The sequence below is a fragment of the Lissotriton vulgaris genome, chromosome 2_1 (assembly GCF_964263255.1).
Source record: "Lissotriton vulgaris chromosome 2_1, aLisVul1.2, whole genome shotgun sequence".
Classification (NCBI taxonomy): Eukaryota; Metazoa; Chordata; class Amphibia; order Caudata; family Salamandridae; genus Lissotriton; species Lissotriton vulgaris.
Window position 1 is genome coordinate 1,262,547,920 of NC_141687.1, and position 72,089 is coordinate 1,262,620,008.

Here is a 72,089-nt window from a genome sequence, read left to right on the forward strand (position 1 = left end):
GCCAGCCAGCGCAGTGCTCCAGCTGTACGGAGCCGGGCTACCAAAGCCAACCGCCACCGCTGAGCAGCAAAGACAGCAGCTGCCCCCCACAGGAGTTGGAAGGCACGCCAGCACCGCTTATGCCTCAGAATGTCCTACCTGGAGCAGGAGGTCCTAACGTATAAGACCTTGGTGGAGGGCCTCCGCTCCGACCATGCCACCCTCCGCAAGGAGTATGATGCCCTGGCCGCAAAAGTGAACAGCAGCCTGCCGTAGTATCCCTTGCCCCTTTTTTAGAAACTTTTGGGGGGTGGGAATTGGGAGTTGGGTTGTTTTTGGGACTTTTGAAGGACAATCGTTGGGGTTAGGGAGGGTCTTGCGGGAGATTATTTTGTTAGGGCTACAAAAATATACTTTTTGAAACTTTATCTGAGCATACCTATTTTTTACTGCTTTTTGAGTCTGGTCGGTGGGGGTTTAACAGAAAGTTTGTGATCCTGAAACTTAAGTCTGTGTCATTTTCTTCCTTTAAGTGTAAATGGCTAAATGTTTTCAACACTAAGTGCCTCTCACAGAATAAGTGAATTCAAGCATCCTAGGACTTTAGTAGTACTACCGTCAATCTCTCTTCTCTCCTAATACTCCATTATACTACCTCCCACCAAACACTTATCTTACCTGTAATTTGTGTTTGAAAGTAGGGCTAGGCCCAGGGCTGGCTCCACGGGAAATCACGATTAAGGTTGGCAATCCTGGGCAGATGAAATGTCCTCCTCATTGCGGTGGTACTAGTGGTGTGACACAGTGGCAGTTGCATGCCTATGGAAAAAAAGAAAATGAAACCTGGTTTGTCCTTACTGTAGCATTACAACGGTACGATAGAGAATATAGCAGGTGACAGTACACTAGAACAGTGCCACAATGTAGCCTTACAAATGGTAAAGTATTGAAAGTATAACTAGTACTTGCGTTGAATTTCTTTGACATTGGCTACTACTACAAGAAATAGTACTGAAGCTGAGTAAGTCTAGAATATATCCTCGGATTCCTTCACCAGCCTGTTGCTATGACCTTATCCTCCCCAGCAAGTGTGTGGAATTATTGATGTCATTTAGTCACACATCAATCAAAACCACACAGCCCGGGGGAAGAGGGTTAGGGTTTGGAAAATGGATGGGAATGGGGGTTTCTTTTTGGGTAGGTTTTGTTGAGAGAAGAAAAAAAAAGCACAGCATGGACAAACAATATTTGAAGATAAAGAAATCTTTGGGCACAAAGCTAACCATAAATATTTTAAGTGACATAAAGGAAGGGCATGCACTACTGCATGCATTGTTACTGAAAAGTAAGTAGTACTTTCGACAACCGTGAATGACAGAATGCGACAGTACAGGGCTGCTGCATTTTCACTTGCCTATCTCTGCACTCAGAGAAACACTTCTTACATTAAATTAGGTTTAAAAAATAGCCGAAGTAAAACCTATAGAATGGCTGTAGGGATCAATTTAGAAGCAGAGAGAGATCCAAGAATTGCAGTCACACTCATAGAAGAAAACAATGGATACTGTATCTGTATGTTGTTGTAGTTGTCCTGTTGAATTTGGTAAGTAAGTTGCATGCAGCAAACAATTCCTCTTATTAGCGGCACTCCTCCATTCCAGCTGATGCTTCGTCCATCAATGTTGGTGACCAGAAGACACCCTGTCCACTGCCTGCCTGGCGGATGCTGAATTGCGGCTGGCTAATGTGAAGCCTGACTCCATCCTTTTTCCACATTGCACAGACTGAAACCCGGCCTGTAATTATTGAACGAAAAACAGGAAGTGATATTAGAATACCACTGATCGATAAATATAAGGTATGTACGCTGCGTAGTGCAAAAAGTCACACTTTGAGTTTCCTAATAGACAGTACAATATTTTTGAAAGTGCGTACTCTGTCTGAGTCTCCTTTTGAAGGATAAATAAGTATGGGCAAATTAATTTAGCGGATCGTTCCCCTCAAGCTAGGTGTACTGTAAACTGTGTTTTAGAACAAAATTAGACCTTCCCAGCAGTGCTCCCACCCAGACCCTTACTAAAGCCAGTCGCAAAAATGTAGAAGACCTCCAATCAGATCTCAAAAAATGAGGCCTAGCAGAAAACTGGTGACAAAACGTACTTTGAAAGTAAAATTAGGCCCAAATACCCCCTTACCCACCATGGATTGTATTCAAACGACTTGCAAGCAAGCAAAAGTATCCATAGCCAGCATCGCTCCAAGACTCGAAAACCCCCCCACCCAAACACATGCAATAGCAATACTGCTAACCTTAACGAGCCCTAAGTTAAGAATAGTGGCAAAGGCTTTCTTTAACTTTGCCAAATCCCCCCTTTCCCACCATGGATTTTCTTCAAATGACTTGCAACCAAAATTACACATTCCCACGAGTGCTCTAAGACCCCAGAACTCAGTTGCAAAACTCTAGAACACCCCGAAACACATGCAATCCTGCTGCTAGGGCTAACCCTAACGAACCCTAAGTTACAAAAAAAGCCAAAAGGCTTTTCCTTATGGATTTTGTCCAAACCACTTCTATCTGGTCTGAGACCTTCCCAGCAATGCCCCAAGACCTGCCAACCCACCTGCAAAAAAGCACAACACCCCCAAACTGCCAAAAAGGAAAATCTCATACTTACAATATTTCTCGGACTTCGGTCCAAACGCGCTGTGCAGCTAGGTCATAACTCCCGTTTTCCACCACGGATTTCCTGAAAAGCAAATGCAATCAAGATTATACTGTCCCAGCAGTGCTACCAGACCCCAAAACTCACCCACAAACACCCGGAACCCCCCCCAAAGAGCACCTCAAAGGCAAGCAAGTCAGCAAAAATGCAAAAAAAATTTGCCTCCGATTTGGTCCAAACCACTTGTATCCGGTATTAGAGCTTCCCAGCAATGGCCCCAGAGCCGTCAACCCAGGCAAAAACTAGTAGAAGACCCCCAAACAGCCAAAAATCAAAAGTACAAAAATGGGGACTCAGTCATTTTCTTGGCAATTTCCAAAATCACTCCGCGCGCGCTCTGCAGCTGGGCCCTAACTCCCCTCTGCCACCATGGATTTGCTTCAAACCTCTTGCAATCTAAAGTATCCATAGCCAGCAGTGCTCCCAGACCCCGAAACCCACCCACAAACACCAGGAAGCCCCCCAAACAGGCCCCCGAAAACACTACATTGAGCAAAATGTCAGAAATAGCAACAAAAAAAAATTTGCATTGATTTTGTCCAAACCACTTCTATCCGGTATTAGACCTTCCCAGGAATGCCCCAAGACCTGCCAATCCACCCGCAAAAAAGCACAACACCCCCAAACAGCCAAAAAGGAAAATCTCATACTTACAATGTTTCTCGGCCTTCGGTCCAAACGCGCTGTGCAGCTAGGTCATAACTCCCGTTTTCCACCACAGATTTCCTGAAAAGCAAATGCAATCAAGATTAGACTGTCCCAGCAGTGCTCCCAGACCCCAAAAATCACCCACAAACACCCAGAACCCCCCCAAAGAGCACCTCAAAGGCAAGCAAGTCAGCAAAAATGCAAAAAAAAATTTGCCTCCGATTTGGTCCAAACCACTTGTATCCGGTATTAGAGCTTCCCAGCAATGGCCCCAGAGCCGTCAACCCAGGTGAAAACTACTAGAAGTCCCCCAAACAGCCAAAAAGCAAAAGTACAAAAATGGGAACTTAGTCATTTTCTTGGCAATTTCCTAAATCACTCCGCGCGCGCTCTGCAGCTAGGCCCTAACTCCCCTCTGCCACCATGGATTTGCTTCAAACCTCTTGCAATATAAAGTATCCATAGCCAGCAGTGCTCCCAGACCCCGAAAACCACCCACAAACACCAGGAAGCCCCCCAAACAGGCCCCCGAAAACGCTACATTGAGCAAAATGTCAGAAATAGCACAAATAAATTCTGCATGGATTTTGTCCAAACCACTTCTATCCGGAATTAGACCTTCCCAGGAATGCCCCAAGAACCACCAACCCACCTGCAAAAAAGCACAACCCCCCCAAACAGCCAAAAAGGAAAATCTCATACTTACAATATTTCTCGGCCTTCGGTCCAAACGGGCTGTGCAGCTAGGTCATAACTCCCGTTTTCCACCACGGATTTCCTGAAAAGCAAATGCAATCAAGATTAGACTGTCCCAGCAGTGCTTCCAGACCCCAAAACTCACCCACAAACACCATGATCCCCCCCAAAGAGCACCTCAAAGGCAAGCAAGTCAGCAAAAACGCAAAACAAAATTTGCCTCCGATTTGGTCCAAACCACTTGTATCCAGTATTAGAGCTTCCCAGCAATGGCCCCAGAGCCGTCAACCCAGGCGAAAACTAGTAGAAGACCCCCAAACAGCCAAAAAGCAAAAGTACAAAAATGGGGACTGTCATTTTCTTGGCAATTTCCAAAATCACTCCGCGCGCGCTCTGCAGCTAGGCCCTAACTCCCCTCTGCCACCATGGATTTGCTTCAAACCTCTTGCAATATAAAGTATCCATAGCCAGCAGTGCTCCCAGACCCCGAAAGCCACCCACAAACACCAGGAAGCCCCCCAAACAGGCCCCCGAAAACGCTACATTGAGCAAAATGTAAGAAATAGCAAAAAAAATTCTGCATGGATTTTGTCCAAACTATTTCTATCTGGTATTAGACCTTCCCAGGAATGCCCCAAGACCCGCCAACCCACTCGCAAAAAAGCACAACACCCCCAAACAGCCTAAAAAGGAAAATCTCATACTTACAATATTTCTCGGCCTTCGGTCCAAACGCGCTGTGAAGCTAGGTCATAACTCCCGTTTCCCACCACGGATTTCCTGAAAAGCAAATGCAATCAAGATTAGACTGTCCCAGCAGTGCTCCCAGACCCCAAAACTCACCCACAATCACCCGGAACCCCCCCCCAAAGAGCACCTCAAAGGCAAGCAAGTTAGCAAAAACGCTAAAACATTTCCGCCTCCGATTTGGTCCAAACCACTTTTATCCGGTATTAGAGCTTCCCAGCAATGGCCCCAGAGCCGTCAACTCACCCGCAAAGAAGTAGAACACCCCCACAAGTGCTGAGTCGTTCTACATTGGGCATAATCCAGCCCTCTTCTTTGAGGGAAATAGGAGTCTGGAGGAGGAGGATAGAGGAGCATGTTCTTGTGAACTTGTGAACCTGAGGAATGCAGACTGCGGCACCTTCAAATCAATAAGCAAACAAGTAAAGACAGTTCTGCTGATGGGCTTGTTTTTGTGATTAGGTGATTAAAGTTTGAATTAAATTAACTGTGCAAAACAAAGAAAGACAGACACACAGGAATAAAAGTGAATAAGGACAAAAAAGAAAGTTATTGATTCATTGTCTCATTTTCAGGGCTCGGTGTCAGGGAATAAGAATAAGAGTTCGTCATCATACTCTGCGATTTCAGGCAGAGTGAGTTCAGTGTCACCTAACAGAGAACAAATTCTCTCATCTACGTTGCTGTCCTCCTCGTCTCCATGCGGTGTGCTTTCTCGTACTTTGTAATCTGGTGGTATGAGGTGCTGATTCATCTTGATCATTGTTAACCTCTCCACATTTTTGGGCGAGAGGCGGCTCCGTTTGGAAGTTACAATGCCACCAGCAGCACTGAAAACACGTTCAGAAGACACTCTTGCGAGTGGGCAAGACAAGTAGTTTATAGCCAGGTTGGAGAGCTGTGGCCACAATTCTTTTTTCCCGTGCCAATACGCCAATGGGTCAGCATTAAAATAGACCTCTGTTGAGTCATTCAGATAGTCCTGCACCATTGACTCAAGGTCCTCCAAGGTTCCTCCACTTTGCTCACTTTTTGCTGTGACCTTTTGAGCACCAAACCCAAGCCGAGTTAGCCAATCCTCTTCTGCATCCAATGTTACTGTTGTGTCTGGTGCAGATTATCCGGTTGCAGGTGTCTTTAACGGCTGAGAGGTCACTTGTGCCACAGCCACAGGTGCAGAAGTGGATTCTTTTGACTGGGGATGGCCTGCTGATGATGATGTGCTGCCTTTTCCTTCAATTTGCTGCTGTTCTCTTTCAAACCTCTTGGCTGACAAGGCTAGCCAACGTTTGTACTTTGTAACATCTTCATCAGCAAAAGGAAAGAATGCTCGACCTGCCAGCGCCTTTTTGAAGCGTGGATCCAGAATAGTAGCACAAATGTAATGCTGTTCTGAGTGGATCATTTTAAGACGTTCGTCACCACATAGGCTCTCTCATAATTTCTCCGCCAAAACAAAAGGGTCTTGGTTTTTTTTATCTTTTTGAAACATAGAAGACACTGCCTTCAGTTGGTGCTCCAGCATGCGCAACAATGGTATAGCTTTTCCCAAATTACAGTCCTCCTTGCTGACTGCACGCGTGAAGACCTCAAAAGGACGAAGCATGTCTGTCAGGCTTTTAACTAGGTTCCATTGCGCCGCATCTAGCCTCAGGTCCTTCTGAGCTGTACCCAGTGTTAAGAAATAGTGATCGAGTACCGTATACTGCTCATACAGACGCTCAAGCATGTAGAAGGTTGAGTTCCAACGTGTTGCCACCTCCTGGATGAGTGCTTTCACTGGCATTCGACGTTCATGTAGCAGGCTCCTCAGATGCTTCTGGGCCTTAAAAGAATGGCTGAAATGGTTGCACATTCTTTGGCAGGTGGCCACTAACTCGCACGCTGGACTGTCTTCATCACTCAAGAATTTTTTAACAACCAGGTTTATACAGTGCTCCAAACACGGCACTCTGAAATATTGACCCAGCTCCATGGCCTTAACTACATTGGCGCCATTATCCGTGGAAACATAACCAATATGGTGTTTTTTTGGGGACAGCCAGTGAAAGACCTTTGTGTTAAACTCATTCAAAATGTTTTCTGCTGTATGACGTTTCTCCAAGCCAAACATGGCTAGTGTTGTATGTTTCCGAGCAGCTTTAAAACCTTGGTCCGGGTCAACACCTGCGTTTAGCTTTGCTTCAACCCCTGAAAAAGAGACCCAGTGTGCAGTGATGCACATGTAATCAGCGCCTGCGCCACTGGTCCACATGTCTGTTGTCAGATGTATAGTGTGAACAGCACTCTTCTGCAAAGCTGCCCCAATCACCTCCAGCACATCTTCATGTAGTGCTGGAACCGCAACTCTGGCAAAATAGAACCAGCTAAGAACCTTCTATTTAGGGCAGAGCGCTGCCACTAATTCTAGAAAACCAATCCCTTCTACAAAAGGAAAAGGGAGAAGGTCCAGAGCTAGCATTTTCGCCAGCTTAGTTTTATACAGACGCATCAGTGGGTGGTTGCGTTCATATGGCGCTTCCGTAAACAACATGGTTCTAATGTTGCCCTGGACCAAGCACTTACTGGATGATGATGACTTCTTCGACCCAGTTACGCTCGCTGATGAACTTTTTCGCATTGGTGTCTCACTCTCTCCCACACTCTTAGTGTGGCTCACATGGGGTGTGCTGCTGACAGGGGTACTGGGTGTAAGTGAAGTGTTTGACACATCTTCTTCCTCCTCGTCATCATCAGATGAAACATCAACGTTTTCTTGACTTGCACTTCGGGCTTCCTTGATCTCCTTTAGGTGCGCAAACCATTGGACAGCGTGATGTCTCTCAAGATGACCTCTCTGGCCTCCGGTACCATAGTTGGTACCAAACTTACCACGACTAACTGCATGCTTACAAATGCTACAAATGGCTAAGTTTTCCTTTTTTGGGCAAACACTAAAGAAGTCCCAAACTGCAGACTTGAAATGTCTTTGGGGGCCGGAGGAGGCGGCGATACTGGTGGTGGTCCTTCTGCTAATGCCAGATGAAGTGGAGGATGTGGATTGCCGAACTTTAGTACGTTTTGCACTTTCACCACCACTAATTGAGGTTGAGGTGGATGGAGGTCCCTTCTGGCGAGGAAGAAATTTGGAAGCTGTACGTGTTGGTGTACTAGTTAACTCCAATGATTGTGGTGTTTCCATTGCCTCCTCGTTGACGACAACATCATCATCACTCTCAGCAGCTTCTCGGGCTAGGGTCAAAATGTCTGTTTGCGGCATGCCCGCTGGGGCTGCAGTGACCTTTATGATGACTGGGTCGTCGTGGTGAGAGTCTTCATCAGCAGCAGTATGCGCCACTTCTTGTTGAGCCTCATCACACTCCATAACTATGAGACTTTGGACGCGCTTCCTTTTACGCTTAACTACCTTTGTCAGATCATGGTGTGCCTCACTCTCAGACGGCAGTGGTGCTGGTTCCCAATTTTTATCCGTATCATCAGAAGGAGGTGTGCTTGAAGAAGATGTAGACACCACCCTTGATCTCTTCCTTGCTAGGGGTGTGGAAGATAATGAATGATCATCAGGAGGAGTGGCTTCCTCAAATGATACCTCGCCTTGATTGTCGATTTCCTGATGTGCCCCTACTTCGGGAGGAACAACTACTGTGGGCACTTGTAACCCTCCATGCACCTCTGCTTGCGCATGTCCTTGCGCTGCCTCTCCTTCCACTTGTACTTGGGCTTGTACTTGCACATGTGGTTGTTGTTGCAGCTGTGGTTGTTCAACACTCGTCAGATGAGTTACAACAACCTGTGTTGATTGAGGGACATTGCTGCTACTTTCTTGCGATGAGCCACCATCACTTGTCGATGGTGATTGAACAAATAGACTAAGTGCCTCTGCAGCACTCAAGGGCTTGGACTTAAGTTGGCGTGGTAGTGGTGGTGGCACTGAGCCCAATGGAGCGGGGGTGCTGCTCCCAGTTTGGACCCCGCAGATCCCGCTGCTGCTGCAGGCATACTTTTTTTTTACTCCCAAAAAATGTGGTGGGCTGCACACCAGTCTCCTTGGTAACTTGCTTCTTCTGCTCCTTACTGGCAACTTTCTTGCTAGAGGAGCTACGGGGAACTTTTTTGGGGGGCATCTTCTTCAGAGGTTAGAACAGTAGGCTGCAGTTGCACGGGTTGCAGAGTTGTCTGTGGCCAGAAGTCACGTTGCGTGACGTTATGCTGCACACACACACCGCTGCAGGACTTCTTCCTGGCACTGGTGGTTCTCTTGAGTCTTGTGCACCTAAAAGCAATGGAAGACAGAGGAACATCAGTTCAGTTATACACCCCAAAAAATCGAAAAAGACAGAAAAATCAGCACAATCCCATGCCATCCATGATGTTTAAATTCAAGACACCCCACAGAAAGACTAGGCCCATGCACCACTCACTACCCCTGGTGAAAAGGCCACAACAACAGCCCAAAAAAACAAAAATCACAGAAAAATCAGCACAATCCCAAGCCCTCCATGATGTTTAAATTCAAGACACCCCACAGAAAGACTAGGCTCATGCACCACTCATTACCCCTGGTGAAAAGGCCACAACAACAGCCCAAAAAAACGAAAATCACAGAAAAATCAGCACAATCTCAAGCCCTCCATGATGTTTAAATTCAAGACACCCCACAGAAAGACTAGGCCCATGCACCACTCACTACCCCTGCTGAAAAGGCCACAACAACAGCCCAAAATAACGAAAATCACAGAAAAATCAGCACAATCTCAAGCCATCCAGGCCCTCCATGATGTTTAAATTCAAGACACCCCACAGAAAGACTAGGCCCATGCACCACTCACTACCCCTGGTGAAAAAGCCACTACAACAGCCCAAAAAAACAAAATCACAGAAAAATCTGCACAATCCCAAGCCATCCAGGCCCTCCATGATGTTTAAATTCAAGACACCCCACAGAAAGACTAGGCCCATGCACCACTCACTACCCCTGGGCATAAAGGTTGAAAGCCAGGCAAAATGGTTGCAGACCTAAGAACACTGCCTGCATTCAAGCCATCCAGGCCCTCCATGATGTTTTTTTTTAAAGAGACCCCACAGAAAGACTCAGTCCACCCACCACTGAGTACCCCTGGGCAAAAGGCCCCAACAACAGCCCAAAAATTTAAAATTCCAAAATTGAAGTTGCAGCAACTGTAATGCCCCAAACAAACTTACTTGTGAAATTTCTAATCCAAAAGTGATCCAAAGAAAGTCAAAAGGGCCTCAAATCCAAATATCCAGCAGCATCCACAAAAAGTAATCCTTCTAGGTGAAGAATCCGAATGAAAGTGACCAGCACATGAAGAAAGCACTGGGAGGAGCCTGCTGGACAGGAACAGGAAGTTGGAGACTGTGGGGCACTTCCTTCCTCCAACCACCCCTCCAAAAATGGACTCCTTGCAAAAAAAAGTGCAGGCAAATGTCAAACTGAGGAGTTATTCTGATAAAAATCATCATTTCCAGAAGGTTTATGCTGCTTGCTGGTGGATTTCTTGTGCAGAATTGCAAATTTTGTAATTTCGCGAGTGCGAGATTGTTGCTGCCCGCCGCATCTACGTGTTTGCAATTGCGAACTCCCGCGATACGTGATCACCGCGTACTCGCGTTGACAAACTCTCGCTGTGCAAGGTGGCAAGCCGCAATGACGTAATCGCGGTCGCCAAACTCCCGCGGGATCCCGCAGCAAGATCCAAAATGGCGCAGCACTCGCAAAATATTGGGAAAAACAACTCAGCAAACGCTGAATGACGGTAAGTGAACGCCGCACGCCGCAAAATTGTATCACCAAGAAAAAAAAATCCGCTGCGTGCGAATTTGCGGATTTTGCGGGAAATTCGAGAATCTCGGGATTGCGAATTTGCCGAAAATCCGCAAAATCCGCGAGCGGAACGGATTTTCCGCCCATGCTTAGTGACTTCTCCCTTTTTCTCAATAATAGGGTACGGTCCAGTCTGTTTGTCCTGGAGTGCTGCTGGGGCCACTGGCTCCAACACCCACACCTTCTACCCTGGCTGGAACTCAACCAGAACAGCCTTTTGGTCATGCCAAGCTTTCTGTAATTCTTGACTGGCCTCCAGTTTTTGGATGCTCTTTCCATATACTCAGCCATCCTGAAGCGGAGGCCAAGTACATAGTCCACAACATCTAGCTTAGGCTTTTTGAAAGGTAACTCCCATCCTTCCTTCACCAAACATAGTGGACCCCTCACAGGGTGGCCAAACAAAAGTTCAAAAGGGCTGTAGCCAACCCCCTTCTGTGGGCCCTCTCTGTAAGCAAAGAGCAAGCAGGGTAAAAGGGTGTCCCATTTCTGCCTAAGCTTCTCTGGTAATCCTTTTATCATTCCCTTGAGGGTCTTGTTGAATCTCTCCACAAGCCCATTGCACTGTGGGTGATAGGGTGTGGTAAACTTGTAGTTTACTCCACACTCCTTCCACATTGCCTTTAAGTATCCAGACATGAAGTGGGTGCCTCTGTCTGAAAGAACCTCCTTTGGAAAGCCCACTCTTGAGAAAACTGCAATGAGGGCTTTTGCCATAACAGGTGCTGTTGTGGTAATCAGGGGAATTTCCTCTGGGTACCTGGTGGCATGATCCACTACCACCAGTATAAATCTGTGGCCAGATGCTGTTTGAGGATCCATGGGACCCACAATGTCTATTCCAACTCTTTCAAAGGGTACCCCCACCACAGGTAGTGGTATCAGGGGAATTTTTGTTGTGCCACCTGACTTACCACTGGCTTGGCAAGTGACACAGGAGCGACAAAACTCCTTAACATTTTCTGACATATGAGGCCAGTGAAAGTGAGAGTCAAGCCTGTCCCAAGTCTTGTTCTGGCCTAAGTGTCCTGCAAGGGGAATATCATGGGCCAAGGTAAGAAGGAAGCCCCTAAACTTCAAAGGTATAACCAATCTCCTGGTGGCACCAGGCTTGGGGTCTCTAGCCTCTGAGTAAAGGAGTCCATCATCCCAATATACTTTATGGGCACCTTGAGCATTCCCCTGCAGCCTCAGCAGCAGCTTGCTGTCCGAGGGGTTCAAGTGAAGGGCAATCTAATTGGGCCTGCTCCAGGTCTGCCCTTGAGGGTCCCCCTGTCCCCAGAAACTCAACCTGATCAGGCTCAAGTTCCTCAGAGACAGTCTCCTCTTGGACTGCAGAATCAGCTTCCTGTGAAGTCTGATCCTCAACCTGGGGCAAGTGGGAAGGCACAGCCTTAACCCTCTTGCTCTTTCTCTTCGGTTGTGGTTGGTCTATTGTTCCAAGATCCACCACTGGTTCAGGAAGGCACTTCTTAGCCTGAGTCCTTGTCACTGCAAGGACATGTGCTGAAATCCCTAGCATTTCTGCATGAGTCCTGTACTCCACTTCTGACCAAACTGAGCTTTCAAGACCATTGCCTAACAGACAGTCTACTTGGAGGTCTGCACTTACAACAACTTTCTTTAGGCCACTTACCCCTCCCAAGGAGAAGTTCACAACAGCCACACTATGTGTAGTAGTGGAGTTGCTTGCATTGGTCACTAGGTATTTCTCACCTAGTACAATCTGTCCAGGGTCCACAAAGTCAGATGTCACCATAGTGACACTGGCACAAGTGTCCCTGTAGGCCTGAGCCAGTTTCTCATTTATCAAAGGTGTCTGCCTATACTTGCCTAGGTTACTGGGGCTCACAGTAGTGGACAAAGCTAAGTCCACATCATAAAGCAGAACAGCCTGAGTAGGGACTCTGACTAGGCCAGATTCCATCTCAGTACCCAGGGTTAACCCTACAATCCCCTAGGTCGTGCACTACCACTGCTGACTGTACTAGGGGGTGCAGTTGCTTTAGGAGCTGCAGTGGTAGGAACTGGATTTTTCTTGGTGCACTCACTGCCCCAGTGTGAAACTGATTTGCAGGTATTATTTACACCAAGGTTTCTTTGGGCCATCATTCTTCTTCTTTTTGTTACCATTTTGGGGACCACCCTCCTTATTAGAATTTTGGGGGCCTGAAGAAGACTTCTGGTCTTTTTCTTTATCTTTCTTTTCCGCACCCTTCTGGTCTGTTTTCTTCTGGTCACCACCATGGTTCTGGGGTTTCTGCTTAATCCTTGTTCTAACCCACTTGTCCGCTTTCTTTCCCAATTCTTGGGGAGAGGTCAGATCAGAGTCAATAAGGTATTGATGCAACAGCTGGTTCTGACAGTTATTAAGGATCTGCTCTCTCATTATAAGATTGTACAATCCTGTATAGTCTGAGACTTTACTTCCCTGCAGCCAACCCTCCAGAGCCTTAGTGGCACAATCAACAAAATCAGTCCAGTCCTGAGTCTGTGCTTTTTGGGTGTCTCTGAACAACAACCTGTATTGCTCAGTGGTTAGGCCAAACCCTTCAATAAGAGCCCTCTTCAGGACAGAGTAGTTTTTGGCATCCTCAGGTCTAACTGTGAGGAGCCTATCCCTCCCTTTCTCAGAAAAGGAGTACCATAAAATTGCAGTCCACTGATCCTGAGGAACCTGCTGTACCATGCAAGCTCTCCCAAGAGCAGTCATCCATTTGTGGATGTCATCCCCTTCCTTGAAAGGGGGCACCATTTTTGTCAGGTTTCTATTGTCATAGCTCCTGTCTTTCTCTCTATTAATATTGCTGCCACCAGTGGAATCTAATCCACACATATTTTGTTCTCTTGCTAAAGCAAGTTTAGCTTGAGCCAAGGCTATCTCTTCCCTCTCTATCTGAAATTGGACAGCCCTCATCCTGGCCCTATGCTCTTTCCTCTGGGGGGAAGTCATTCCCCTTTGAGATTCCCTTGAGGCACTAGAAATGTGAGTCCCCTGATGGAGATCTCACCCTTCTGTTGCCTGGGGGAAGTATTTTATAGGATCTGGGGAGGTGCTGGCCCTCTCCCATCCCATGTAGGTCCAAGTTGGTCTGGTTAAGCTGGCCAACTGGTACCTGGTTATCCCTCTGATCCTGTGGGGCCTCCTCTTCTTCTGAGTCCTCCTCCTCCTCTTCTTCCTCTTCTAAGTCCACCACTTGGGTGTCCTTCTCAGGGGGGTTCACTCCATCTCCTGCATCTAAGGGAACTGCACACGCCTTATCTAAGTAATCCTTTGTCAGGATGGCTATAAGGGAAGGAATGGTGGGGTTGTGACCCCTTTTTAGACCTCTTGCAATGCATAAGGCACCCAAGTCTTTATGGCTAAGTTTGTCATAGCTGGAAGTTGCCTTGGTGAGGTCAACCTTCACAGGCACAGAGCTGGAAGCTCCACCTGCGTCAGACATGACTGCTAGTGAGGTGCAAGTGGTGCACTTACCTACACTAAGTGTTTTCCTACTGTACCTTGCTAGTGAGTTGTAGTCAGGGTGTGCTAATCCCTTTAATCTACAACTACTAAATTCAGTAGAACTTAAATATGCTAAGCTTTTGATTTATATGTACCTAGGGTACTTTATGTGATCTTTCAATTTGATGAAAAGATTGCAATGGTAAAACAACAGCAAGCTCAAATCCGCACCGCTGCACACCAATGTGAGAAGTTGGCCTGATATATGATGTTTCCAATTCTGGAACCACCTTGTATCAGTCCAAACAATCCCTTATGGTGTCTGGTTGTAAGTCAACCTTATAGACAAGCTATCTTAATGGTAGCATAGACTAAGCAGCCTTAAAGGCTAAACTCATGAGGTCGTGTTAAGCGAGCTGTTTTACCAATCACAATCCTGTAATATCAAATGAAAGGACACCACACAAGTATATATTATAAAAATATATGGGTTTATTTCTAAAATAATCCCCAGTACTCTTTATGAGAAAAGGGGCACACGCGTTAAATCAAAAGCACAGTATAACATATGAAAGTTGCACAATTATGGATGAGGGCGGGTGGCCACTCAAACCATATATTAAGAAAGTGGTATAAGAGATACCAATCGAACACTGGTTAGGCCTAGGGCCTAGGGAATCACTGGGAGCAGTCGGGATAAGCAATGCTGAAGTCGGGAAAAGCCCGCGGGATTCGGGTGCAGCGCTTAAAGCACACGCATGCACCAATGCAAAGTCAATGGTGCGTAAAAGTTACACAAATAGAGTTTAAGGATACTTTCACTGAACCTAGAAGGACAGAACTATAGACTAAGCATGGGCGTAAAATCCGTTCCGCTCGCGGATTTTGCAGATTTTCGGTAAATTTGCAATCCGCGAGATTTGCGAATTTCCCGCAAAATCCGCAAAGTCGCACGCAGCGGATTTTTTTTTCTTGGTGATACAATTTTGCGGCGCGCGGCGTTTACTTACCGTCATTCATCGTTTGCCGAGTTATTTTTCTTGATATGTTGCGAGTGCTGCGCCATTTTGGATCTTGCTGCGGGATCCTGCCGGAATTTGGCAAGCGCGATTACGTAATCGCGGCTTGCCAACTTGTACAGCGAGAGTTTGTCAACGCGAGTACGCCGTGATCACGTATCGCGGTACTTCGCAATTGCGAGCTTGGAGATGCGGCGAGCAGCAACAATCTCGCACTCGCGAAAATACAAAATTTGCAATTCTGCACAAGCAAGCCACCAGCAAGCAGCATAAACCTTCTGGAAATGATGATTTTTAACTGAATAACTCCTCAGGTTGACATTTGCCTGCACTTTTTATGCAAGGAGTCCATTTTGGGGAGGGGGGTGGGAGGAAGGAAGTGCCCCACAGTCTTCAACTTCCTGTTCCTGTCCAGCAGGCTCCTCCCAGTGCTTTGCCATCTCCTGGTCACTTTTCATTTGGATCTGGAGCTGGAAGGATTACTTTTTGTGGATGCTGCTGGATATTTGGATTTGAGGCCTTTTTGACTTTCTTTGGATCACTTTTGGATTAGAAATTTCACAAGTAAGTTTGTTTGGGGCATTACAGTTGCTGCAACTACAATTTTGGAATTTTCTATTTTTGGGCTGTTTTGGGGCCTTTTGCCCAGGGGTACTCAGTGGTGGGTGCACTGAGTCTTTCTGTGGGGTGTTTTGAATTTAAACATCATGGAGGGGCTGGATGGCTTGGGATTGTGCTGATTTTTCTGTGATTTTCGTTTTTTGGCCTGTTGTGGCCTTTTCACCAGGGGTAGTGAGTCGTGCATGGGCCTAGTCTTTCTGTGGGTTGTCTTGAATTTAAACATCATGGAGGGGCTGGATGGCTTGGGATTGTGCTGATTTTTCTGGGATTTTCGTTTTTTGGCCTGTTGTGGACAGGCCATGTGGTTGGGGGCCATTTTGAGTGCTGCTACAGGCCCTGGTCATGTGCTGGGAGGGAGGGGGCCATTTTGAATGCAGGCAGTGTTCTCAGGCCTGCACCCATTTTGCCTAGCTTTCATCCATTATGCCCAGGGGTAGTGAGTGGTGCATGGGCCTAGTCTTTCTGTGGGTTGTCCTGAATTTAAACATCATGGAGGGGCTGGATGGCTTGGGATTGTGCTGATTTTTCTTTGATTTTCGTTTTTTTCTGGCCTGTTGTGGCCTTTTCACCAGGGGGTAGTGAGTGGTGCATGTGCCTAGTCTTTCTGTGGGTTGTCTTGAATTTAAACATCATGGAGGGGCTGGATGGCTTGGGATTGTGCTGATTTTTCTGTGATTTTCGTTTTTTTGGCCTGTTGTGGCCTTTTCACCGGGGGGTAGTGAGTGGTGCATGTGCCTAGTCTTTCTGTGGGTTATCTTGAATTTAAACATCATGGAGGGGCTGGATGGCTTGGGATTGTGCTGATTTTTCTGTGATTTTCGTTTTTTGGCCTGTTGTGGACAGGCCATGTGGTTGGGGGCCATTTTGAGTGCTGCTACAGGCCCTGGCCATTTGCTGGGAGGGAGGGGGTCATTTTGAATGCAGGCAGTGTTCTCAGGCCTGCACCCATTTTGCCTAGCTTTCTTCCATTATGCCCAGGGGTAGTGAGTGGTGCATGGGCCTAGTCTTTCTGTGGGTTGTCTTCTTGAATTTAAACATCATGGAGGGGCTGGATGGCTTAGGATTGTGCTGATTTTTCTGTGATTTTCGTTTTTTTGGCCTGTTGTGGACAGACCATGTGGTTGGGGGCCATTTCGAGTGCTGCTACAGTTCCTGGCCTGGTCATGTGCTGTGAGGGAGGGGGCCATTTTGAATGCAGGCAGTGTTCTCAGGCCTGCACCCATTTTGCCTAGCTTTCATCCATTATGCCCAGGGGTAGTGAGTGGTGCATGTGCCTAGTTTTTCTGTGGGTTGTCTTGAATTTAAACATAATGGAGGGGCTGGATGGCTTGGGATTGTGCTGATTTTTCTGTGATTTTCGTTTTTTTGGCCTGTTGTGGACAGGCCATGTGGTTGAGGGCCATTTTGAGTGCTGCTACAGGCCCTGGCCATGTGCTGTGAGGGAGGGGGCCATTTTGAATGCAGGCAGTGTTCTCGGGCCTGAACCCATTTTGCCTAGCTTTCATCCATTATGCCTAGGGGTAGTGAGTGGTGCATGGGCCTAGTCTTTCTGTGGGTTGTCTTGTTGAATTTAAACATCATGGAGGGGCTGGATGGCTTGGGATTGTGCTGATTTTTCTGTGATTTTCGTTTTTTTGGCCTGTTGTGGACAGACCATGTTGTTGGGGGCCATTTTGAGTGCTGCTACAGGCCCTGGCCATGTGCTGTGAGGGAGGGGGCCATTTTGAATGCAAGCAGTGTTCTCAGGCCTGCACCCATTTTGCCTAGCTTTCATCCATTATGCCCAGGGGTAGTGAGTGGTGCATGCGCCTAGTCTTTCTGTGGGTTGTCTTGAATTTAAACATCATGGAGGGGCTGGATGGCTTGGGATTGTGCTGATTTTTCTGTGATTTTCGTTTTTTTTGGCCTGTTGTTGTGGCCTTTTCACCAGGGGTAGTGACTAGTGAGTGTTGCATGGGCCTAGTCTTTCTGTGGGGTGTCTTGAATTTAAGCATCATGGAGGGCATGGGATTGTGCTGATTTTTCTGTTTTTTTTCGATTTTTTGGGGGTGTATAACTAAACTGATGTTCCTCTGTCTTCCATCGCTTTTAGGTGCAAAAGACTCAAGAGAACCACCAGTGCCAGGAAGAAGTCCTGCAGCGGTGTGTGTGTGCAGCATAACGTCACGCGACGTCACGTCTGGCCTCAGACAACTCTGCAACTCGAGCAACTGCGGCCTGCTGTTCTGACCTGCTCTGAAGAAGATGGCCCCAAAAAAGTTCTCAGTAGCTCCTCTAGCAAGAAAGTTGCTAGTAAGGAGCAGAAGAAGCAAGTTACCAAGGAGGCTGGTGTGCCGTCCGCCGCGTTTTTTGGGAGTAAAAAAAAAAGGTACGCCTGCAGCAGCAGTGGGATCTGCTGGGGACCAAGCTGGGAGCAGCAGCCCCGCTCCATTGGGCTCAGTGCCTCCACCACCACGCCAACTTAAGTCAAACCCCTTGAGTGCTTCAGAGGCAGTCAGTGTACTTCTTCAATCACCATCGACCAGTGATGTTGGCTCATCGCAAGAAAGTAGCAGCAATGTCCCTGAATCAACACAGGTTGTTGTAACTCATCTGACAAATGTTGAAAAACCAGAGCCGCAACAACAACAACATGTGCAAGCACAAGCCCAAGTACATGTGGAAGGAGAGGCAGCGCAAGGAGATGCGCAAGCAGAGGTGCATGGAGGGTCACAAGTGCCCACAATAGTTGTTCCTCCCAAAGTAGGGGCACATCAGCAAATTGACAATCAAACCAAGGTATCATTTGAGGAAGCCACTCCTCCTGATGATCATTCATTGTCTTCCACATCCCTAGCAAGGAAAAGATCATGGGGGGTGTCTACATCTTCTTCAAGCACACCTCCTTCTGATGATCTGGATGAAGATTGGGAACCATCACGGCAGTCTGAGAGTGAGGCATACCATGATCTGACAAAGATACCTAAGCGTAAAAGGAAGGTCGTCGAAAAACTCATAGCTATGGAGTGTGATGAGGTTCAACAAGAAGTGACGGATACTGCTGCTGATGAAGCCTCTCACGACGACGAGCCAGTCATCATAAAGGTCACTGCAGCCCCAGCGGGCATGCAACAAAGAGACATTTTGACCCTATCCCGAGAAGCTGCTGAGCGTGATGATGATGTCGACGAGGAGGCAATGGAAGAAACACCACAATCATTGGAGTTAACTAGTACACCAACACCTACCGCTTCCCTATTTCTTAGTCGCCAGAAGGGACCTCCATCCACCTCGACCTCAATTAGTGGTGGTGAAAGTGCAAAACGTACTGAAGTTCGGCAATCCACATCCTCCACTTCATCTAGCATTAGCAGCAGGACCACCACCACCAGTATCGCCGCCTCCTCCGGCCCCCAAAGACATTTCAAGTCTGCAGTTTGGGACTTCTTTAGTGTTTGCCCAAAAAAGGAAAACGTAGCCATTTGTAGCATTTGTAAGCTTCGAGTTAGTCGTGGTAAGTTTGGTTCCAACTATGGTACCGGAGGCCAGAGAGGTCATCTTGAAAGAAAGCACGCTGTCAAATGGTTTGCGCACCTACAGGCGATCAAGGAAGCCCGAATTGCACGTAATGCTGTTTCATCTGATGATGACGAGGAGGAAGAAGACGTGTCAAACACTTCACTTACACCCAGTGCCCCTGTCAGCAGCACACCCCATGTGAGCCACACTAAGAGTGTGGGAGAGAGTGATACACCAATGCGAAAAAGTTCATCAGCGAGCGTAACTGAGTCGAAGAAGTCATCATCATCATCTCGTAAATCCTTGGTCCAGGGCAACATTAAAAAGATGTTGTTTACAGAAGCGCAATATGAACGCAACCACCTACTGACGCGTCTGTATAACACTAAGCTGGCTAAAATGCTAGCTCTGGACCTTCTCCCTTTTTCTTTTGTAGAAGGGGTTGGTTTTCTAGAATTAGTGGCAGCGCTCTGCCCTAAATGGAAGGTTCCTAGCCGGTTCTATTTTGCCCGAGTTGCGGTTCCAGCACTACATCAAGATGTGCTGGAGGTGATTGGGGCAGCTTTGCAGAAGAGTGCTATTCACACTATACATCTGACAAGAGACATGTGGACCAGTGGCGCAGGCGCTGATTACATGTGCATCACTGCACACTGGGTCTATTTTTCAGGGGTTAAAGCAAAGCTAAACGCAGGTGTTGACCCGGACCAAGTTTTTAAAGCTGCTCGGAAACATGCAACACTAGCCATGTTTGGTTTGGAGAAACGTCACACAGCAGAAAACATTTTGGATGTGTTTAACACAAAGGTCCTTGACTGGCTGTCCCCCAAAAAACGCCAGGTTGGTTATGTTTCCATGGACAATGGCGCCAATGTAGTCAAGGCCATGGAGCTGGGTGACTATTTCAGAGTGCCGTGTTTGGCGCACTGTATAAACCGGGTTGTCAAAAAATTCTTGAGTGATAAAGACGGTGCAGCGTACAGGGTAGTGGACACCTGCCGAAAAATGTGCAAACATTTCAGCCATTCTTTTAATGCCCGGAAGCATCTGAGGAGCCTGCTATATGAACGTCAAATGCCAGTGAAAGCACTCATCCAGGAGGTGGCAACACGTTGGAACTCAACCTTCTACATGCTTGAGCGTCTGTATGAGCAGTATACGGTACTCGATCACTATTTCTTAACACAGGGTACAGCTCAGAAGGAGGACCTGAGGATGGGTGTGACGCAATGGGACATAGTTAAAAGCCTGACACGCATGCTTCGTCCTTTTGAGTTTTTCAGACGTGCAGTCAGCAAGGAGGACTGTAATTTGGGAAAAGCTATCCCATTGTTGTACATGCTGGAGCACCAACTGAAGGAGGTGTGTTCTGTGTTTCAAAAAGATGAAGAAAACCAAGACCCTTTTGTTCTGGCGGAGAAATTATTAGAGCGCCTACAAGGTGATGAACGTCTTAAAATGATCCACTCAAACCAGCATTACATGTGTGCTACTATTCTGGATCCACGCTACAAAAAGGCGCTGGCAGGCCAAGCATTCTTTCCTTTTGCTGATGAAGATGTTACAAAGTACAAACAGTGGCTAGCCTCCTCAGCTTAGAGGTTTGAAAGAGAACGTCAGAAAATTGAAGGAAAAGGCAGTACATCAGCATCAGCAGGCCATCCCCAGTCACAACAATCCACTTCTGCACCTGTGGCTGCGGCACAAGTGACCTCTCAGCCGTTAAAGACACCAGCAACCGGATCATCTGCACCAGACACAACAGTAACATTGGATGCAGAAGAGGATTGGCTAACTCGGCTTGGGTTTGGTTCTCAAAAGGTCACAGCAAAAAGTGAGCAAAGTGGAGGAACCTTGGAGGACCTTGAGTCGATGGTGAAGGACTATCTGAATGACTGAACAGAGGTCTATGTTAATGCTGACCCATTGGCGTATTGGCACGGGAAAAAAGAATTGTGGCCACAGCTCTCCAACCTGGCTTTAAACTACTTGTCTTGCCCACTCGCAAGCGTGTCTTCTGAACGTTTTTTCAGTGCTGCTGGTGGCATTGTATCTTCCAAACGGAGCCGCCTCTCGCCCAAAAATGTGGAGAGGTTAACAATGATCAAGATGAATCAGCACCTCATACCACCAGATTACAGAGTATGAGAAAGCACGCCAGATGAAGACGAGGTGGACAGCAACATAGATGAGGGAATTTCTTCTCTGTCAGGTGACACTGAGCTCACCCTGCCTGAATTCGCAGAGTATGATGACAAAGCCTTATTCTTATTCGTGGACCGTGACACCGAGTCCTGAAAATGAGACAATGAATCAATAACTTTCTTTTTCGTCCTTATTCACTTTTATTCCTGTGTGTCTGTCTTTCTTTGTTGTGCACAGTTAATATAATTCAAACTTTAATCACCTAATCACAAAAACAAGCCCATCAGCAGAACTGTCTTCACTTGTTTGCTTATTGATTTGAAAGTGCCGCAGTCTGCATTCCTCAGGTTCACAAGTTCAGAAGAACATGCTCCTCTATCCTCCTCCTCCAGACTCCTATTTCCATCAAAGCAGAGGGCTGGTTTACGCCCAATGAAGAAAGACTCAGCACTTGTGGGGGTGTTGTTCTACCTCTTTGCGGGTGAGTTGACGGCTCTGGGGCCATTGCTGGGAAGCTCTAATACCGGATAAAAGTGGTTTGGACCACATCCGAGGCGGAAGTTTTTTGGTGTTTTTGCTGACTTGCTTGCCTTTGAGGTGCTCTTTGGGGGGGTTCCGGCTGTTTGTGGGTGAGTTTCGGGGACTGGGAGCAGTGCTCGGACACTCTAATCTTGATTGCATTTGCTTTTCAGGAAATCCGTGGTGGTAAACCGGAGTTATGGCCTAGCTACACAGCGCGTTTGGACCGAAGGCCGAGAAATATTGTAAGTATGAGATTTTGCTTTTGGCCTGTTTGGGGGTGTTATGCTTTTTGGCGGGTCTTGGGGCATTCCTGGGAAGGTCTAATACCGGATAGAAGTGGTTGGGACCAAATCCACGCTGATTTTTTTTGTTGCTATTTCTGACATTTTGCTCAATGTAGCATTTTCGGGGGCCTGTTTGGGGGGCTTCCTGGTGTTTGTGGGTGGGTTTCGGGGTCTGGGAGCACTCCTGGGACACTCTAATCTTGATTACATTTGCTTTTCAAGAAATCCGTGGTGGTAAACCGGAGTTATGGCCTAGCTACACAGCGCGTTTGGACCGAAGGCCGAGAAATATTGTAAGTATGAGATTTTGATTTTGGCCTGTTTGGGGGTGTTATGCTTTTTGGCGGGTGGGTTGGCGGGTCTTGGGGCATTCCTGGGAAGGTCTAATACCGGATAGAAGTGGTTCGGACAAAATCCACGCTGATTTTTTTTGTTGCTATTTCTGACATTTTGCTCAATGTAGCCTTTTCGGGGGCCTGTTTGGGGGGCTTCCTGGTGTTTGTGGGTGGGTTTCGGGGTCTGGGAGCACTGCTGGCTATGGATACTTTACTTTGCAAGAGGTTTGAAGCAAATCCATGGTGGCAGAGGGGAGTTAGGGCCTAGCTGCAGAGCACGCGCGGAGTGATTTGGGAAATTGGCAAAAAAATGACTAAGTCCCCATTTTTGTACGTTTGCTCTTTGGCTGTTTGGGGGTCTTCTACTCGTTTTCTCCTGGGTTGACGGCTCTGGGGCCATTGCTGGGAAGCTCTAATACCGGATAAAAGTGGTTTGGACCAAATCCAAGGCGGAATTTTTTTTGTGTTTTTGCTGACTTGCTTGCCTTTGAGGTGCTCTTAGGGGGGGTTCCGGCTGTTTGTGGGTGAGTTTCGGGGTCTGGGAGCACTGCTGGGACACTCTAATCTTGATTAGATTTGCTTTTCAGGAAATCCGTGGTGGTAAACCGGAGTTATGGCCTAGCTACACAGTGCGTTTGGACCGAAGGCCGAGAAATATTGTAAGTATGAGATTTTGCTTTTGGCCTGTTTGGGGGTGTTATGCTTTTTGGCGGGTGGGTTGGCGGGTCTTGGGGCATTCCTGGGAAGGTCTAATACCGGATAGAAGTGGTTGGGACAAAATCCACGCAGAAAAGCCTTTTGGCACTTTTTGTAACTTAGGGTTAGCCCTAGCAGCAGGATTGCATGTGTTTCGGGGTGTTCTAGATTTTTGCAACTGAGTTCTGGGGTCTTAGAGCACTTGTGAGAATGTGTAATTTTGGTTGCAAGTCATTTGAAGAAAATCCATGGTGGGAAAGGGGGGATTTGGCATAGTTAAAGAAGGCCTTTGCCACTATTCTTAACTTAGGGTTCGTTAGGGTTAGCAGTATTTCTATTGCATGTGTTTGGGTGGGGGGGTTTTCGAGTCTTGGAGCGATGCTGGCTATGGATACTTTTGCTTGGTTGCTTGCAAGTGGTTTGAATACAATCCACAGTGGGTAAGGGGGTATTTGGGCCTACTTTTACTTTCAAAGTACGTTTTGTCACCAGTTTTCTGCTAGGCCTCGTTTTTTGAGATTTGATTGGGGGTCTTCTACATTTTTGCGACTGGCTTTAGTAAGGGTCTGGGTTGGGAGCACTGCGTGGGAAGATCTAATTTTGTTCTAAAACACAGTTTACAGTACACCTAGCTCGAGGGGAAAGATTCGCTACATTAATTTGCCCATACTTATTTATCCTTCAAAAGGTGACTCAGACAGAGTACGCACTTTCAAAAATATTGTACTGTCTACTAGGAAAATCAAAGTGTGACTTTTTGCACTCCACAGCCTACATACCTTATATTTTTTTATCAGTGGTGTTGTAATATTATATCACTTCCTGTTTTTCGTTGAATAATTACAGGCCGGGTTTCAGTCTGTGCAATGGGGAAAAAAGGATGGAGTCAGGCTTCACATTAGCGAGCCGCAATTCAGCATCCGCCAGGCAGGCAGTGGACAGGGTGTCTTCTGGTCACCAACATTGATGGACGAAGCGTCAGATGGAATGGAGGAGTGCCGCTAATAAGAGGAATTTTTTTCTGCATGCAACTTACTTACCAAATTCAACAGGACAACTACAACAACATACAGATACAGCATCCATTGTTTTATTCTATGACTGTGACTGCATTTCTTGGATCTCTCTCTGCTTCTAAATTGATCCCTACAGCCATTCTATAGGTTTTACTTTGGCTATTTTTTAAACCTAATTTAATGTAAGAAGTGTTTCTCTGAGTGCAGAGATAGGCAAGTGAAAATGCTTCAGCCCTGTACTGTTGCATTCTAGTACTACTTACTTTTCAGTAACAATGCATGCAGTAGTGCTTGCACTTCCTTTATGTCACTTAAAAGATTTATGGTTAGCTTTGTACCCAAAGATTTCTTTATCTTCAATTATTGTTTGTCCATGCTGTGCTTTTTTTACAGGGTGTCTTCTGGTCACCAACATTGATGGACGAAGCGTCAGCTGCAATGGAGGAGTGCCGCTAATAAGAGGAATTTTTTTCTGCATGCAACTTACTTACCAATTTCAACAGGACAACTACAACAACATACAGATACAGTATCCATTGTTTTTTTTCTATGACTGTGACTGCTTTTCTTGTATCTCTCTCTGCTTCTAAATTGATCCCTTAACACATCACTTAGTCCACTCCACTATCACATCTGCACCACACATAGTCATTTGTAAGTGATCCTACGTAATTCGCAAGTCGCAACACGCCCCAGCCCGTAGAGGACTGGGATGGCCCCAATGATGAAGCATGTCACCAAGGGGCAACCCTGGTGAGTGAGGGGACACCTAGAAAAAGAGCAATTTCTCCTTTTCTATCTACTATACCTTCCAGACCAACCCCATTGAGTGTTGTGAATGGATTTATAGTGACCAGCAAGGCTCTCAGGTATCTGGCAACAGAGACCTTATGTTGAATATAGTTATCAATAATTCCACACACGCCCTGTACTGTCGCATTCATTCTTCCACAGTTGTCGAAAGTACTACTTACTTTTCACTGACATGCATGCAGTAGTGCAGCACTTTCAAAGATTGATGGATAGGTTTGTACCCAAAGATTTGTTTATGTTCAATTGTTTGTCCATGCTGTGCTATTTTTTCTTGTCTCCCAAAACCTTTCCCAAAAACCCCCGTACCCATCCATTTTTCAAACCCTAACCCTCTTTCCCCGGGCTGTGTGGTTTTGATTGATGTGTGACTAAATTACAGCAATAAATCCACACACTTGCTGGGGAGGATAAGGTGATAGCAACAGGCTGGTGAAGAAATCCGAGGATATATTCTTACTCTGCTTGACAAAGACCCATGGCTAATTTCAAAGAACTTCAACCGAATTAGTAGTTATACTTTACCATTTGTTAGGCTACAATGTGGCACTGTTCTAGTGTACTGTCACCTGCTATATTCTCTATTGTACCGTTGTATTGCTCAGGACAAACCAGATTTCATTTTCTTTTTTTTCATAGGCATGCAACTGCCACTGTGTCACACCACTAGTACCAACGCTATGAGGAAATTTCATCCGCCCAGGATTGCCAACCTTAATCGCCATTTCCCGTGGAGCCAGCCCTGTGCCAAGCCCTACTTTGAAACACAAATTACAGGTAAGATAAGCGTTTGGTGGGAGGGAGTATAATGGAGTATTAGGAGAGACGAGAGACTGACGGTAGTACTACTAAAGTCCTAGGACTCTTGTTTGGGCATTTACACTTAAAGGAAGAAAATGGAAGTAAACTTTCAGGAAAACAAAATTACTGTTAAACCCCCACCCACCAGGCAAGCAGTAAAAGCAGGTATGGTCAGATAAAGTTTCAAAAAGTATATTTTTATAGCCCTAACAAAATAATCTCCCGCAAGACCCTCCCTAACCCCAACGGTTGTCCTTTAAAAGTCCCAAACCCAACTCCCGATTCCCACCCCCATAAAAGTCTCTAAAAAAGGGGCAAGGGACACTATGGGTGGATGTTGTTGACTTTTTGGGCCAGGGCATCATACTCCTCGCGGAGCAAGGTGTGCTCTAAGCGGAGCCCCTCCAACACATTGGTAAAGTGGTGGAGCTCCTGCTGAAGGCGGGACACCCTCAGGGTACTGCGGCGCAGGCGTGCCTTGCAGTTGCAATGGCTGTGAGAGGCAGCTGTTGTCCTTGCTGCTCTGCGTCGGCGTTTGGCTTTGGCAGCCCGGCTCGGTCTGGCTAGAGCACTGTGCTGGGTGGCAGCCCCTGGGGGCACGGAGGCCGATGCAGCCGACGTTGTTGTCGTGGTCGACTGCACACTTTCGTCGTCCTCCAGGGCCACCAGCCGCCGATATTCAGCAACAGTGGCATCGATCCTCCGTTGCCGGGCCGCTCTAGCCAGCTCCTTCCTCCTTGTTCCTTTGGAAGGAGCATCTATATGAAGAAAGAAAGACATAGTCTGTAACCAATGCTCTTTAAGATTAACTCAATCATTCAGTAGAAATTTGTGTTACAGTACAACTAGCAACTTGCAAGCGCATTACATAACTATTGAGGCCAGTATCTATCTAACCTCCCACTTCTTCATCCTTGCTCTAACATTAGTGGGAGTTTAAGGAACAAATTCTACGAGCACTATGGACTTCCATTGGAGTCGACTATGAAAGTACACCAGTCTTATTCTTCTTCTTGTCTCTTGTTTAGGAAAATTGGTACGTTATCTTCTGCAAGCCGGCATAATGCCAGCACAGTGAACTTGCACCCGAGAAAAAGAGACGTACGCCATGATGAGTGACCTAGACTTGCGTTACTGTACCGGTCCAGTACATGCAGGTGGTGAAGCTCTTACTTTTCTATTACGGGTGGCACTGAGAATACTCTGTTACAAGGGCTACTGCTTAATTAATTTAACTTTCACCCTACAGTGCAAATGAGTACTAGAAATGGAAAATGAAGAAGATAAATAATCTGATTATCTATCACTTCACATGGGATGTTTTTGCTTACATATGGGATGACTTTAGGTGCTTTGCTTTTTATTGAGTGACCAGTGATACATCCACACATGAAGGACTGAGTACTACTAAACTTATTAAGAGAGGTAGGGAGTGGCCACCGTAATAACCGGATCTATGCTGTGCTTGCAATACAAACTACTGCTACTATTGATGGTAGTATTTGGACAAAATTACAACTTCTTTTCCTTGCCTTTCCTACACTGGAACGGACGTGCGGGTGCAGTGTTACATGCTCTTCAAAGTTACACTTAGTTCATCCACTGACCGTCTACTCTCTCTAGATCATGGGTACTCACAAACTTTCTCTTGGGGGCTAAATTTACAGTGTAGTTTGTGGCCGAGGACCGCACTGGTGGGGGCGGAGTCAGAGGGGGCGGGGCTAAAGCAAAACGAAAACTTGTGACCATGAGGTTGCACACAGGTCCCTGCAGCAGATGCCCCCTTCATCCACTGAGCCACCAGACCCAGCATTTACATACATCTCTCTCCCTCCTGCTCTCCCTCCTACCCTCCCTCTCCATCTCTCTCTCCCTCCTGCCCTCCCTCTCCCTCCCCCTCTGTCATCTCACTGTGTGTGTGTCTGTCTGTGTCAGCCTTCAGCCCGGGCTGAGACAGCTTCCTCAACGCGCACACACAGACAGCCACACCAAAGTACTTAACAGGTCTTTAAAAGACCATTAACATATTATTGAGGCTTTGTTTGTTGTAGCACCCCTGCATCTCCACCCTGACAATCACTGCTCGCCCGGCCCCACAGAGCAGAGGCTTTGTTCTATTTCACCTCTTTGTGGCCCTGCATCTCCACTCTGCTCTGTGGGGACCGGGGGAGCAGTGATTGTCAGAGTGGAGATGCAGGGGCGCTAACAGGTGAAATACAACAAAGCCTCTGCTCTGTGGGGGCCGGGAGAGCAGTGATTGTCTGCAAGGTCTGCGCACCGCCAAGGAAGGCTTGCCGGGCCGCCACCGGCCTGCGGGCCGTACTATGAGTACCCCTGCTCTAGATACACATATGCTATCTAAGAGTCAAATAGTAGCATGATCCAGGTATATGGACACATACAGTTTCTGTGTCACCCACCCAGGCTGTTGTCCTTCCAACCATCATTGCTTCATCATTCACCCAGCCATGCATCTCATATTCTTTCCTTCCCAGCCACGTCTTCAATCTCAATAAGTAAGGAATATATAAGAGCTTACCTCTGCCCGCCACCACCACCGTCTCAACTCTCACAGCCGGCACTGGAGCCGCCGCCTCCTCCCCTGAAGAATTGCCCTCCGCCTCCGTGTCGAGCACCACCACCTCTGCGCTGGCCCCACCACCAGATGTTCCACCTACAAAGTACATTTAAGAATGTTAGAATAAACCACTCACTAGTATTTGGTCTAGGAATGAAGACATGTGAAAACAATGTAATTTGTGACTGTCTACTCTAAAGTAAAAAAAAAATTCCCTTTTTCCAGGGAAGGGTGTTGTCTTGCTGCACTTTTTGGCACAACTGATGAAGGCTGGCTTTTTAACACGCACCAGTTTTCTCCACACAGACAGAAGATGGACTTCTAACAACAAGATCAAGTTGAAACCAGGTGAGAGCTCGGCTTGACCACAAGAAATGTCTTCAATTAATCGTCAGCACTAACCACTTTTCCATTCTCAGTTAAACGTTTAGTTTTATTATGACTTCATTTTAATAAATGTGTTTACTTTTAATAAAGCTTTTAAACTTAAATAGACTCTGTGTTTTTTGGTCCAGACTAGAGAGACTGAGCGAAAGGTTTTGCAATTTTTGCAAGCATGAGTCCGTGCCTCTGACACTTCTTGACTCTGACTCCGTACTCTTGAGCTACGTTGGATAATCATTTTGGGGATCAATCATCGATGAATTCGGGAGGTAAATGACTGTGCCACACTATGTAGTCAGTCAGTAAGGACATTGGGGGTTCAAAGTCTCTTATCACAGAGGTATGTGGAAACTCTAACAGCGCCTATTATAATTGATAAGCAATGCACTATTTATTGTCCATAGTTCTGTTTCTGCAGAATAATTGTCCCCGCAACAGTAGTGGTATGGATTGTCCTCCTATCCAAAGCAAAAGGTAGTATCTTATTCTTTCTTGGTGGTCATTCACATTTTATAGTTAAGAATTTTCAAAGCAGATAGAACACTTCAAAAGACATTATGGACAATGCCAGAGGACTGCACTAAGTTGATAGAGCTATTGCTGACTAGAATGGGAGTTTCGCCAACCGTGCAATCTTAGTTAGTTACACAGACAGACTAATAAGAATAATCTAGTAATACCACAGGGAGTCATAGTAGAGGCAGGATAAGAATTTAGATACAGTCTACAAGAAGATCAAAGACGATTTTGAAAAAATCAAATGAGGAACGCTAGGAAAAAAAGGTACTAGTCTAAAATAAAAACTTACTGGGGCCAGCAAAGGAGCCCTCGCCTGCCCGATCCTGGCCCTGTTCAACAGCATCCGCCGCCGCCTGCTGCTCCTATGTCCCCTCGCCCCTGGGGGGAGCTGACGTACAACATGAAAGAAAGAACAGAAAACATGGATGATTGTTGCTTGTCAATGTCAACCAAATCAAACATTTCAAAACACCAATAACAAAATATTTCTGCGAAATTATATTGATTAGGGTTAGTTTTCATTGATTTGCGGACCTGCGACTTCGAAAGTCACGTAACTCACTAAACAAAGTACTGAAAGGTTCACCTAGGACTGGCAGGCAGCAGTCCGCAGGCAAGACGCAAAGTGACAGACAAACTCCATTGTGATTTCAGTCAGATCAGTGACAACACTAACAGTTGCCTGCTACATAACCAGTCTTTTAAATAGTCAAACTATCAATCCACCGCCACTATTTTTCTCATTGTCAGGGGTACAAAGGAAGGGGCAGATTTAAGCCCCTTGCGGCTCTTTTGCTCCATTCTTGCGTGACTTTTGTGACGCAGCAGCTGAACAAAAGAGGCGCCATGGTGCGGCGTATAATATTATAACATAATATAATTTAACTACAATGTAATCGTCAGCAGCATTATTGGCTTGCTCCATGAAAAAAAAAAAAATTGCAATACAACAACACAGAGCAGGAGAAAACATAGTAGTGAGTGATGAAATAGCTACTACTACTCACGAAGCCCGGGGATCTCCAAGCCGAGCTGGTCCAGCAGGTCGCGCTCCCGGTCAAGGAGGTCCGTCCAGCGGTGGGTGGCCTGGCTGTAGGTGCGCTGGACCCCGGAGAGTTGGGACATGGCCCAGCACACCTTCTGCCACCGCTTCCGGCGCTCCCGGATGCTGTAGCCGCCGGCCGCGATCCTGCCGCCTCCGGCGATGGTCCTGGGCAGGTGGCGCTGGACGAAGTAGACCAGCGCGCCCACTTCCTCCGGGCTGAAGATCTCCCGTCGCGTCACCTGCTCCCTCCTCAATCTCCCGCATGCTGTCCTGGCACGGGGTCCAGGACTCCTCCTCCCCGCCGCCGCTGCGGCCCTCAGTGCCTGGGCAGCTTCACGGCGTCTGGCTTCACCATGGTCTGGGCAGGTAAGGTAGGAAGTAGAAAATTAAGAAAGAATAGGATAGGGAAGAAGAAAAGAAAAGAGTTTAAAAAAGTAGTTTAAAAGTAAACAAAAATAGCAGAAAAGACAAAAATATACAGCTAGGAAAAGAGAGGGATAGATAAGAAGCAAAATCGTTCGAAAAAAAACTGAAAACAAGCAAAGGATGGCAAAGATAGCAAGAGGATAAACACCATGCCCAGACACAGGAAATGAATGAAAAACAAGATGGCAGCCCGTTCACGAGCGCGAAAGTAAGTTCGCACGCGATTTTCCTCACGATCTCGTGCGAACTTGTACTCGCAATGCGCTTACTTCGCGAGATTATACATAGCAGGCGGAAACGGAAATACGTCACGCAAACAAAATGGCCGCGCCCGTACTCGACGTTGGGGTAAATTCCCGTATTGCGCTGCAAGCGGCTCACGAATACTGCAAAAAACCTCACGAAATAACACGCCGCAAAAAAATATAAAGCTCATTCGCACGAATTGGCGGCTTCCGCGGTCGGTTTCGCACGACGCCGCGCCTCGTGAATAGCGCAAAATTACCGAAAAACGATTTTTGCAAAAGCAAAACAAATGAGCAGGTGCAAAAGGTCAATCTCATGATTTGTAACGATTCCCTGTTGTGCTTCCTGAGGGGGCCCTCCAGAATTCGGTTGCCTACTTGCAACTATTGTGTGACCCTGCTCTGACCTTAACTGTATGCCACAAAGGTCCTGATTTACAGCTAAGGGAGCAGACAAGCAGGTGCCAGGCTGGAACTTCAAATTCAGTGACACATTAATTAGCCCCTAATTCATTATTGTCAGTTGTGGCAGGGCAGGTGTTGTTAATAAACTAACGCCAAATTAATTCATGTCAGTTGAAGCAGGGCAGGTGTGCTTGCTTTTCCCCCCCATCTTCTACAGTGATGATGAACCAGAGGGTGGAATTGATGTAGCAGAGGGTGGCATGGGTTAAAGAGAGGGTGGCAGTGGTGAAACAGAGGGTGCTGGGAGGCTGTGATGATGAACCAGACGTAGAAACAACATAGTCGCGACCGTTGCGAGCCGACAAGTAAGTTCGCAATTGCGAACTAGTATCAAATCCTCACGAACTGGCAGAAACCCTTGCGAACACAAAAAAAAATCCGCAAATTCGCGGGAATTCGCAGATTTTGCGGATTGCGAGTTCACAAATTCGCAAAATTCGCGAACGCCAGATTCGCAAAATTCGCCCATGCTTACTATAGACACAGACCCTAGAGGTGTGTACCAGTGTGGGAACACCGGCGTTGCTGAGTTACCTCACCCACAGGAAGCGGGTACATAGGGTCGAAGTGGCGTCGGGTTTCGTCACGCAGGTTGTTGGTGCCTGAAGCTGAAGATGCTGCAGGCGATGTGAAGGAGAAGTGTCTGGGGTGATCCAAGGGTGGATTTGAGTCGTAAAGTACCTGAAAGCAGAGGGGACAGAGTCTGGGTCACTCAGCAGTGACCAGGGTGGAACCAGGACGGAGCCAGGCAATGTCGGGCGCAATCAGGTGGTTGTTGAGGAGCTTCTCTCCACTGCCACGTGGGCTCTGGGGCATCTGCGACGTCCAGGAGCGGGTCACGAGCTGTCCCAGGCAGGCTCTCACCGTCAGCACTGTCGGCTTTAAGATCGGAGCAAACAACACTTGGCAAGAGCAATCCACGCAGGACTGGAAGATTGCTTCTCACTCGGACCAGGAGGGGTTGAGCGGGTGCTCCTTTTCAGAAGAGCGGGTGCAAGTCTGGAGCAACCAGAATCACAAGTCGTATTTAGGTTTTCGCCGGCACAGGGGCCACAAGCCAGCTGGAAAGTGACCGGGCCAACATGTCGAGCCAAAGAAAGCAGAAAGGCCCCATGCAGCACTCGCCAAGTGTAGAGGGGTGAGCTTCAGTACAAAAATGGCTCAGGGTTGGGGCTTCTCAAACCTCGGTGTACAGCTTCGAGGGTCACTCGTGGGCTGCACAGTCAGCATCTCGTGTTCTTTTCAAGATGGGGTGCCCCACGCTTCCGGTCGCCTCCACGGGTCGCAGCTCTGCAGGGACTGTGAATCGGGCTGAAAGAAAGCAGGCAAGCTTGATCTTGTCGATCTCTGTTGCTCGAGTTCCGGCGGTAACTGCAGCAAAGCAGACGTTGAGGTGCTGGATGGTGCCTGTTTGCACAGGGTGGTCACTCCTTGACCACAAGGGAGGTTCTTCAGTCTTCTACGTCGAGTAGGATGTCGAAGGGTCCAGAGTTTTGTTTCTTATGTTTCATCAGGATAATCTGAGTGCGTTGGCACTGCTCCCATTCTTATACCAATCTAGGGGGCTGGATTAACTGCTAGGTCCCCTCCTATGGGTGGGACCCAGGAAGGGGGTGGATACACCCCTTTCCTTTGATCCAGGCCGCGCTGGGACTGGGGCTGGTCTGCCCCAGAACCGGTTTGGCCGGATTATGTAAGGGGAAGCCTTGTGCTCCCCAGGCAGTGTCTGGTTTCTTTCAAACCTCCCTGCTACAATCCACTATCTCCTGTCTGGGGTGGTGTAACACCTCCCTGTGACAGGAAAGCCTTTGTCCAGGCCTCCTCTGCTGAGTTTCGGTCAGCAGCAGGAGGTCAGACTCGTGTCTGTGGCAGAAGCATCCATTTTGTGGATCTGAGGCTCTTTTAAAAATCAACCGCGTTTCAGTAAAGTAACATGTCTCCTCCCTCTAGAGGGGTGTAATGCTATCCCGTCGACAGGACTGTTGAGGGGATAGTACTCCAAATCGTATGACACCTTACACGACATGTTTTGATAAAGCCAAGCCAAAGTTACAATATAACCGCGAGGATCATAATGCACTTAATAGTATATTATCCCTGAACAGCTTAGGAAGTTGTTCCCGACAGCTGCAGACAGCCTCAGCTCATGCTAGAGCTCCATCTCACATTAAACCACGCACTCTGCCTTCAGGATAGATAAGGCCTTCCATAGGAGTGGCTCACAGGTTTATATGTGTCCAGATATAGGTTTAGATATAGGTATACTATATCTAAGCAGGGGGTGATTACACCAACTTGCCCCAGCTGAGTGATCAGCTAGTTGTGTCAATTTAAGAACCAGCCAGGGGTGGCAAAAGCTATGCTGCAGCCCCTGGTAGGCCTTGGTTGCACCTATGCCCTGAGCACCTATAGTGCATGGTACAGGGGCTGACAAGGAGTCCATTTCCAATTGGGCTATGTACCTATAGTACATGTATGTGAATTTATAGAGAGAACAGCAGGCTGGGGGTCTGATTAGCAGGCCCACAGCCTCAGTAAGTCGAAAACCAGTGAAGCAAAAAGCTAAATTTGGGGTGACCATAGGATAGCAGACCCTACTCTCCTACACATGTGTAATAGCCTGCAATTTTATTGGACATATTAGAAAACGGATCGACAAAAGTCTGTTTGCTAATCCCAAATTTACATGCACGGCATGAGGTACACTTAAAAAAGCCTTTCCTATCAGTTAACCAATTCTCACGATTGATTACTTCAGAGCTCGTTCTTACCAGAGCATCCCTCATAGAGGGTGCTCTCCTGAAGGTAATCATAGGTTGAGCTGTCAATTCGAGAGCTAATGTCATATCCGTTTTAAGGATAGGCCGATGTTTGCTAACACTTTTCCTTATATTCTTATCTTGGCTACTGAACGTAGTAATGAGTCTTTCCACAGGTTTAATTAAAGAACCTGGTTGCTCAATCATATCTTCTACGTCCAACACATCATCAGATGCTCTCACCTTCTTTATTTTAGCCAATGCTGCTTTTAAATCCTTAGGGTCATATCCTCTGACAAGGAACCTATCCATAGATTCAGTAAGACAAATATCCAAATCCTCCTTCCTGCTGCAAATTCTCTGAATTCTTAAAAATTCCCCATAGGGGATACTTTTAATAAGGTGCCTAGGGTGAGCACTACTGGCATGGAGTATAGAATTCCCTGCTGTAGTTTTTCTGTGCAATTTGGTGCAAATATTCATTTCTTCAACAAAGATTTCTACATCCAAAAACTCAACTTTTGTGCAACTAACCTCGGCCGTTAATACGAGATTTAATGAGTTTACATTGATCTTATTGACAAACTCCAATGCAGTTTCTTTGGAACCCTTCCACACGACACACACATCATCGATGAATCTCCACCATCTGATGACATGGTCAGAGATCTCATCTGCGTAGGTCTGCGCCAGGACGTGCTTCTCCCACCAACCAACGTGCAAGCACACATAGCTAGGGGAGAAGCACGCCCCCATCGCGACACCACGCAACTGCTGATACAATTTCCTATTAAATATAAACACATTTTTATTCAAACAAAGTTCTGTCATACGGAGCAGCATTTTAGTATGTTCATTAAAACACAGACTTCTGTCAGATAAGAAATGCCCAATTGCATTTAAACCATCCTGGTGGTCTATACTAATATAAAGAGAACAAATGTCCATCACTAAAAAGTGATAGCCATCTTCCCATTTGACATCCTTCAACTTTTCCAGGAAATGGCCCATATCCCTGATGAATGAGGGAAGGTTAGTGACATAGTCATGTAGAAAAAAATCCAAATTTTTGGACATAGCCTCCAATAAACTGCCTTGGGCAGAAATTATTGGGCGCCCTGGAACCGGGGTGATTTGTTTATGGACTTTGGGTAAAAGGTATAGAGTGGGAGTGATAGGAAATTCAGTTTTCAAGAAGTTGAATTCATCCTTGTTAATTAAAGACTCCCTCTTCCACTGTGATAGTTCTTTCAGAACCTGTTCTTTTACTTTGAGCAAAATGGGGAAAGCTACCAATTTGTAACATCTAATGTCACTCAATTGTTTCATAGCCTCCTCCATATATGCATCACGGGGCCAAAGCACAATATTCCCGCCTTTGTCAGCTTTATTTACAATAATATTTGTGTTGCTGCTGATTTTATCCATAAGACGTGAATATTGCTGTTCCCTATATGGTCTATGTTTATTTTTAGATAGACATATTTTGAGAAGGTTCTTCAAATCACCCACAACACAATCCCCAAATATATCAATTGCATCCCTAGCCATAATAGGCAAAAAAGTAGAAGTAGGACGGAAATGAGTCGAAGCAGGTCTATTAGTACTAATGCCCATGCCCATTAGATCATCCTGAGTACTCAAAGATATTGTATCGTTCACATCGACCAATTCATTCACAGTTCTCAATACTGAAACATCAGAAACCTTAAACATGGCACTAGGTTGATTAGCTGTATCAACAACTGTAGCTTTAGAATTAGCATTCTTCAATTTATGGAATTTGACAAATTTTAACTTTCTAATGAATTTAAAAATGTCAATTCGGGATTGAACATATTTAAAATTATTTTTTGGACAACCTGTGGTTCATCACGGCCACCCTCCGATTCATCACTGCCACCCTGTGGTTCATCACTACCACCCTCTGGTTCACCATTGCCACCCTCTGGTTGATCACTGCCACCCTCTGGTTCATCACTGACAACCTCTGGTTCATCACTACCATCCTCTGGTACATTACAACACCCTCTGGTTCACCACTGTCACCCTCTGGTTCATCACTGTCACCCACTGGTTCATCACTGCCACCCTCTGGTTCATCACTGCCACCCTCTGGTTCATCACTGCCACCCTCTTATTCACCACTGCCACCCTCTGGTTCATCACTTCCACCCTCTGGTTCATCACTGCCACCCTCTGGTTCATCACAGCAACCTCTGGTTCACCACTGCCACCCTCTGGTTCATCACTGTCACCCTCTGGTTCATCACTTCCACCCTCTGGTTCATCACCACCACCCTCTGGTTCATCACTGCCACCCTCTGGTTCATCACAGTACCCTCTGGTTAACCACAGCCACCCTCTGGTTCATCACTGTCACCCTCTGGTTCATCACTGCCACCCTCTGGTTCATCACAGCACCCTCTGGTTGACCATTGCCACCCTCTGGTTGATCACTCCCACCCTCTGGTTCATCACTACCACCCTCTGGTTCATCACTAACATCCTCTAGTACATCACAACACCCTCTAGTTCACCACTGCCACCCTCTGGTTCACCACTGCCACCCTCTGGTTGATCACTCCCACCCTCTGGTTCATCACTGCCACCCTCTGGTTCATCACTACCATCCTCTGGTACATCACAACACCCTCTGGTTCACCACTGCCACCCTCTGGTTCATCACTGTCTCCCACTTGTTCATCACTACCACCCTCTGGTTCATCACTGCCACCCTCTGCTTCATCACTATCACCCTCTTATTCACCACTGCCACCCTCTGGTTCATCACTTCCACCCTCTGGTTAATCACTGCCACCCTCTGGTTCATCACAGCACCCTCTGGTTCACCACTGCCACCCTCTGGTTCATCACTATCACCCTCTGGTTCATCACTTCCACCCTCTGGTTCATCACTGCCACCCTCTGGTTCATCACTGCCACCCTCTGGTTCATCACAGTACCCTCTGGTTCACCAGTGCCACCCTCTGGTTCATCACTGTCGCCCTCTGGTTCATCACTACCACCCTCTGGTTCATCAAAGCACCCTCTGTTTCACCACTGCCACCCTCTGGTTCATCACTGTCACCCTCTGGTTCATCACTGCCACCCACTGGTTCATCACTGTCACCCTCTGGTTCATCACTGCCACCCTCTGGTTCATCACTGCCACCCTCTGGTCATCACTGTCACACTCTGGTTCACCACTGCCACCCTCTGGTTCATCACAGCACTCTCTGGTTCACCACTGCCACCCTCAAGCTCATCACTGCCACCCTCTGGTTCATCCCTGCAACTCTCTGGTTCATCATTGCCACCCTCTTGTTCACCACTTCCACCCTCTGGTTCATCACTGCCACCCTCTGGTTCATCACTGCCACCCTCTGGTTCATCACTGCCACCCTCTGGTTCATCACTGCCACCCTCTGATTCATCACAGCACCCTCTGGTTCACCACTGCCACCTCTGGTTCATCACTGCCACCCTCTGGTTCATCACAGCACCCTCTGGTTTACCACTGCCACCCTCTTTTTCACCACTGCCACCCTCTGGTTCATCACTGTCACCCTCTGGTTCATCACTGCCACCCTCTGGTTCATCACAGCACCCTTTGGTTCACCAATGCCACCCTCAAGTTCATCACTGTCAACCTCTGGTTCATCACTGCCACCCTCTGGTTCATAAAAGCACCCTCTGGTTCACCACTGCCACCCTCTGATTCATCACTGTCACCCTCTGGTTCATCACTGCCACCCTCTGGTTCATCACTGTCACCGTCTGGTTCATCACTGCCACCCTCTGGTTCATCACCGCCACCCTCTGGTCATCACTGTCACACTCTGGTTCACCACTGCCACCCTCTGATTCATCACAGCACCCTCTGCTTCACCACTGCCACCTTCTGGTTCATCACTGCCACCCTCTGGCTCATCACTGCCACCCTCTGGTTCATCACTGCCACCCTCTTGTTCACCACTGCCACCCTCTGGTTCATTACTGCCACCCTCTGGTTCATCACTGCCACCCACTGGTTCATCACTGCCACCCTCTGGTTCATCACAGCACCCTCTGGATCATCACAGCACCCTCTGGTTCACCACTGCCATCCGCTGGCTTACCACTGCACCTTCTGGTTCATCACAGCACCCTCTGGTTCACCACTGTAGATTATGTGGAGAAAGCACACCTGCCCAGCCTCAACCGAGACAAATTAATTTGGGTCTGGTTAATGTGTTACTGAATTTGAGCTTTAAGTTTGGCACCTGCTTCCTTATCTGTAAGTGCTTCCTGTGGCAGTTTAACTTTTGTGACAGGAGCCATACTTGTAACTATTCTCTGACCCTGCTTCGAGGGTCAGAGCAGGGTCAGAGAATAGTTGCAACGAACTCTGGAGGTGCCTCAGGAAGCACTTACAGGGTTACAGCAGGTGCCCAAGTTGAAGTTAATTTCTTTGTAACCATTTTGTAAATGGATACAAAGAAATTAGCTTCAATTTGGGCACCTGCTGTAACCCTGTAAATGCGGTTTCATGGAAAATTCGTCCCGCTCGCGGATTCACTGTTTTTTCTGCAATTTCGCGAGATTAGCGGATTGCGAAATTGCAGAAAATCCGCAAATTCAGCGAGCGGAACGAATTTTCGGCCCACACTTAGTCTAAAGTTCAAGAGGAAGACTCTGTTTCCCTCATCTGTAAAATGTACACCATCTCTCCTATAGATGTTATCCATAATGAAACACAGATTGTCGTGGTAAATGGACCCCATTCTATAGTCTCGGAGAAAAGCAGAAACAGATTTATTCACATGTTTCCTAGCTTTCTCAATCTGTGGACAAAATTGATTGGACCAGTTCCATTTCTGCCTTTGGCATATGTTAGAATAGACCATGGCAGTTTGGGGGAAAAGTGACATCAATTCTCCAAAGATGTCTTTCATAAGCTTTTCCAGACCTACCCCAGTCAAAGTGCCTGCGTCATTGCCACCACAGTGCACAATTATGAGGTCAGGGTGTTGGAGATACAAAAAAGACTTAACCAATGGCATCAATTGGTGCCACTTTAACCCTCTCTGTCCAATCCATTTAATATCTACATTTGGTAAACCTAGAACTTTGTGAATTCCTTTTTTTCTGAATACCTTTGGCTCCAGAAAATATAGCTGTGTCCCACAATCCACACTCTAAGCATCATGAAGGGAGGTCTGAATGCACTCAGATGGTCTCTGTAAATGAAATGGCAGTTTTAAAAGTAAGATTTTTCTAAAATGGTGGCTAAGATGCAGTTTTGAAAAAAGTAAAGAAATAATTGGTTGGTTGACAACATTCTACACTGAACACTAGGGTGCAGGTTTCTGTTTCTTGTTGTTGTTTTTTTACAATATTATTATTGGGATTTTTTACAGACATTTAATACATTACAGAAATGTGTGTCTTGTTGTCTGTACAGGGTATGATATTGATAGCCTGGGTTACATTGACTTGGTATCCCTGTTGTCAACATTGTGTGACATATAACATATAACAAGTCTACTACGATGTTGAACGCTAGGGGGGGTGCCTGCTAGCTGTGGCTGGTTCACTTGGTTTGTGGAGTACATCTGGCCCCTGACCCCTGGGCTACTCTGTAGTGGGTAGTGGTTAATTGAAAGATAGAAAGAGGAAGAGGGTAAGAGGGGTGGGGTGGTGTGGGAGCTAGTGGTTTATGGCTTACTACTCATGGTGGATCGAATGGGTTCAAGAATCTGTCTAAGGCAGACCACAGTCCCCTGTTGGGTATTCTTCCTGGTGTGTAGCAAAGGGTTGTGATGTGTGCCCCTCTCAAGAACATCACCCAGTTCAGCCAACCCTTGAATGTGGCCTTGGAGGTGTCTTTCCAGTTAGTGAGGACTATTTTTGTTGCTGCTGTTAATAAGAGGTCTAGCAATTCTCTGTCATGTTGTGAGACTAGGTCAGCTGTTACGAATGGGGTCGTGAGAGGGGAGAACTCTTCTTTAAGAGTGCATCCTAGGGTATTGTTTATGAAAGAGAAGACTTTGTCCCAGTATTTCTTGACTTTTGTGCAGTGGAATATGAGGTGTGCCAGGTCTCCCTTTTCTAAGTCACAGTTCCAGCAGAGGTCGTGTTCTTTCAGGCCCATGGCTGCCAGGTGGGCCTGGGTCCAGTAGAGTTTGTTTAATAGCCAAAATTTTGTCTGGGCAAGGATTGGTGTTACCATATTCATAGAGGGGGCTGACCATAGGGCGTGGCTTTGTTGCTCAGTTAGTGCGACATCTAGGCCTGTCTCCCAGAATTTGGTTGTTTTGTTGTTAAGTGAGGAAGTGTTAGGTCAGAGAAGTTTGTAATTGTGGGAGATCTGATGCCCCACAATGTTCAGATTTGACAAGTATTGGAAAATGTATGGAGTCTGCTTGGTTAGGATTGATTTGGTTAAGGCTGTTTTGACTTTGAGGTAATTGTACAGTTCTATGTTTGCAAGGTTGTGTCTGGCTTGTAGAGTGCTGAATGTAAGGGGTGTACCCCCACACTTCCAGCTGGGCAGGAAAAGAGAGTCCTAATTTTGTTTAAGCATCTAGCTTAAGGGTTTTTCCTTTGTGTTTTATCTTGGGGTTTTCCCACAGAGATTCCCACTTCGAATTTTTGATACTATGCTTTAGTACCATGTCCACTCTGAGGAGGTCAAGTTTGGTGTTCTTGAGTATAAGGCTCCCGTTTTGTGCTTGTTTGTTTGTGGTGAGAAGTGATTGTGGGTCACGGTTGTTAGGTGTGGCTTTCTCTATTTTGAACCACGTTGGCGTGTACAATGGGTTGGTTGTGACCCAGTATATACCCTGCCTTGCTATAGTTGCGGTCTGGAACGTTCTGTAATCAGTCAGATTTAGGCCCCCCAAGTTCTTACTTAATCTCAGTTTTTTCAGGCTTATTCTAGGTTTTTATCTTGCCAGAGAAATTTGTTTATAAGCTTGTCTGTTTTTTGGTGGAAGTCCTTTGTTAGTATGAGTGGGATCATTTCTGTGAGGTAGTTGACCACCGGGGTGGTCATCATCTTAATCGTGTCTATCCTCCCCCACTAGGATACGAACTTGGGGGACCAAGTCTCAAGAAGTTTCTTTATCTTTTCTAGGGTGGTTTTCTCGTTTTGTTCAAGTGTGAGTATGAGGCTTTTCCCGAATTGGATTCCTAGGTATTTGATGAACCCTTGTTGCCACGCGAGTCCTGAGTTGTCAACAACCTCTCATGTGGTGTGGATGTTAAGTGGCATGCAGTCTGATTTGTCTCTGTTGAGTTTGTACCCTCATTGAGTAGAGTATGTACCTATGGCATCCATGAGGGCTGGAATGGATAAAATGGGGTCTTCTGTGGTAATGAGTATGTAATCTGCATATGCGGCTAGTTTTGCGGTAGTCCCGTTTATGTTGACACCCTTAACATCTTCATTGGCTAAGATGGCCATGATTAGAGGCTCGAGAGCCAGTAGGAAAAGCGCTGGGGACAGGGGGCAGCCCTGTCTTGTCCCACAATGTAGACTGAACTGTTCTGAAACTCCCCGTTGATTGCTATTTGCGCCCTTGGGTCTGCATATAGTGCCACAACTTTCCGTGGGAATTCGGTTCCCAAGTTGTAAGACCTTAAGCATTGTTCTAGGAAGGGCCAGGACACTCTGTTGAATGCCTTCTAAGCGTCTAGGGTGATGGCTACCGCAGGACTGGTGAGTGTGGCTGCCTTTTCTAGGACACGGCATAGGAGTCTTGTGTTGTCGTGCGACTTTTGAGTCTTCATGAAGCCTACTTGTGTGTGTCCTATTAGTTTTAGGAGTACCGCGTTGAGTCTCATGGCAAGGACTTTGGCATAAATCTTGCAGTCCAAGTTGATAAGGGAGATGGGCCTATAATTTTATGGACGTTGCTGGTCTTTGCCTTCCTTAGGGATAACTATATTGTTTCCTTCTCTCATAGGGTTTGTAACTCTGCCCTCCCCTTCGCAGTGGTTGAAGACTTTTTTCATTGTTGGGAGTAGGTGGGGCCTGAAGGTTTTGTAGAAGGAGGCTGTGTAGCTGTCGGGGCCAGGGGCCTTTTTGTCTTTGAGAGACTTGATCGCCATCTCAATTTCTGGTGCCTTATGTCTCTACCTAATGCGGATGCCTCGTCGTTGGTTTTCTTGGGTAGGTTTAGGCGGTTTAGGTTTTCGGGGATCCCCTCCTGGTCTAGTGTGTTGTCCTTCCTATATAGGTTTTGGTAAAACTCGCAGACTGTGTGCAGGATGTCTTTGTGTTTCGTGTGCGTGATGTTGTTTCCATCCGTGATGGAGGGTAGGCAATGCTGTCTTTGTCTGTATTTCAGGTAAGCCGCAAGGGATTTCCCTGCTTTTTTGGCCTCACATAGATTTATCTGGTTGTATTTGTTGATCCATAGGCCCGCTCTTTCACTCAGAATTCTATTGTATTCATATTTTTTGTGAGTTTGTTTAATGCGCTTGCATTGCTTGTGTCCTTGCTATGGGTTCCCTCTAGCCTTTTGATGTCTGCTTCTAGCCAGTCTAGGAGCTCTCTCGCTGTCTTGTTACACTTGGCCATGATTTCGATTAGGGTGCCTCTCACTGTGGCTTTTAGGGCGTCCCACAGCATTAATGGGTCTATGTCTGGCGTGTTGTTGTGCTGTAGGTACTCGTTAATGACTTGCTCTACTCTGTCTTTGTCTTCCTGTTTGGTAATAGCCGTGTTGTTAAACCTCCATCTGCGTGTGACATGGTTATTGTGTTGGCCTGTCAGATGCAAACTGATGCAGGAGTGAACTGAGACTGTCCTAGCGGCTATCTCCGTGTGGTTTATTAGGAAGGTGTGGGAGCCCGATATTAGTATATAGTCGATCCTACTGTAGGAATTGTATGGGTTGGAATAAAATGTGTAATCTCTTGTGTCTGGGTGTTGGAGTCTCCAGGGGTCTCTGAGGTTGAATCTTTTGCATATATTTTTTAAGGTGACGTGTGAAGCAGGGGGTTGGCTGTGTGTATGTGATTGTCTGTCTAGGGTGTGGTCGAGTGCTAGATTGAAGTCCCCTGCCACCACTGTCATGTCGCATGGGGGGCACGTTTCCAGTCTCCTGGTCACATCCTCCCAGTAAGTGGTGTCGTCTGTGTTTGGGGCGTATAGGTTCACTACCTGAATTGTCTCGCTGTCTCTTTTCAGCTGTGTTATTAGTATCCTGCCCTCTGTGTCTTGCTGTTGGTCTATTATTGTTATTCTGGCCTTCTTATTTGTGAGTGTGATGACTTCTTTTTTTCCATTTTGCTGGTGAGCAAGTGACCTCTCCTATCCATTTTGCTTTGATTCTGGACGTGTCTACCAAAGATAGTTTGGTTTCCTGTAGCAGTATGATGTCTCCTTTGGTTTTGGGTAGGTAATCTAGGATTTTTTTTCTCTTGACTGGGTGGTTGAGGCCCTTGAAATTTAGGGAGACTATCTTGAGGTCAGATGCTAGAGATGTGAGGTTGTTGTGTATCATGGGTTAAGCTGTGTGCGCAGGTTGTTACTTCCCCGCCTTCTAGTGTGGGCTGCGTGTAGCCTCTCTTTAACCTGGGCTATCGCTTCTTGGGCCTCCCCCTTATGTACCTGGGAGTGTGTAGGTAGCTGGTGCATAGGCTGTAGAAAGGAAACGGAAAAGTGTAGCGTTGTTTGCGGAGTAGCCAAGACATAGGTTTTACTTGATAGAAGACTGGACAGACAGAACTGACTGGACAACAATTACAGACAAGACAAACACCCCCTGCCCCGCACCCCTCTCCCCCTCCCCCCCGCTCCTCCCCCCCTAACCCTTCCCGTCCCTTCACTTTGTACGCTGAGCGTGCAACGGCAAGATCCCCTGATCCGCCTCCCTGAGAGATTGTCATTAGTTACCCTATCTTATCAGTTCGGTCTGGTAGCGCTGCTTTATAAAGCTGACCTTTAGTACTGGCACGTAAGTGTACGAGTGTTCGCTTACATGAATACCCCCTATGACACAATATTTAGATAGTAAATTTTATGTGCAAAGGATATAAAGGCGCAGGTCTGAGGTACCTTCGTTGTGCTGGCGAAAAGTTCTGGGTCGTCTGGTTCTTCTGAGGTAGATGTGGTTGAGTGACTATATTGGCGTTTTCATTTCCGTTGTTCGCTGCAGTCGTCGACCTCCTCCTCTCTAGGTTCTGGTGAGGTCCCTCTCTTGCTTGACCCTGGAAGTGATGTTTCCATTTCTTGTTGTATCGGGTCTTGCAGGTATATGTACAGTTCTTTGGGCTCCTCAAAGACTATTGATCTCCCCTTGTTGGTTATTTTGAATCTAGTTGGGCCCACAAAGGAGAATGGGATATTTTCTTTTCATAATTTGTCTCGTTGGGCCAGGAAGCATTTTCTCATGTCCACTGTTCTCTTTGAGTAGTCTTGGCTTATGACTATTTTGTGACCATTCCAAGGCATGACTTGGTTCCTCCCTGCTATCATGAAGATGGCCTCAGTATGGTGCGAGCGAAAGGGTATGCATATAATCAGTCGCGGGCCAGGTCTGTTTGGTGATTTGAAAGCTGGTACTCTGTATGCCTTGTCTAGTTCAAAGGGGTGGTCCAGTTTAACATTAGTGATTTTGGGGATCAGGTCTTCGATGGGGGCCATACATGAGCCGGCCTTATCTTCTTCTCCTTCTGGCACCCCTAGGATCCTTATGTGACCTTTTCTGTTGTGGTCGTCCAATTCCGTTGTGAGTTTTAGCACCTTCGCTGTGAATTTAGACAAGGCGGCGATGATTTTGTTTGTGTTTTGGTCCGCGTCTTCTATGTCGCTGACTCTCTTTTCTACCGCTGTGATCTTGTTGTGCGTCGCATGGTTGTCTGCCCTGGCGGCTGCCAGCTCCAGCTGGATGGCGTCCATGGTGTGTTTGGTGGACTTGGGCAGGTCGTGCACTTCAGCTAGTTTTTTCAGTATCATGTCCAGCGTGGCGTTCAGGTCTGCTCTTTGTCTTATGGGGGAGTCTGTGAGGCAGTCTACTCTATTTTTCTTTGCTTGTTGGTCTGCCATTGTGAGAAGGCCCCTTTTTGCTTGAATTAGTTGGAATCTTTCATCCTCTTTTTGTCCCGTAGCATGACCGCCTTGGTCTTTGATTGTCGCTCTTGCCCCTTTGGGTTCCGCTATGTTTTGTTCTGGGGCTGTGTCTACCATGCTAGCAGGGCTGTTTTGCTTTTCTTGCTGCGGTTCTGAGCTCATTTAGCGACCTCCCCTTTACTTTCCCTTTTGTGAGTGGCTCTGGTGCCCTTTTGTTCGCCACTGTTTTTGGTGCCAATCTCTCACCTATGGTATTTATCATATGGCCATGTGTCCACATGTTGCGTCGCCCCTGGCATCCTAAGATTTTGTTCTGTGGCGGGTGTTTACCCCGATGATGCCCTCTTTGCCTCTGCCCTTGTGTTGCTGTTTGCTTTTGCGTTGTTGATTTCTTGCACGGTGACTTTAGTTGCTGGGGATGGAGGGCTTGAGGTTCCGTGACGATTTGAACCTGTGTTTTCAATATTGTCGGAAATACATAATATTGGTATCAGCGAACCGCAAATGATCCATTTAGTATATCCTGGTGTTTTCGCTACGCTACGAACAAGAGCACTCCTTTTATAAACACATTTCTGATCTACCCACGGCATCCATCTTAGATCATGTCCGCCATTTTGTGTTTCTTGCCCTCACATACGCAATAGCCTCTGATCACTTCATTTTGATTAAGGACACGTAGCCTTAGCCGGAGATTCACCTCTTACATGACACGTGCACCTTAAACCAGATCACGCTGTAGCTGCATGACTCGACAAAGACTGCCTCCTCTGCCCGAGGCCAGTCCTGCCAAACTGGTCTTCATGTCCATTGTCCTGATCACGATTAGGCGGCCGAAGCCGGTAGCCTTGCCCATTTACAACCCACAAACATCCCTTATCCTGCTTTTCTATCTTCTGCACCTGGCTCTGCTCCTTTCCTTCTGGGCCTTTATTAGGGGGAGGTAACGAAATTTACGATGAGGCGGTCCGGGTCTTGAATGAAAAGTTGACATGGGATTATGATGGAAAAGTGGGAACCCCTCATTCGTAATGTTTTGACATCAGATTTTGTCGACGATTCCTGTGTACGCCAAATATTCATTGTTTATGACACAAAGGTTTGGGAATGTACTAACATGTGAAGAATTCGCCTAAAGGCCAAAATTTAGTATATAAGGAGCAACCCTCTTTGTACAATTCGAACAGGCTCCTAGTTACTGCCCATGCGTAGTTTCTGTGACTTCTGTGTCCCTGCAGTAATAAACCTTTGGTCTTTGACGCCACCATCGAGAAGCCCGTGTTTCTGTTCATTTGTGCACCAAGGCAGGTGGAACTCCGGGGTCTTTGGGTGTTGTTCCCTGACACCTCTGGACGGAACCAAAAAGTCCAGAACTCCAATTGGCGCCCAACGTGGGGCGACGTCATTCGGTACCGATCCAAAAGCCTGAAGAGTTCGAGAAGCTTCGTGTGAAGATTCCTGAGGGAGGCGCCCCACTTCATCGATCCCGGCATATCGCAAAAGTGGCCCGACGTTCTCTTCCACGAGGGTTCCCGTTCAGGACGGCTGCAGTGGGCCGTTGCCTTGACCGTCGCCCTGTCTTGGACCCGAGGAGCAGTCCTTAGTACAGCGAAACGTGACGGGTTTCTCCGTGGTGACGTCTTCAGTGCCTCAGTTAAGTATTTAGTGATAGCTAGCTGGTTACTTTGTAAGGGTTGTTAAAATCCTTTTTGGTTCTTGGTTTTGTTTGGTCTCGTAAGATTATCACTGGTTGTTCTAGTTACGATAATCTATTTGGTTTAGTTTGGGTATCGATACATCAGTTCGTTTTGGTAGGCCTAAGTTCTTGGTTTGAGTGCACATATCTGTTTCGTGTTTTGCTTGTTTTGTGTTCCGGACTGAAAATGGTAAGTCGGAAAAACTGTATGTTGTCCTGTTTTAGTTGCAACAGTGACTCACGATTGGAGGACTCATGTCTGGTTCCTCCGATTGGGACTCCCCTATATGACTTGTATTGTAAATTTGGTGTGGGTCCTATATCTTATAATGAGGTGTGAGTCCGTTACACTAAGAAAGATGGTGTCCTTAGTTGGCCACTGCATGGTAGTTTTGAACCCGAAATTCTCGACAATTTAGAAGCGAAATTGTTTAGGAAGAAAGCCCGGCCGGCAATGTTTGATTCTTTCCGTTACTGGCGAAAAGAATCCAAACAGAGAGTAATGAAAAGGTTAAAGAAAGAACAAAAAGAGCAAGAAGAGTTGACCCTAGAACAAGCAACTAAGCAGTTGCAGGCTAACGAGTGTGAGAAAGCCATAGAGGTGGCCATTAGAGAGCACAATTTAGCGATTGACAAGTGCTATCCTGCCTTGCCATCGAAAACATCTAAGATACTGGAGGATTCCGAAAATGATCCTCTGTTATCTTATTTGTTACGGTCACCTCCACCGTATGCACAAGGTGCTACGGCTCCACCTTTACTGAATGTTCAATTGCCGGTTGCTGGACAACCTGGTGTTCCTGCTCCTGTCCCTCAGAATCAGGTCCCTGTACCTCCTGTGGTCAATGTAAATGTTCCTACGGCTCCTCCTCCTCCTGGATTGCCGACTTCTATACCTGTATCTGTCTCGCTCACACCTACTGTTCCACAAACTATCTTCCTTGATACTTCTACTGTTCCGTTATCTGTTCCTACCTCTACTGTATTTTCTGCATCTGCGAGTGTATTGACTCCACTTTCTGTTCGTCGGAGAATCACTGATTCTGTGTCTAACATGCTGTCTCCTTTCTATAAAACCTTAATTAAGACTCCTACTTCCGACTCTGTTCAGAGACGTAGTCAGCTTCCGAGTACTGAGGAACGGGGAATTTTAGATTCCATGGCTCTCAGAAGGATTTCGAAGAGTAGGAGATATAGTACGAGAGATGTGCTAGACACATTTATGCAGTGGAAAGAACCAACGCAACGGTATGTCTTTGACGAGATGTGCTCGTTGTTACGTGAGGAGATAGAAGAAGACGATGTTGAATCGAATTTAGAAGACTTAATTAAGGTTCAGAAAGAGTTTGCTGCAGGAATGATAGTGGGTGATAATATAGAAGAAGCGATGGAACTGATTTTAAGTTATAGGAATGATCCATCACTTCGTTCACCGAGAGATTTAGAGAAAAGCAAGACGAAATTAAGTCGCCAATATCCAATGAGGGAGGTTCCTCCAATTTGGCGCGAAGCTGTGCAATCTGATCATAATAATGGTATTGTAGCCACTCCAGCGCAATTCCAGAGAGTGTGGATACACATTCCGTGGAAGCGAGCTGAAGTGTTAGCAGTGAAGCAGGCCTTGCCAGATCCACGTAAGAATCCTGCTGGATATTACAAGGAATTAACACAGACAGTTGAGGCTTGTATAATGAACTTAGCAGACATCGATATGTTATTTGGCAACGTAGTTCCGCAACCAGTGTGGGCTAAAATTCGTAGAGAGGATCATCAAGTTGCCTTAGGTGGTGACTGGGCAGCTATCACTGCAGCGGATGGTCAGCAAGTAGGTGGTGCAAAACCCGAACCCCTAATTGCTAATCTTCCAGGTAGAATAATTGATTTAATGAAGACTCTGATGCCCGCATTGTGTGTTAATTGGGACAAGTTATCAGCATGCAGGCAGAAGAAAGACGAAAGTGTCTCCGACTTCTTCACGAGGTTTGAAGAGACTTTTGTAGATCATAGTGGTCAGGACATGAGTACAGAAGGAGGGCAAAGACTGTTTGTCGATAAATTTGTGCATAATTTGTTACCTGAATTATGCAATAAATTAAAAGATTCAGAGAGTGCGTGGGCTGTGTCCACAACTGCACAAATACTTGCGACTGCACAGTACTACGAAAACAGGGATAAAGAGGAAAAGGAGAAATCAGAGAAGAAAACGAAGGAATTAAAGACTAAAGTTCTTTTGCAGCAGGCGTATCCGCCTCGCACGAATCAGACTAATATGCAACAGGGTTCGTATCAAAGAACAGATTATAGTACATCGAGACCTCAATATCAGTGGAACCAATGTGCGTATTGTAAGAAAGAGGGTCACTACAAAAATGAATGTCCGATCTTAGCGCAAAATAATGCAGCAGCATCTCAGAGAGGTCGTGGTGGTTTTGTGCAAAATTCTAGAGGTCGAGGGCGAGGTGCTATGCCTCCACAAACGAATGATCGTCCTTCAAATCACTGTGATCAACGAAATGGACAGTCTACTCAGCAAAATAGATCTCAACAATATCTTGTTGAAGACTATTGTGAAGTGGATGAGGGATTTCAGCAAAATGGGTACTAGGACAGCCATGGGCAAAGAGAGGGAGTAGTATCAGTTCCAGTGGATCAGAGGGGGCCTTATGTCGCAGTAGCAACATCAGGTGTAGTCGAACCGTTTCTGTTGGATACTGGTGCCGCAAAAAGTTCTATCATTCATGCGAAACTCCCTGGCGCACCTTTGTCCGGCTCAACAAATGTTTCTGTAGGTTTTTCAGGCGCCCCTGTTTACAACCCGATATCTGGTCCTTTGTCTATTTCTGTTGGACCATGTCACTTGAAAGCACCTCTGATTTTGACAACAGGTTGTAATGAAAATCTGCTTGGTTTAGATTTGTTAAAACGACTATATGCGACATTGTACTGTTCTCCTGAAGGAGTACAGCTTACGTTGGGTAAAAATATCACTTCACCGATGTACTTGTCAATGGATGCACTCCCGCCAGAGTTACGCTCACTCCCTGATTCTCTTTGGGCGACTGGTCCTAACGATGTAGGCCTTTTAGAAATACCACCATATGTAGTAACTTTAAAAGCGAATGTAAAATTTCCAAGAATTCCTCAATATAAAATATCTAGTGAAGGTGAGCGTGCACTTTTATTGATTGTGCAAGATTTGATTAAGAAAGGTGTGGTTGAAGAAACGAGAGGAAATGTCTGTAACAGTCCTGTACTACCGATTTTGAAACAAACTGATCCTACAAAGCCTCCAGTTTATAGGTTTGTTATCGACCTTAGAGAGGTTAATAAGATTGTAGTCCCGCAGTTTCCTGTAGTCCCAGACATTACTGCCTTGTTAACACTGATTCCTGCTACAGCTACTTGGTTCTCAGTCATCGACTTGAAGAATGCCTTTTTCAGCATTCCGATAGCCGAAGAAAGCAGAGATATTTTCGGCTTCTGTCTAGGAGGTCGCAGTTTCAGATTTAAACGCGCTCCACAAGGCTATTGTGAGAGCCCATCCATTTACAGTCAAGCATTAAAAAGCCAGTTAGATTCCTTTGTCCTTCCTCCAGGTTCTGCTCTAGTACAGTATGTAGACGATCTTCTAGTGGCTGCCGATGACAAGGAAACTTGCAAAGCAGCTACGATTTCGTTATTGCATCATTTGTCTAATTTGAATCACAAGGTGTCACCTTCAAAAATGCAATACTGCTGCCAAGAAGTGACCTACCTAGGTCATCTCTTGTCAAAGGAGGGAAGGAAGTTGACCCCAGAGAGAATAAAAGCAATTACGCAGATGAGTGTTCCTCGCACACAGAGAGAAGTACGTGCCTTCCTAGGTATTACCTCTTACTGTAGACAGTGGATCCCAAATTTTTCTCTTTTAGCAAAACCGTTGGTAGCTTTGACTGGAAAAAATGTTCCGAGTCCGGTGCCATGGTCTGATGAATGTCAAGAAAGTTTTACTGAATTACGAAAAGCCTTGTGTTCAGCTCCTGTATTGGGTACACCTGATTACAGTAAGCCATTCACGCTCTATGTTCATGAGAGGGAAGGTTGCGCGTTGAGTGTTCTGACACAGAAAATTGGTGATAAACAACGCCCTTGTGCGTATTTTTCATCAACATTAGATCCGGTAGCTAGAGCGTTGCCTAGTTGTTTGAGAGCTACAGCGGCAGCTGCGGCTTCCATTCGACAATCTGCTGGTTTGGTGATGAACAACATGCTAGTGGTCATGGTTCCTCATGCAGTGGATACACTCATGAATCGAATGAAGACACAACACCTTACCAGTGCGAGACTATCTGGTTACGAGCTGACATTACTAGCGAGTCATATTCAGATCAAAAGATGTAATGTATTGAATACAGCAACGCTGTTGCCGACTGATCAAGAGTCGAGTGATTCCGAGCCACATGATTGTTGTGGACGGGTCATGTTTTAAATTGGAGAATGGTGATGTGACTGCTGCTTACGCAGTAACGACTTTGAAGAAGATTGTGGAGACTGCAAGAGTGAGTCAGAATTCTGCCCAAGCTGCAGAATTAATAGCTCTAACAAGAGCATGTGTTTTAGCTAAGGGAAAGAGAGTGAATGTCTTTACAGATAGTCAGTACGCATTTGGCGTGGCCCATAGTTTTGGCCGTTTGTGGAGAGAAAGAGGTTTCATTACGTCCCATGGGACTAAGATCCAACATGGTCAGCTAGTTAACGACTTGTTGAAATCTCTAACCTTGCCGACTGAAGTTGCGATTGTAAAGTGCAGTGCTCATAAAGCAATCACGGATGATGTTGGTCGTGGGAATGCTTTTGCTGATGAAATTGCTAAACAGACAGCTAGAGACACGATGAGCAGAATGTATGTTGCTACGTCTGCAAGATGGATTGCTGACTCTGGAATGTGTGAGGACACTATGGAAAGTGTGAAAGAGATTCAGAAAGAAGCAACTGAGGAAGAAAAACGTGTATGGAGAGAAAGTATGGGCAAGTTGGATTCGAATGGATGTTGGATTGATTTGACAGAACAGCAGCGTTGGATGTTGCCTGACGCGTATGTGCTTGCAGTGGTGACAATGGCGCATGGAGTAGCGCACATAAGTTCTAAAGGAATTTGTAAGATGTTGGCTCCAGTCTGGAAGAATGATGGGATCAGTAAGTGTGCAGAGAGAGTGGTGAAAAACTGTATGGTATGCCTGATGCATAATCCTGGCAAGGGAACTCCAACTCCAGCTGATCATTTCGCTCCTCCTTCCTGCCCCTTTGAAGTGATTCAGTTAGACTTCATTCACATGGATCGCTGTAATAATTTGAAGTATGTCCTGGTGGTAGTTTGTGCTTTTTCCAGGTGGATCGAAGCATATCCACTAAAGGACAATACTGCCCTATCAACTGCCAAGATTCTTCTCAAAGAATATTTCCCTAGGTATGGAATGCCACGGATTGTATGGTCAGATAACGGAAGTGAGTTTATAGGGAAAGTTATGCAGAGTGTGTGTGCCGGTCTAGGGCTGAAACAAAAATTCCATAGTGCGAACCATCCCCAGTCTGCTGGTTTAGTGGAGGGTTATAATGGCACCCTTAAGCTAAAACTAGCTAAAATACAAGCATCCACTGGTTTAGCCTGGCCAGACGCACTTCCTTTGGCTTTGTTATCAACGAGAGCAACTGTACATTCTAGAGTGGGGCTTAGCCCCTACGAAATAGTTTTTGGCCGCCCGGCAAATATTTGGGGTGTGCCAAGGCCTAAAAAGTTTTGTTCTCTAGAATATCCTATGTTGATAGACTACCTTTACGACTTGACTGCTAAATTGAGTCTTATTCACCAACAGGTTTTCGATGCTTTGCCAAAGCCTCCGGAGAGTCCAGGGCATCAGCTGAAACCAGGCGAGTTTGTGGTTATCAAAAATTTCGCGAGGACGAAGAACCTTCAGCCGAGATTTGTCGGCCCCTTCCAAATCCTACTTGCAACGAGAACAGCGGTTCGTGTGGCTGGACGCAAGCACTGGGTGCATGCATCCCATGTAAAGCGTGTGCCTTTGCCACTTCCTTACGACGACTGGGTGAAGAAGGGAATTGGTTCCTCCGAATTTGAAAGCACGCCAAAATTCATCCCTTTCAGCGATGCCGAATTGATCACTGACACTCCAAGCTCTGACACTCCTCCAGAAAAGACTCTTTTGAACACTGAACATTTGTCCCCTGCATCAGAAAGAACTCTGTCATCTGCGAACTTGAACACTGCAACAGCTACCAGTGAAACGCTATTTGCTGATCAGACAGTACCTGCGAAGCAGAGATATAACTTACAAAACCGTAAAATGGACAAATAAAGCAGGCAACTGCCTATTGTGATATTTTGAAATTTTGAACTTTTGCCTTCAGCCAGGAAGTTTGCTATTGTTTTATTGTTTTTAAAATTGCCTTGCCGTCTGGGTAGCCGTAGGGTCGTGGCTGTGTGCCTAGTTGAATTTGCAGGGGTCTGACACAAGGTCGATCTTTCTGTTGGTTCTGGGAACTCCCAGGGCTGATAGAGGCATTTTCATCTACGTACACATCATCAGTGGTCGCGAGCGGATTGTAGAAGATGGAGCTTCCTGCGCTGCAACGAGAAAATGTGATTTATGTTCGCAGAAACAGACTTCATAGAATTCTTCATAGCAAATGCTTTTTGATGCAATGTGCCATTACATTCTTGATTATTTTGATAACGTTGGTGGGTGGAATCGTCTTCAGTATAAATTTAATTTTTGTGCCAGTTACTACCGTACCTCCCCTTGATCCTGTTACTTCTACTGTTTCTTCTATACACTCTTTTCATTCATTTCCTGAACATGAGCAAGCCCGACGCTCAGAGTTCATTAACAACACTTTTGTACAGCTCTTGCATCAACACCAACTGGTAGTTAACACTACAGACTGCTGGGTGTGTGGCTTGATACCCCACACTATGGATAAAGGTATTCCTTATATGGTTTCGCCTTTCAGCTACAATGGATCATTTCAGGCCCTTCAAACCATTTTTGCTTATGCCCTTGAAACCTATCCTCCACGTCCACCACGTTCCACTAAATATAACTCTGCCAACAAAGCTTTAGTCCAGGGAATTATTGACATGGTCAAGGACGTCAATAATACTCCATCATACCCTAGAGACGAACTGCGAGTGTATTTAAGTTGGAATACTTCAGAGTATCGCCTTAGTTTAGGAGAAAGCAAGCGTAAAAGCTCAACTCCAATCTGGGTCGTACCTCACCGAGGTCAGGTCTGTTTGCAAGGTAATGGGAGAAATCCGTGAGCTCAGCTAGGGAGGAGTGAGTGCGTAGAGACTTATGTGTTTCCGGCTAACTCTTCCCCTGCTTTTCTTACTGCTAGGGGTACCTACTTCATCTGTCGAGATAGAGCTTATACATGGTTGCCTGCCGACTTTTCAGGATCATGCTATATTGCTCGATTGTTGCCTCCGACATACACTGCTTCATCTGATTACCACAGAACCAGAGTAGCGAGAGGTGTCTTCAGCAAGGAAGATACTGCTGGTCAGGAAGCTGGAGACTTCTTCAAAGGCTTCCTTCCGTTCTGGGGGCCTATGGCCAATAGTAGAAACATACGTCAGCTAACACGGGTAGTTGAATCTACTATTACCGAAACTGCTGGTGCCTTTAGCAATTTGACAGCTGAGCTTCAGGCGGATAGACTCATGACGTTGCAGAACCGTATGGTTCTAGACGTTATCCTTGCAGATCGAGGTGGGGTATGTAGAATGATCCAATCGAGCTGCTGTGTCTTTATTCCTAATAATGCTCCAACAGTCTATGAGGCGATCTCTAAGCTACACAAGATTTCCGACTCTATTCACGTAGACAAGGGAAACTGGTCCTTCATGGAGTGGTTTTGGACTCTGATCTCAGCGTGGGGATGGAAGGTTCTAATGGTTATTGGTGTCATCTTAGTATTCCTATTCTCATGTTGCCTGATTATCCAGTGTGGTCCTGCTCTGTGTAGTCTTTGTGCTGCAACTTGTTTTAGGAAACCACCTGCGTTTGGAGAAAAGGCATGAGAAAGGATGATGATACAACAGCATGTCATTGACCTGATGAGCATAGAATTAGACTCTGACGTAGACTGAGTAATTGCCTATGTAAGGGCAAAAGGAGGGTCTGAGGTTCCGTGACGATTTGAACCCGTGTTTTCAATATTGTCGGAAATACATAATATTGGTATCAGCGAACCGCAAATGATCCATTTAGTATATCCTGGTGTTTTCGCTACGCTACGAACAAGAGCACTCCTTTTATAAACACATTTCTGATCTACCCACGGCATCCATCTTAGATCATGTCCGCCATTTTGTGTTTCTTGCCCTCACATACGCAATAGCCTCTGATCACTTCATTTCGATTAAGGACACGTAGCCTTAGCTGGAGATTCACCTCTTACATGACACGTGCACCTTAAACCAGATCACGCTGTAGCTGCATGACTCGACAAAGACTGCCTCCTCTGCCCGAGGCCAGTCCTGCCAAACTGGTCTTCATGTCCATTGTCCTGATCACGATTAGGCGGCCGAAGCCGGTAGCCTTGCCCATTTACAACCCACAAACATCCCTTATCCTGCTTTTCTATCTTCTGCACCTGGCTCTGCTCCTTTCCTTCTGGGCCTTTATTAGGGGGAGGTAACGAAATTTACGATGAGGCGGTCCGGGTCTTGAATGAAAAGTTGACATGGGATTATGATGGAAAAGTGGGAACCCCTCATTCGTAATGTTTTGACATCAGATTTTGTCGACGATTCCTGTGTACGCCAAATATTTATTGTTTATGACACAAAGGTTTGGGAATGTACTAACATGTGAAGAATTCGCCTAAAGGCCAAAATTTAGTATATAAGGAGCAACCCTCTTTGTACAATTCGAACAGGCTCCTAGTTACTGCCCATGCGTAGTTTCTGTGACTTCTTGTGTGTCCCTGCAGTAATAAACCTTTGGTCTTTGACGCCACCATCGAGAAGCCCGTGTTTCTGTTCATTTGTGCACCAAGGCAGGTGGAACTCCGGGGTCTTTGGGTGTTGTTCCCTGACACCTCTGGACGGAACCAAAAAGTCCAGAACTCCAGGCTGTGTGTCCATTGATCTCTTTTGTTGGCACAGCTGTTCCCCCTGGTGTTGCTCGTATGTATCTCTATTCCTTTTTGGTGTTCCTAGGGGTTTAATTGGTGCACCCTAACCCCCTCTGCTCCCGCCCGGGTTTTGCCGGAAATCAGTCTTTTATTTCTCGGTGTACCGATTATCGGTGCCTCGTTCTCTAGTACACTCGTGCCTCCTCCGGTGTTGCCCGTTTTTTCCTATATTTCATTCCTCCCCCTCTTAATGCTGGTGCTCTGGTTTCAAAATGGCGGCCCCGCGGTTGGTTTAGTTTTTCGCGTCTTGCTCGGTGTGGGTGAACCACGCACCGGCCGCTGTGTTAGCTTTGTTGATGTGCACTAGTTTGTGGACAGAGCGCTGTTCGTTAGTGCATTCACTAGTGTGAGCGCCTTGTCGCCCTTGCCTTCAAGCCTTTGTGTTCCTCGGTTCTGTTTTCAAAACGGCGGCCCCCGTGGTAAGTTTTGTTTTCGGTATCTTGCTCCGGGTGCGTGGGACTCGCACTGGCCGCTGTGTTGTCCTTATAGATATGCACTAGTTTGTGGGCAGAGCGCTGTTCGCTGGTGGATTCACTAGTGTGAGCGCATTGCTGCCCTTACCTTCAAGCCGTTGTGTTCCTTGGTTCCAAGGTGCCTGTGACTGACGTCCGGCAGTGCGGAGTCGCGAACTTGATCTGAGGTTGTCGGTTGGGGTATATTTCTTACGCCCTCCTCCTAAGGAGCTTGCGGACCTTGCTCCGTTTGTATACTCCGTGCCTCCCTCAACGCACCTCTTCCTGATATGATTGTTTACTTTCGGGCCCCGTCTAATGCAAGATGGTGGCCCCCATGATGGTATCGGTTTCGATATCGCGTTTGGCCTTGGTCCCCTCCCGAAGTACAAGTAGTGCTTGCTCACGTGTTTAGGAAGTGTGGTGGGTCCGCTTGTTGTTGGCTGCTTTAGCTCGGTTCTAGTCCCTTTTCGGGTTCTACTTTTCAGCCTTTGATGACTCTGGTGGCTTTGAGACCTCCCTGATTATTTGGCGGTCGCCATCTTTGGCTCGTCGGGTCTCTGCCGTTGGGGTTGTTGTCTTGTCCCCTATTTCATCGCCGCTTCGCTGCTAGATGTCCTCTCTTTACTCGTTCAGTGCTCGGTAACTTCTGACATGCACTTGGTCATTTTCACAGTCTTCTGGGTCCTCGTGACTGGTTGTTTTGTTTGGCTTCTCTCAGGGAGCTATGGAGCTGGGGATTTAGGCAAGCTGATGCATTGCCGTCCAAGCCACGCCCCCCATGTTTCTGTTTTTTAAAAGCATGATTCCTATTGGTTAAAAAAAACTGATTGAAAGGTACGTTACATAAGATAAGCTGATATGTTGAAAAGTCAAGCACACTTGCTGTTTTGATTAGCAATATTGTGTGATGAACTTTTGACCTGTGTGCTCAGTTAAGTGTTTCATGAGGTGTCTCTATGATAACCGGCAGAAGGCAGAATGGGGTAGGGTTGAAAGTTATGTCAGTTGGAAAGGGTTCAAAAGTTCAAGCAATAGAAATGTGTGTTTACTTTTAAATTAATGTGGGAAGAAATGTGATTTGTTATTTACATGTATATGTGTGTAGATTGAGTGTGTAGATTGAGAGGGAAAGTTTAGGCCTGCTCAGGGGGTCCCACAAGAACCCCACAAGGCCCCAAAAAATCTATTTATTTTTAAATCGCGGTATGCGGGTAGGATACCCGTATCGTGTGAATTAAAAAAAACCTGAAGGTCGCTTTATTGCTAATTACCCCCTGGAGGGGCCAAGTCCCGGGGGCAATGTGGTTTAATATAATGGGGGCCCAGAGGATCCCCTGCCCCGGGGATTGCCACCCCTCCGGGGCTTTAGTTGTATATGTGTGGGGGGCTCATGGCCCCCCGTAGCATATGTAAATGTGTGGGGTGGCTGAAAGGCCCCCCAAACCCCAGGGACCACCACCCCTGGGGCTTTCTTAAAAATATATGTGGGGGGCACACAGGCCCCCCCCACAGCCCCGGGGACCACCACCCTGGCTTTGATTGTATATGTGTGGGGGGGCTCATAGCCCCCCATAGCAAATGTAAATGTGTGGGGTGGCTGAAAGGCCCAAAGAAAGTTCTTAGCAAGAATCAATATTGTGAAATGGCGGATTTACATAAACATTTATGTGTATGGATTCCCATCATTCACCAAGCCTGGTGAACTGCTTCATCATTTGGGTATCCTTTAGTATAGAAGGTGACAGACCAGCTCTATAAATATCAGAGCTTTTGAACGTCAGAAAGGTATGGTTAACAAGATGAGCAAGATAGAGTATGTGGGAACAGATTTTTTAAGTGATTTTTTAAGTGCAGTGCAAAATAGTGAAGTGAAAAAATATAAAATTGAGGCGTGAACAGACTATCAAATTTTATTCGTGTCAGAAACGATCAACGATTAAAAACGTGAACTCAAGGACCAGTTTTAACAAATAGCTGTCCAAGGCAGAAGTGGTCAACATGTTTCAGCACTTAAAGGCAAGAGATTAAGCCATGTGCTTTCGTCAGGACCTCTAAAGACAACAATACAGCTACTGCTATTTACAATTCACCAAAAACAGGATATAGAGTGAGTGTAGCGTCTCACAATCCTGATTTCCTCTTGATATCTTCAATTTTCTGAAAAAAATAATAAAAAATAGCACAGCCTTTAAGTGCTGAAACATGTTTACCAATTCTGACTCTAGCGACTCTGATTCATCTGCTCAAGGTGGAAAACAGAGGGGTAGAGGTAGAGGGAGAATTTACCAACAAAAGTGGCGAGGAGGTTCTTCCAACCAATTTTCTTCATGGTGGCAACCTAATCCTTGGCAACCACCCTTTCCCCCTGGCCCCAGGGGCCCTATGGGCCCGATGTTACCCTATCAAAACTTTCAAGGTAATTTCTCTAACCAGCCTTTTTTAGGGTTTGGCCGAGGACAACAGAGAGGCAGACGCAGAAACCAGAGAGCACAAGTCCATTGGAGTCAACCTCCCTCACCTCGGACTTTGCGCAGCTCCAAGACGAACAAACAGGGGCAAGCAGGGACGAGCAACGAGTTGGATTAGTCATAAATCTGAGCTCCAAAGTGTTGACCGAGAGTGAAGAATAGATACTCAACAGAGGCTTGGGGTTCGTAAGTACCACTCATGGCGATCCTTTTAAAGCTAATTGGGAAATGGCCAACTTTTTTCGTAAAGTGAGTTTACACTTTTTCTTTAAAGACAAAAAAACTGATGCAGAATCCATAGATTCTAATACTGGGTTGAGGCAACCATCTACTTTCTGTCCTCCTCTCAATCTTGTACCTCCACAAGAGCTTACTTTCGAAAGAGCAGTGAGTAGAGACCTTACCCTTACCTTACAGAAAGAACACAAGAAATTCTCTAACTTAACAAAGGAAGAACATTTAGCACTCCGTAGCCTTATGTCTGACACCACTGTTACCATCAAGCCGGCAGACAAAGGTGGAGCGATAGTTCTCCTCGACACCGAGGTCTATCGTAATGAGTGTCTACGACAGTTAGGAATGAGAAATGCTTACCGACCCCTCAAACAAGATCCCACAGAAAGAATTAAAAGAGAAATTTCTATCATTGTGGAGGAGGCTGAGAGTGAGGGTTGGATAACAGCACATGAAGCCAACTTTCTCGTCACTAACAAACCTGTCATGCCATATTTTTACGTCCTCCCCAAAGTTCATGAGCCAAACCCGCCACCTTTGGGACGCCCGATCATATCAGGGATCGGGTCTTTACTTGAACCCCTCTCCACATTTGTTGATTTCTTTTTAAATCCTATGGTGAAGGAAATGCCTACCTTCCTTCAGGATACTAAAGACGTCCTAAGGCGTATTCCTGACATCGAATATATTTATGAGACAGATATACTTGTATCACTTGATGTAGAGTCCCTCTACACTTCGATCCCACAGGACGAGACTCTTGATTCTGTGAACACTTTGTTGTCACAGCGGAACTTAGATTCTATAATACCGCCACATTTTATCATGGCGTTTGCACAAATAGCCATGAAAGAAAATGTATTTAAATTCGAGGATACCATCTACCTCCAAACATCTGGTACAAGCATGGGGAGCATTTTTGCTCCCAGCATGGCGAACCTCTATGTCAACGTGTTCGAGCAAGAACATGTCCTCAATCAGAACAACCCCCATCGCAATTCCATCCACCTCTGGAGGCGATATATCAATGATATCCTGGTTGTTTGGAGAGGGGATACCGATAGTGTGAACGAGTTCCTAATGTGGCTAAATGGCAGGAACAACTTTTTTAAGTTTACAGTAGAGATGGACAAACACAAGTTGCCTTTTCTGGATCTTCTGATTACTGCCTCACCTGATGGCCTTGAAACTGAACTTTATACCAAACCCATGGCAAGGAACTCCCTGTTGAGCTATAATAGCCATCATCCGGTAGCTCTCAGGGACAACTTGCCGTACGGGCAGTTTCTCCGTATTCGTAGGAACTGTTCTACTAAAGAGAGTTTTTTCAAACATGCTAAAACTCTGACATCTAATCTGATTGAGAGAAACTATCCGAAAAAAGTTGTCAGTCAAGCAGTTAAACGGGCCAGTAACAATAATCAAGAGAGTCTACTCGAGGTCAATACCAAACAGACCCGGACTCAAAGGTTGACATTTGTTGATACATATAGCAGTGTCTAATGATGTCAAAAAATCAATTTTGAAGAACTGGAAAATTCTCAATATTGAAGGTGACAACCTACCCACCCCTCTTTTTGATTTCAAAAGAAATAGCAATCTACGTGATAAGTTGGTGCACACTAGACCACGTGCCATTGAAGCAGCAACACAAGATACCATCTGGGGTACTCTGAACCTACAGGGTCATTTCCCTTTTGGCACCTGTAAGGTGTGTCCTATGACGAAGAAATCTAAGACAGTTGACATAGGCACTGATCGCCCCTTGGTACAGAAGATGATTACCAATTGTAACAGCGAGTGAGTGGTTTACCTTATTTCCTGCCTTTGTAAACTTAACTATGTGGGCATGACGGCACACAAGGTTAAGCTGCGCATTATGGAACATATGAGCACCGTGAGGTGCAAAAAACAAGCCACAAGATTAACTGCCCACTTTCTAGAATTGAACCATAAACCTGAGGATATGACATGGACTGTTTTAGAACAACCCTACATCCCGCAACATGTCACGGACATCTCTAAATTTCTATTCCTTAGAGAACAGCGTTGGGTTTTTAGACTCAAAAGCGACACGCAAGGACTGAATGACTCTATTCCTTGGTCATCCCTGTAAGCCTATCTGTTCCCTCACAGCCGTGTGCGATGATAAATCAGTGATGTCTTCATTACATCTGAGCATAACACTAAGCTAATTCAACAATAGGAGTACATCGTTAAGAAATATTAGAGGGGTTACATGTCGCACTTTGATTAATATTGTAGTACTCTACATAGACCTGCATTTGATGAACTACATATCCCAAGTATCCTGGTAGTCCTGTATATAACCTCGCAAACTCGGGACATCTCCGTTTTTTTTTACGGATATACAGACTACTACCGAGTTCATGTTTCCGTTCGACTTACACTATAGTTGCCATTGGTTTATATTTTACAAACTTTTGAACCCGCAGGCATATTATGAACTACAAATCCCTCCTCCTTTGTAGTTCTGTTTGTAGTCCCGCGATATGTGCTGCCTCCCGGGATTTCGGCTAGGAACCCGGAAGACTGCCGTATACGCGAAGACACTTAACCGTGGATGTCTCCCCTCTCGGTACCTACCCCACGGCTCTGCTGACCGTCTGAGGTACCGACGGAAAGGTAAGCGAACATATTTTTCGGTGGGAGACGCTCTCCTTATGCTACGTCTTTTAGAATTACGGGGCCGGAGCAGGTGTGCCTTAAATTACTTTAAAAACTGCACGGAATAGTGCAAGGTAATACAGTACTTTACATCACTGGAACAGCTTGATTCATAGCGCACCCACTGTTAAGTTTTAAGGGGCTAGCTTAGTTTGCCTTTTTCGTTAGGAGCCGCTTTCCTGATGCTACATCTTTTAGAATTACGGGGTCAGTGCAGATGTGTCTAAAATTAAAAACTGCACGGAATAGAATAATTCACAATAAGGCTTACTGGAACAGTTTGATCCATAGCGCATATGCTGTTCTGATACAAGGGGCTAACATAGCTGGCCTTTCTGTAACATCTATGACACGTGCAAGGTAACACAGTACTTTACATTACTGAACAGTTTGATTCACAGCGCACCTGCTGTTCAGATTTAAGGGGCTATTTTAGTTTGGCATTTTTGCAAGATCTAAGTCTCGTGCAAGGTAATACAGTACTTTACATCAGGACCCTCCGAGGTCCACCCCAAAGGTTGAGACTTATTGGGTTGAGTATACTGCACTTAAATAGCTGTAATGTACGGGCTTGAGTATACTGCATTGAAGCATCTTTGGGTTTGTTTTTACCTTCTATCATCAGTGGTATACAATGTAGAAATAATGAGAGTGTATCTGACGCCTAGTTGTTTTTGTGTTTTATTGCGTGCTGTGGGCAATTGCCACTGTTTTTAACGTAAAAGTATGGTACACCACAAGAATCTCAGTTTGGTGTACTTTCTTTTTAGAGCGGTGCCTCCTATATCCTGAGCCGTTGCCAGGTGGGGTGAAGTTTTGTCCTCCATACTACAAAGGTAAGATGGAGTTCTGCACCATTCAGGTGCATATATGATGGCATAACACTTCATGGCCACATATAATGAGAGAACTATTTAGTCATTCTTTTCCAAGAATCATTTGTGTTTTGTGCTATTTTTTTTTTCAGAAAACTGAAGATATCAAGAGGAAATCAGGATTGTGAGACGCTACACTCACACATATCCTTTTTTGATGAATTGCAAAGAGCAGTAGCTGTATTGTTGTTTTTAGAGGTCCTGACAAAAGCACCTGGCTTAATCTCTTGCCTTTAAGTGCTGAAACATGTTGACCACTTCTGCCTAGGACAGCTATTTGTTAAAACTGGTCCTTGAGATCACGTTTTTAATCGTTGATCATGACTGACACGAATAAAATTTGATAGTCTGTTCACACATCAATTTTATATTTTTTCACTTCACTATTTTGCACTGCACTTAAAAAATCACTTAAAAAATCTGTTCCCACATACTCTATCTTGCTCATCTTGTTAACCATACCTTTCTGACATTCGAAAGCTCTGATATTTATAGAGCTGGTCTGTCACCTTTATACTAAAGGATATCCAAATGATGAAGCTGATCACCAGGCTTGGGGAATGATAGAAATCCATACACATACATTTTTATGTAAATCTGCCATTTCACAATATTGATTCTTGCTAAGAACTTTCTTTTTTTGTTCTCTTATCACTTAGACGCTGGAGTATACTTTGTATTTACATGTCAGTCTGGGGCTACGTATTCCAGTTGGTCTTTAAACTTTGGCCTCTGACCCTAACTTATCTTTTTTGTGTGTCGTGTTCTAGTGCAGCTTCGGCTGTGGGTCATTTGTCATCCTATATTTTACTAGGATTGGTCTTTGGGTTACACGCGAGGTGTACCTGTAGCTCCGTTGCGACAGTGCTTTAGTCTCTGGCAGCAGCGCAATTCTTTTGTGCGCGGATACACAAACACTCTTCTGTATTATACTTTTGACTTGATCATGGTAGAGATTTCTGGCCTGGCTTATGATGAGAATGAGTTAGAATCTATTCTGTCACTAAATCCTAGCATTCTTGATAGTCTCCCATCTTCCTCAGCTGCAATCAATGAATATGAATGGTATAAAGTACTTGGTCTTAAAAAATCACATTCACGTACTATAGTTCACGGTCTGGCGATGGCTGAGTATCTTAGAGTGAACTGTGCCCCTTCAGGGCTCATAGTGACAAATACACCAAGATTGTTTCTTAAGGATAAGGAATTCCTTAAAGACTGGTCGATGATTGCCTGGCGCTGCACACGCGATTGGTTAATTTTAATTATTAAAACTGCAAAGCGTGTGGCAGATACCATTCTAATAGAAATACAGTTGCTTGAGAATCAAATCAAGACCACTATCAGCACGTCCTTTAAGAAAAATCAGGATGAGTCAAATAAGACAAATAAGGAATTTAAGGACAACATCCTTTTCTCAAAAATTTAAAAATTCAAAAAGGACTTTGCAAAATTTAAATTTGAGAAAGTATATCCATACACTAGCGATGGATATGTTCCACCTGATTACAACAACAAAGGCCGTAGACTTGGGTCGAGTTATGGTTCATCATCTGATGAAAAAACTGACTCTAGTGTCTCTGATTCATCTGCTCAAGGTGGAAAACAGAGGGGTAGAGGTAGAGGGAGAATTTACCAACAAAAGTGGCGAGGAGGTTCCTCCAACCAATTTCCTCCATGGTGGCAACCTAATCCTTGGCAACCACTCTTTCCCCCAGGCCCCATGGGCCCTATGGTACAGATGTTACCCTATAAAAAATTTCAAGGTAATTTCTCCTACCAGCCTTTTTTAGGGCTTGGCCGAGGACAACAGACAGGCAGACGCAGAAACCAGAGAGCACGAGTCCACCTCCCTCACCTCGGACTTTGCGCAGCTCCAAGAAGAACAAACAGGGGCAAGCAGGGATGAGCAACGAGTCGGATTAGTAATAAATCTGAACTCCAAAGTGTTGACCGAGAGTGAAGAAAAGATACTCAACAGAGGCTTGGGGTTCGTAAGTACCACTCATGACGATCCTTTTAAAGCTAATTGGGAAATGGCCAACTTTTTTCGTAAAGTGAGATTACACTTTTGCTTTAAAGACAAAGAAACTGATGCAGAATCCATAGATTCTAATACTGGGTTGAGGCAACCGTCTACTTTCTGTCCTCCTCTCAATCTTGTACCTCCACAAGTGCTTACTTTTGAAAGATTAGTGAGTAGAGACCTTACCCTTACCTTACAGAAAGAACGCAAGAAATTCTCTAACTTAATGAAGGAAGAACATTTAGCACTCCGTAGCCTTATGTCTGACACCACTGTTAGCATCAAGCCGGCAGACAAAGGTGGAGCGATAGTTCTCCTCGACACCGAGGTCTATCGTAATGAGTGTCTACGACAGTTAGGAATGAGAAATGCTTATTGACCCCTCAAACAAGATCCCACAGAAAGAATTAAAAGAGAAATTTCTATCATTGTGGAGGAGGCTGAGAGAGAGGGTTGGATAACAGCACATGAAGCCAACTTTCTCGTCACTAACAAACCTGTCATGTCATATTTTTACGTCCTCCCCAAAGTTCACAAGCCAAACCGACCACCTTAGGGATGCCCGATCATATCAGGGATCGGGTCTTTACTTGAACCCCTCTCCACGTTTGTTGATTTCTTTTTAAATCCTATGGTGAAGGAAATGCCTACCTTCCTTCAGGATACTAAAGACGTCCTAAGGCTTATTCCTGACATCGAGTCTAATTATGAGACAGATATACTTGTATCATTCGATGTAGAGTCCCTCTACACTTCGATCCCACAGGACGAGACTCCTGATTCTGTGAACACTTTGTTGTCACAGCGGAACTTAGATTCTATAACACCGCCACATTTCATCATGGGGTGTGCACAAATAGCCATGAAAGAAAATTTCTTTAAATTTGAGGATACCATCTACCTCCAAACATCTGGTATGAGCATGGGGAGCATTTTTGCTCCCAGCATGGCGAACCTCTATGTCAACGTGTTCGAGCAAGAACATGTCCTCAATCAGAACAACCCCCATCGCAATTCCATCCGCCTCTGGAGGCGATATATCTATGATATCCTGGTTGTTTGGAAAGGGGATACCGATAGTGTGAACAAGTTCCTAATGTGGCTAAATGGCAGGAACAACTTTTTGAAGTTTACAGTAGAGATGGACAAACACAAGTTGCCATTTCTGGATCTTCTGATTACTGCCTCGCCTGATGGCCTTGAAACTGAACTTTATACCAAACCCATGGCAAGGAACTCCCTGTTGAGCTATAATAGCCATCATCCGGTAGCTCTCAGGGACAACTTGCCATATGGGCAGTTTCTCCGTATTCGTAGGAACTGTTCTACTAAAGAGAGTTTTTTCAAACATGTTAAAACTCCGACATCTAATCTGATTGAGAGAAACTATCCGAAAAAAGTTGTCAGGCAAGCAGTTTACTCGAGGTCAATACCAAACAGACCCTGATTCAAAGGTTGGCATTTGTTAATACATATAGCACAGTGCCTAACAATGTCAAAAAATCAATTTTGAAGAACTGGAAAATTCTCAATATTGAAGGTGACAACCTACCCACCCCTCTTTTTGCTTTCAAACGAAATAGCAATCTACGTGATAAGTTGGTGCACACTAGACCACGTGCCATTGAAGCAGCAACACAAGATACCATCTGGGGTACTCCGAACCTACAGGGTTCAAGTTCAAGTTCAAGTTCAGGCATTTATATAGCGCACTGCTCACCCAGAGGGTTTCAAGGCGCTAGAGGGAGGGGTTCAATATTTGTCGAATAGCCAGGTTTTCAGTTCTTTTCTGAAGGAGTTGTGGTTCTGAGTAAGGTGGAGGTGGGTGGGGAGTGAGTTCCAGGTCTTGGCAGCTAGGAAGGAGAAGGATCTGCCACCCATGGTGGATTTCCGGATGCGCGGGACTGCTGCGAGGGCTTGATTGGATAATCTTAGTTGGCGGGTGGGATTGTAGAAGGACAGTCGAGTGTTGAGGCATTCGGGTCCTAGATTATAAAGGGCCTTGTGTGCGTGGGTGAGAAGGCGGAAAGTAATTCTTTTGTTGATGGGAAGCCAGTGGAGGTCTTTTAGGTGTCCGGTGATGTGCTCTTGGTGCGGGATGTCTAATATGAGTCTCGCTGGCGCGTTTTGGATGCGCTGGAGTTTTTTCTGTAATTTTGTTGTAACTCCGGCGTAGAGTGTGTTGCCATAATCCAGTCGACTCGTAACCAGTGCATGGGTGACAGTCTTTCTTGTTTCGCGGGAGATCCAGCGGAAGATCTTTTTGAGAATGCAAAGGACGTTGAAGCAGGAGGACGAGATGGCGTTGACTTGTCTGGACATTGAGAGAGAAGAGTCTAGAATGAAGCCAAGGTTACGTGCATGGTCTGTGGGTGTGGGTGCTGTGCCCAGAGCGGGAGGCCACCAGGAGTCGTCCCAAGCTGAGGGGGAGGATCCTAGGATGAGCACCTCCATTTTGTCTGAGTTGATTTTTAGGCGGTTCTGTTTCATCCATTCGGCTACTTCTTTCATGCCTTCGTGAAGATTGGTTTTGGCGGTGTTGGGGTCTTTGGTGAGGGAAAGGATTAGCTGGGTGTCGTCGGCGTAAGAGATGATGTTGAGGTTGTGTTGACGTGCGATAGAGGCGAGAGGACTCATGTAGACGTTGAAGAGGGTGGGACTGAGTGAGGATCCTTGAGGTACGCCGCAGATGACTTCGGTGGCTTTTGAGTAGAATGGGGGAAGTCGGACTCTCTGAGTTCTCCCAGCTAGGAACGAGATGATCCAGTCCAAGGCTTTTCCTTGTATGCCGATGTTGCTGAGGCGTTGTATAAGGGTACTGTGGCAGACTGTGTCGAAAGCGGCGGATAGGTCGAGTAGGATGAGGGCCACTGTTTCTCCGTTGTCCAGGAGTGCTCGGATGTCGTCGGTTGCTGCAATGAGGGCGGTTTTGGTGCTGTGTTTGGCTCGAAATCCGGATTGAGATGGATCAAGGGAGTTGTTGGATTCAAGGAAGGCGGCGAGTTGGCTGTTGAAGGCTTTCTCGATGACTTTGGCCAGGAAAGGGAGGAGGGATATGGGTCAGTAGTTTTTCAGTTCTGAGGGGTCTGATGTGGGTTTTTTCAGAAGGGCGCTGAGTTCGGCTTGTTTCCAGATTTCTGGGAAGGTGGCAGAGTTGAAAGAGCAGTTGATGACATCGCGAAGTTGAGGTGCGATGATGGAGTCAGCAGCCTTGTTGAAGATGTGGTGGGGACAGGGGTCAGAAGGCGAGCCAGAGTGGATTGAGATCATGAGGCAAATGGTGTCTTCAGTGGTGATTGGGTTCCAGGCGCTGAGGTTGTTAGTTAGAGGAGTGGGATCTGAAGGGGGTGGGGCGGGTTGATCACTGGGAGTATTCTTGAAGCTGTTGTGGATGTCGGCAATTTTGTTGTAGAAGAAGGAGGATAGCGCATCGCAGAGGTCTTGGGAGGGAGTGATGTCGTTGGATGCTGCGGTGGGGTTAGTGAGTTCTTTGACGATATTGAAGAGTTCCTTGCTGTTATGAGAATTGTTGTCGAGACGATCCTTGAAAGCTGATTTCTTGGCGGATCGAATCAGTTGGTGGTGTTTGCGGGTGGCTGTCTTGAGGGAGGCCATGTTGTCTGAGGTTGGGTGTTTTCTCCAATTCTTCTCCATGGTGCGGCATAGCTTCTTGGATTTTTTAAGTTCATCATTGAACCAGGGAGCCTTTTTGTTGGATGATTTCAACTGGTGCTTTTTTAGGGGTGCTAAATCGTCTGCACTGTGGGTAATCCATTGTCTGAGGTTGGTGGTCGCTTGGTCTAGGTCCATTGCTAGGGTGGGAGCGCTTTTGTTGAGTGATGTGAGGAGTTGGTCGGTGGTGATTTTGTTCTAGTTTCTCCGGGGAATGGGTTGTGGACGGTTGTGGGTCAGGGTGGTTTTGTAGCTGAAGTGAACACAGCTGTGATCCGTCCAGTGGAGAGCTGTGGTGCGATCGAAGGAGATTTGCTTGCTGGAGGTGAAGATAGGGTCGAGCGTGTGTCCGGCTGTGTGAGTGGGGGTGTCAACAAGTTGTTTGAGTCCGAGATTGGCCAGGTTATCCAGAAGGGTGGAGGTGTTGCTGTCGTGTTTGTTTTCAAGGTGGTAGTTGAGGTCACCTAGAAGAATGTAGTTCTCGGAGGCGAGGGCGTGCGGGCTGACGAAGTCTGTGATGTCGTCGCTGAATTGAGTGCGGGTACCTGGAGGCCTGTAAATGAGGGTGCCTCTAAGGGTGGTCCTGGGGTCGGTGTGGATATGAAAGTGGAGATGTTCGGCGGTTGCAAGATTGTCGTCGGAGATGGTTGTGATTTTGATGGTGTTCCTGTGGATGATGGCGATGCCTCCTCCAGTCTGATTGGTGCGGTCTTTTCGAATAATCTTGTAAGCGTCCGGTATGGCTATGGCGATGTCGGGAGCAGAAGATGCGCTCATCCATGTTTCAGTAAGGAAGGCGATGTCAGGTGACGCAGTGTCGATTAGGTCCCAGAGTTCTGTTGCGTGTCTGTGGACCGAGCGGGTGTTCAGTAAGATGCAGTTCAGGCGGTTGGGTTCGGAGCTGTGTGTGGAGGAAGTGGGTTTGGTGAGGGTCCTGAAGCAGTTGAACTTGCAGGTGAGGCAGGCGAATGGGCGGTGGGTATGTCCTGGGGTAGTTTCGCAGCATAGTGGGGTGCGTCCGGGGTTGAGGGCGAGGAGAGTAGTGGCATCATATGTGATTCTGGAGGGTTGGGAGCGGCGGTGACCAGGGGGTCTGGCGCTGGGCGTGGTCCAGGCGGGGACGGGCGTAGACAGGCTTACCTTTGGCGCACCTTCGGCGCGCATGGGGCGCGACCGCTGCGCGTTAACGCTGCACGCAAAAGCGTCTGTCATAAATGGTTGGCGGGGGGAGGGGGAGGGGCGAGGGAGGGTCAGCAGGGAGGCGGGAGCGTGATTGGAGGGACGGGGCTGGGACTGCAAAAACAACAAAATGGCAGCAGCAGTAAACAACGGTGATCAGGGAGAGGTTGGGGCGAGCAGTGAGCACAAAAATAAAATACACAGTAGTGCTATGGTTACAGCGCTTTAAAGCAGAGTGCAGCGCTATGGGATGTGGCAAAGTGAAATGCAGTCACAGTACAAGTAGCGTCTAGTCACAGGCACAATGCGGCTCATCTAAGACAGTTGACATAGGTACTGATCACCCCTGGGTACAGAAGAAGATGACCAATTGTAACAGCGAGCGAGTGGTTTACCTTATTTCCTGCCCCTGTAAACTTAACTATGTGGGCATGACGGCACGCAATGTTAAGCTGCGCATTATGGAACATATGAGCACCGTGAGGTGCAAAAAACAAGCCCCGAGATTAACTGCCCACTTTCTAGAGTTGAACCATAAACCTGAGGATATGACATGGACTGTTTTAGAACAACCATACATCCCGCAACATGTCACGGACATCTCTAAATTTCTATTCCTTAGAGAACAGCGTTGGGTTTTTAGACTCAAAAGCGACACGCAAGGACTGAATGACTCTATTCCTTGGTCATCCCTGTAAGCCTATCTGTTCCCTCACAGCCGTGTGCGATGATAAATCAGTGATGTCTTCATTACATCTGGGCATAACCCTATGCTAATTCAACAATAGGAGTACATCGTTAAGAAATATTAGAGGGGTTACATGTCGCACTTTGGTTAATATTGTAGTACTACATATTGTATTAACTACATATCCCAAGTATCCCGGTAGTCCTGCATATGACCTCGCAAACTCGGGACATCTCCGGGTTTTTTTCGGATATACAGACTACTACCGAGTTCATGTTTCTGTTCGACTTACACTTTAGTTGCCATTGCTTTATATTTTACAAGCTTTTAAACCCGCGGGCATCCCTCCTCCTTTGTAGTTCCGTGTGAAGTCTCGCGATATGTGCTGCCTCCCGGGATTTCGGCTAGGAACCCGGAAGACTGCCGTATACGCGAAGATACTTAACCGTGGATGTCTCCCCTCTCGGTACCTCCCAGAGGGCTCTGCTGACCGTCTGAGGTACCGACGGAAAGGTAAACGAACATCTTTTTCGCTGGGAGACGCTCTCCTTATGCTACGTCTTTTAGAATTACCGGGCCGGTGCAGGTGTGCCTTAAATTACTTTAAAAACTGCAGGGAATAGTGCAAGGTAATACGGTACTTTACATCACTGGAACAGCTTGATTCATAGCGCACCCGCTGTTAAGTTTTAAGGGGCTGGCTTAGTTTGCCTTTTTCGGTGGGAGACGCTTTCCTGATGCTACGTCTTTTAGAATTACGGGGCCAGTGCAGATGTGTCTCAAATTAAAAACTGCACGGAATAGAGTAATTCACAATAAGGCTTACTGGAACAGTTTGATCCATAGCGCATATGCTGTTCTGATACAAGGGGCTAACATAGTTGGCCTTTCTGTAAGATCTATGACACCTGCAAGGTAACACGGTACTTTACATTACTGGAACAGCTTGATTCATAGCGCACCTGCTTTTCAGATTTAAGGAGCTAGCTTAGTTTGGTTTTTTTGCAAGATCTAAGTCTTGTGCAAGGTAATACAGTACTTTACATCAGGACCCTCCAAGGTCCACCCCAACAGTTGAGACATATTGGGTTGAGTATACTGCACTTAAATAGCTGTAATGTACGGGCTTGAGTATACTGCATTGAAGCATCTTTGGGTTTGTTTTTACCTTCTATCATCAGTGGTATACAATGCAGAAATAATGAGAGTGTATCTGACGCCTAGTTGGTTTTGTGTTTTATTGCGTGTTGTGGGCAAATGCCACTGTTTTTAACGTAAAAGTATGGTACACCACAAGAATCTCAGTTTGGTGTACTTTTCTTTTCAGAGCGGTGCCTCCTATATCCTGAGCCGTTGCCAGGTGGGGTGAGGTTTTGTCCTCCATACTACAAAGGTAAGATGGAGTTCTGCACCATTCAGGTGCATATATGATGGCATAACACTTCATGGCCACATATAATGAGAGAACTATTTAGTCATTCTTTCCCAAGAATCATTTGTGTTTGTGCTATTTTTTATTATTTTTTTCAGAAAACTGAAGATATCAAGAGGAAATCAGGATTGTGAGACGCTACACTCACACTATATC